The 65,527-nt window shown below is 34.6% G+C and overlaps 2 protein-coding genes across 3 annotated transcripts; one reads left to right on the forward strand and one right to left on the reverse strand.

Moving 5' to 3' along the window:
• The first annotated feature begins 36,125 nt into the window (after positions 1–36,125).
• Positions 36,126–37,097, forward strand: LOC145583952 (uncharacterized). The gene has a single exon (XM_081640897.1). The coding sequence runs from the start codon at positions 36,126–36,128 to the stop codon at positions 37,095–37,097; it is 972 nt and encodes a 323-aa protein (XP_081497023.1).
• A 322-nt stretch (positions 37,098–37,419) lies between these two features.
• On the reverse strand, positions 37,420–59,561 carry LOC145584983 (peptidase uncH-like). 2 transcript variants are annotated; one of them, XM_081641756.1, is made up of 18 exons: positions 59,186–59,561; positions 56,293–56,480; positions 55,531–55,635; positions 55,284–55,355; positions 55,028–55,175; positions 52,161–52,243; positions 48,966–49,021; positions 46,712–46,848; positions 46,399–46,489; positions 46,233–46,298; positions 45,860–46,082; positions 41,822–41,908; positions 41,506–41,591; positions 41,295–41,417; positions 40,196–40,265; positions 39,981–40,072; positions 38,000–38,104; positions 37,420–37,900 (listed from the first exon to the last, which is right to left on the reverse strand). In XM_081641756.1, the coding sequence occupies exons 1-18, from the start codon at positions 59,506–59,508 to the stop codon at positions 37,787–37,789; spliced, it is 2,169 nt and encodes a 722-aa protein (XP_081497882.1). In that variant the 5' UTR covers positions 59,509–59,561; the 3' UTR covers positions 37,420–37,786. The 2 variants fall into 2 exon arrangements, with proteins under 2 accessions (XP_081497882.1, XP_081497881.1); XM_081641755.1 differs by having other exon boundaries at positions 41,822–41,923; positions 59,186–59,560.
• Between the last annotated feature and the right edge of the window lie 5,966 nt (positions 59,562–65,527).

A 65,527-nucleotide genomic window follows, 5' to 3' on the forward strand; every position in this document is an offset into this window, starting at 1 on the left:
AACTGTGAATATTTGAGATGAGATGAAAAATCAATCGGATTCTCCCCAAAAAAAAGGCAATGTTATGTAAATTTCACTTTATTTTGTTTGCATTCATATGATTATCACTTAAGTTTTTTAGAATATTGTTAGATACTCTGTTGTTCAAAATTTTTATTGGAATTGTTAAAAAAATTAGTGAAATCAAACGGATACCTTATGTTCATAAAATGTTTTGAAATGTTCATAATATTAATATTTGTTGTTCATATGATAATATTCTTAATGCTCATAAAATGTTCTCATTTTGTGTGTTTATGCTTATATTCATATTTTGAATGCTTATGTTCACTTTCTGAAATGTGTATGTTCATATTTTTTATGCATATGTTCACTTTCTTAAATGCTTATGTTCATATTTTGAATGCTTATGTAAACTTTCTGAAATGCTTATGTAAAGTTTTTGAAATGTATATGTTCACTTTCTGAAATTTATATGTTCTTATTATTATGTATATGTTCACCTCTGAAATGCTTATGCTCATACACATTAAAAAAATGAATCAATGCATATGTTCATATTTTAAATGTGTATATTCATTTTCTAAAATGCATATATTCATATTTTTAATGCATGTTCATATTTTTAATACTTATGATGCGTATCTTTCATAATCATTTTATTTTTCAGGATTTTTTTGACTTTTACCACCAAAAAAAATCACAAAATTGTTTTTTACTACCAAAAATTTTAAAAGTTTTATTTTACCACCAAAAAAAAGAATTAAAAATTGTTTTTTACCACCTACCGTCAAAAACCTAACGGAATTTTTAAAATTCTTCGATTTTCATGCCAAACACATGGTCTTTAGGGGTTTTGGGGGGCATTTTGGCCCTTTGGGCCTAATATGAGGTCAGAATTAACAAAAAATGATCGGAAATGCTTCCTTTTGCGTGTCTAAAAACACCTCGGTTTACATGAAGCACGCAAAATGAGGCATTTTCGATCATTTTTTGTCAGTTCTAACCTCAAATGGCATCCAAAGGGCCAAAATGCTCCCCTAAACCTATGAACAACATGTTTTGTGCACGAAAATCGAAGAATTATTTTTTAAAACCGTTAAATTTAACGGTTTTCTTGACGGTAAGTGGTAAAAAAACAATTTTTTGAAATTTTTTTGGTGGTAAAATAAAACTTTTAAAATTTTTTGTAGTAAAAAACAATTTCGTGATTTTTTTGGTGGTAAAAGTAAAAAAAATCCTATTTTTTATTTGTTCACTTTTCTTATGTTCATAATTAAAGGTCGTAATTCAATTCATATGAATTGCATGTTCACAAACCTAATCAAATTGATCAAAATTCATTACAAAATCACCACATAATATATCGAAACTCATACATAGATCAAATTGATAGAAATTAAATAAAATACAATTTCATATCACCGCATATAATAAACCAACTGATCATATTAGTCCAACCAACAACATTTCTCAATGGTATTTCCTCAAACACCTTAAACGCTCGTCGAACCTCACCACAACCCGAGTACATCTCAAATCAATGTATTATCCACAAAAGGGTTCCTCTTAAATGCATTTTTCAACACAATAGAATGAACTTGCTCACCCTCAAACAAAGTTGACAACTTTCCACAAGACTTCAAAATCATAGGAAAAGTATAACAACTTGGCAAAACAGTTAACACAAGAACCCATCATTTTCCCAAACAAAGAAATCACTTCATTGTGCATCCCATTTTGAGTGTACCCTTTAAACATAACACTACAAATAACATCATCTGGTTCAAACATTTTATCAAACAGTTGGCGTGCATAGCTAACATGCTTCAACATTGCACTCTGAGCAATAATTTTGGAGACTAAATAGTAACTATGATCTAACCCATGAACAAAAATTTGAGCTTGAACTTGATAAAGGTTATAAATGGTTTGTTGAAGCTTAAAGGTTTTGATGATGATGAACTTAAACTCAAGCAAACTTCGTCTAATAATGGTTTTTCTAAGTGTGTGATTAGAACAGGTGAAGTAGACTTTGGAAGTGGAAGAGTATCCTAATCTAAGAAGACATGAGGAGATTCCATAGAAAGGTTAAACAAGATAGAAGAAGAGTTTCCTAACAGGAACTTAGTTCTCTAACAAGAACTATCTAAGTTCCCTAACAGGAAATTGAAGACAGCAAGTTAAGGTATTGCCTTGGTCTGCGTTGAAGACAGCAAGTTCTAGAAGAACTTGGCCTGCGAAGTTCCAATTTAGAACTGGAGTGCAAGTGACAACAGGAACTTGGTCCTGGACTGCATGAAGCCCAAGCATCCTATGTTTACGAAATATTGGCACAGCAGATTTATTTAGTTAAGATTTTATCTTTAAGATTTGCCGTAAATATGTTAGGTAATACTACGTCAAAGAGCTTGGCAAATCTAATTAAAATAGGAAAGATTAAAAAGATAAGTTTTTAAGAAAAGATTTTCTAAAAAGATTTGCTTCTTAAAAACTGATTATGAAAAGATATTATTCGAATGATAATCTATCTTTAATAAGTTTTCCAAAAAGATTTTCTTTAAACTAGATTTACTTAAAACCGTGTTATGAGGTTTTGTTAATTTAACATACTTATCTTTTGACAACCCAACTTGCTATACGAGCTAGCCTTGTATAAATAGGAGAAATCTCATTTCTTAGTTTTCTGTGAATCTATGTATGAAGGAATCGAATTGTGCTTAATTGTGTAAGTTTGTCAAGCTTATAAACTTTGTCATATTAGTTTCAGGTTTCATGTATAGCTTTCCTATCATATACTAGTGTCATATATTTTGTATTGGTTGGGTTATTGGGTGAGTGTGTGAATTATACTTTGCATACAGTGTGTAAGCTTCTAGTGTGAAGCTGAGAGATAGTACTTAGGGAGTACGAGTGAATCTAAGTGTGGTACTTAGATTGGGTAGGATAGGGTCCTAATGTGCAGCAAGTTTCCGGGTAGGAACTTGTGAGTAAAGGTCTGTTTATAATAGGTTGTAATTTGGGATTTCCCTATTACAGTGAAGTGATTTGGTTTTGGAAATCCCTTGAGAAGGGTCGAGGTTTTACTTCCAGTTGGGCCCTGGAAGGTTTCCTCGTAAAAATCTGTGTGCATTGCAAGTTCCTTTACTGTTTATTCATATTCCGCAAAAAGTAGCTTTAGGAACTCACATACAATTCACCCCCCGTCTTGTAGTGTTCGTCTCAACTAACAATTGGTATTAGAGCACGGTTCTCACGTGCAAGCAGATAACTTTGCTGAGTAAGTTCCTGAGGAGAAATGAATTACAAGGAGAAACTTGAAGAAGAGTACTCTACCAACGTCCACCTATGTTTAATGGTAAGTTTTATACATATTGGAAAAATAGGATGAAGATTTTCATTTAGGCTGAAAATTACCAGGTATGGCGCGTAATTGAATCTGGTGATTTTGAGGTAACCGCAACCAATGAGAAAAATGAGGTAGTTCCTAAACTTATTTCTGATTATGATAAGGAAGACTATCAGAAACTTGAGTTAAATGTTCTAGCCATTAAATATTTTCACTGTGGTCTTGGACCCCATGAACATAATCGTATTATGGGGTGTAAGACAGCTAAACAGATTTGGGATCTACTAGAGATTACTCATGAAGGAACTAATGAGGTAAAACGTTCTAAAATTGATTTATTGATGTCTAGGTATGAGAGGTTTGAAATGCAGTCTAAGGAAACCATAGAAGAAATGTTTACAAGATTTAATGATATAATTAATGAACTGAGTTCCCTTGGCAGGCACATTCCTATTGATGAACAGGCAAGGAAGATCTTAAGGAGTCTACCCTAAGATGAACGATGGAGATCCAAAGTCACTGCAATGCAGGAAGCTAAGGATTTCACGAATTTCAACATGGAACAGCTAGCAGGATCATTGATGACTCATGAACTTCATCTAAGTTCCAATACAGAGAGTTCCAAGAACAAGAGTCTAGCTCTCAAGGCACAAGACTCAGATGAATCTGAAGTTGATGAGGAAGAGATGGCGATGCTGGTAAGGAAGTTCAAGAGAATGATGAACAACAGGAAGTTTGATAAGAACAAGAAGGTGACAAGTTCCAAAAACACTACTTGTTTCAAGTGTGGCTCAAAAGATCACTTCATAAAGGACTGTCCATTGAAGGAAGGAGACAAAGGAAAGACTAGAGGTAAGGACCAATCCAAAGACTCAAGAGTCTATAAGCCATAATTTACTAAGGACGATGTAAAGAAGGCTATGTTGGCTGCCTGAGGAGACACAGACTCAGAAGAAAAAGAAGACCAACCTTCAGAAAAAACTGCACATCTATGTTTAATGGCCAAAACTGATGAAAAGGCCAAACTGAAGGAACTCGAGGCCGAGGTATGGTTTTCTCAAAATGAATTAAGACATTTCTTTAAAGAAAAACTAATATGTGCTGTTTTGGAATTTCAAGAAGAACTAAAGGAATTACATAGAGCCAAACAGCAAAGGGATAAGGCTTTGATAACTTACAAAGAAAACAGTGAATGGGCAAACAATATGAAGTTTGATATTCAATACAGGTTCTTTAGTCTCTTTGATGATAATGTTATTCTAAAAGAAACCATAGAAAGACTGAAACATGATAACATACTTTTGAATGTGGAATTGTCTTTGTTAAAACTTAGTGTTGATACTCCTAACTCTGAAGTTCCTCCACTTGTTCATCATCCGAATTTTGAAAAATTAAAATCTAATTTGGAAGATCTAAGATCGGATAAAGCAAGAGTTGAGGGGGAACTTGAGAGAGCTAGGAAAGGAAAGCAACCAATATAATATAAAGTTCCAGATTGGATTGTTAACGCTCAGACTAAGAGAACAGAGGGATTAAGTTTTAAAAAGAAGTTTCAAAAGGAAAAGAAGTATGTAGATCTACCTAGTAGTATTGTTTGCTATTTCTGTGGTAATATAGGTTATAAGCAGGTTAAGTGTCCTAAGAAAGAAAAAAGCACAGAGAAGAATGAAAAACATGTCTAACATATTTGGGTTAAGAAAGATAACCCCACTCTTGTTACACAGGAACCCAAGGAAACTTGGGTTCCTGACACTAACGTTTGATTCCTCATGCAGGTTCTAGTGAAGGGGAACAATACTTGGTACCTCGACAGTGGTTGTTCTAAGCACATGACTGGAGATAAATCTAGATTTCTCTCACTAGATGCCTATTATGGTGGAACTGTGACCTTTGGTGATAATATGAAAGGTGACATAGTTGATATTGGTAAGGTAGGAAGGTCAAGTTCCCATGCTATTAATAATGTATTTTTGGTCGAGGGTCTCAAACACAACTTGTTAAGTATATCACAATTTGGTGACAAAGGTAACTCTGTTAGCTTTACTTCTAATAAATGCAAAATCATCCACAATGACACTGGGAACATTATATTAGAAGGAACTCGTAAGGAGAACAAATATACTGTGGATCTCAACGAGGTTCCTAACAGCAGTTTGACATGTCTTAGTGTCATTGAGGATGATCTGGTCATGCAAGGTTCACCTTGCTTGATAAGCTTAGATCCAAGGAATTAGTGGAAGGACTTCCTTGCATTAAGTTCCTATATGATAAAGTGTGTGATGCTTGTATTAGAGGTAAACAGACTCGATTTTCCTTTAAATCTAAAAAGATGGTAAGTACCAAATGACCTTTGGAACTTATTCATATGGATCTTTGTGGTCCAATGAGAATCCAAAGCAGAAGTGGTAAGAAATATGTTGTGGTTGTTGATGATTATTCAAGGTATACTTGGGTATTCTTTCTTGTAAGTAAAGATGAAAATTTTGATGAATTTGTTGCATTTGTGAAGAAAGAATAGAAAAGGACAGGTAATCAACTTATACATCTCAGATCGGATCATGGAACAAAATTTGAAAACTCCAAATTTGATGAATTCTGTACTGAACATGGAATGGATCATAACTTCTCTGCCCCAAGAACTCCACAACAAAATGGTGTAGTGGAACGCAAGAATAGAAGCCTTGAAGACATGGCTAGAACTATGCTGATTTCAAGTGGACTGCCTAGGAACTTCTGGGCAGAAGCAGTACACACAGCATGCTACACTCTTAATCGAGTATCTGTTAGAGCCATACCATCAAAACTCCCTATGAACTCATTAAAGGGAGAAAATCTAATGTTTCTTACTTTAGATCTTTTGGTTGTAAATGTTTTGTTCATAACAATGGTAAAAGGAATTTGGGAAAGTTTGATGAACGTAGTGATGAGGCAGTATTCTTAGGGTATGCCTCAAATAGTAAAGCTTATAGAGTATATAATAAAAGAACAATGTGTGTTGAGGAATCTGTACATATTATATTTAATGAAACTGAACAGTTAATTGATGTACAGGATTGTGATGATGATTTTGAAATTGGACTTGTACGCAAGCAAGATCCAGATGAAGAATCAACATTATTGCAGAAGCAGCAGGTTGAAAATGAAGGTGAAGCAAATGGAGAACCTACAATGGAGAATGCACCAGGAACTCCACCTCAAGAACAAAATCAAGAGCAAAATGAAGAAAATGAGGAAGCTCCTGAAGAAGTACCAATTGAGAATCAAGACGGAGTTCCTACAGAAGTACCAGTCAACAACAATCAAGAAAGATTGTATCCAATCAAGGACTTTAAGCCAAAGTCATGTAAATGTCAAAGCTCACATCCAGTAGATGCAATCATGAGCGATATAACTAAAGGAACTCAGACCAGATCTCAGCTTAGGAACTTCTGTGCATCCTATGCATTTCTTTCCACAATGGAACCTAAGAACTATGTTGAAGCTTTAACTGACGCTGACTGGATTAATGCTATGCAAGCTGAACTAAATGAGTTTGAAAGAAATAAAGTTTGGCATCTAGAACTTAGACCTGAGAAGAAGAAGACCATCGGGTTGAAATGGGTGTTCAGGAACAAACTTGATAAGCATAGTATTATTGTCAGGAACAAAGCAAGACTTGTTGTGCAAGGTTTCAACCAACAGGAAGGAATTGACTATGAAGAAACATTTGCTCCTGTAGCCAGGTTAGAGGTTATTCGCTTACTCATTGGTTTTGCTGCTTATATGGGATTTAGGCCGTACCAGATGGACTTTAAATGTTCTTTTCTAAATGGGTTTCTTGATGAAGAAGTCTATGTGGAACAGCCTCCTGGATTTGAAAATCCAGAGTTCCCAAACCATGTTTATAAGCTTGACAAAGCTCTTTATGGGTTGAAGCAAGCTCCTGGAGCATGGTATGAAAGATTATCGAAGTTCCTTTTGAAAAATGGTTTTAAACGTGGAAAAATTGATAAAAATTTGTTTTTAAAGTCAAATGGAACTGATATTTTAGTTGTACAGATTTATGTTAATGATATTTTGTTTGGTGCAACTAATGAGTCTTTGTGCAAGTATTTTGCTGACCTAATGAGTGGAGAATTTGAAATGAGTATGATGGGTGAGTTAAACTTCTTCCTCGGTTTGCAAATCAAACAAACTGAAGAAGGAATCATGATCCATCAACAAAAATATATCAAGGAACTGATCAAGAAATATAAGTTGGACAATGCAAAAACCAACAAGACTCCTATGGGTATTGGAACTAGATTAGATGAAGATCCATCTGGAACTTGCATAGATCAAACTATGAATCGAGGTATGATTGGCTCTCTACTTTACTTAACAGCTAGTAGACCTGACATATCTTTCAGTGTAGGTCTGTGCGCCAGGTTTCAAGCTAATCTTAAGGAATCTCACTTGATAGCAGTAAAGAGAATCCTTCGATACTTGAAAGGAACTGATGACTTGAGTCTCTTCTATCCTAGAAGTGATTCTTTTGATTTAAATGGCTTTACTGATGTTGACTATGCAGGTGATTTGGTTAACAGAAAAAGTACTTCAGGTATGGTACAGTTTTAAGGACCTTGTGTAGTTTCTTGGGGTTCCAAGAAGTAAAACACAGTTGCATTATCTACAGCTAAAGCTGAATATGTGGCAGCAGCAGCATGTTGTTCACAAATCATATGGATAAAGCAACAGGTTAGAGATTTTGGGATTATATTTGAATGTGTTCCTATTTACTGTGATAATACCAGTGCTATTTGTATTTCTAAGGATCCAGTTCAACACTCAAAGGTAAAACATATCCACATTAGGCATCACTTTCTAAAAGCTAATGTGGAACAAAGGAATATTAAGTTAGAATTTTGTCAAACTGAAAATCAAATTGCAGATACTCTAACCAAGCCCTTGAACAGAGAAAGATTTGAGAAATTGAGACTGGAACTTGGGATGATCAAGCTGAATTGATTCCTTCTAAAGTTCTAAGATATGGCAAGTCAAAAACAATGTAAATATAGCAAAAAGAGAATTTAACACAATCATGGTGTGCTGAACATAGCTGAAGTGTCACCGTTGGAGAGTTCCTAGAGGTTAGTTCACAAAACACTTAATTAATTGTATGAGTAGTAATGTACAATCTATGTGTGTAGAAAGCATGTTCCAAATTTTTTTTCAGAAAAAGCGTGTTTTTGGAAAATTCATGGAGTTTGGAAAGAAAAGAATTTTAGTAAAATTCATCCAGCCTATTTTTGTTAAATTATTCTTATAAAAAGTTGTTCAATTAATGACTGAACAGTAACCCATTCATATCCCTTACACCGCTTCAATTAATCTGCTCAGTAAAAATCCATCAAACTCACTAAAATCCTCTAAACCCTCATCAATGGAAATTCAAACCAGCTAAAATTCCTTTGACAACTACAAAACCCCAGATCACTTCGAACCAAAAGAAACCTCTCCTTTAGCCATGGTAATCTACAAAGCACCATTGAAGGAAGTCGAATTATCTGGAGAAGTTCTTGAAACAAACAATCCAACTTCCTCAACCACTAATCAAGACCCCAAAGAAAAGAATCAGACAGGAGAAGAGGAATAGTCTACTTCATCAATCCTAAAGAGGTTAAAAGAGTGGAAGGAGAGTAAGGCAAAAGAAAGAACGTTGGAAGACCACATCAAAGAAGTAGATTGTAATCCCCCACATTTGGTTTAATTATAAATTTAGGGTTTAAATGTTGATTTTTCATGGTTTTAGGGTTTAAAACATACTAATTAAGTTATCTAACTATATTATATGTAAATTATGTTTAAGTTCAATTATTTTGATTATTATTAAATTTTCAGATTTTGTATCTTCTATTTTGAAGCCTCTAATTGCGTTGAATTGATGTATTTTTGGGTTTTTAACACTCTAAATTACTATATGATGGCTTTTTCAAATAATTATGCTTATGGGATTATTTTATATGCTTAAACCAAATTTTCAGATTTATTTTACCACTTTAAAGTTGCTGTAATTTATTATTAAACACTATATTTTCATGATTTTAACACCTAAACTTGTAGTTGGGATGTTGTACTATTAGTTTTGGCTAATTGGATTAATTTAAGGACTTTATTTTAATGGTTTGAGAGGTTTTTAAATAATTTAATATTGCTGTAATTTTAATTGCTTTGGTATTGATTTATTCCTTATTATTTGGTTTAGGAGAGGACTTTGTAGAAGGTGATTTCTAGTCTTTAAAGTGGCCAATCGAATTGTTTACTCAAGGTACGTACAAGTTACAAAACCTTGCTTTTAGGTGCATGTTTAAGGATGGATCGAGAACTTAGTACCATGTCTAGGGATGACTGGGTTAAATTGTTTGGTTATACATTGTGAAATTCATTTGATGTGCATTATTTATTATTGCAATTATTGGTTATGTACTAATTATGCAAGGTATGCTTAGAGGCAAAGATATGTGATTGGTGAAATGATTCAATTACTACTCATTCTTGATTTAATGAAATAGGATGAGTAAAGGAATGGTTCATGTCTTATAAGACAAGGTTAAGAGACAAGGTTAAGAGTTTGGGGTGCCTTATGCACTCAAGGTGTTTATACACCGAGGTAGTAAAGGAATAAATAATAAATGTTGCTTGCCACTAATAAATCAAGAATTGAAATTGAAAAGTTGTTTTACTTGATTGAATTGATATTGGATTGATTGAATTGTTATGCATGTGAGTCATCACCAAGTCTAAACCTGTAAATCACGTAAAGTGCAAGATGGATGAGCAATAAAACTCTGGATTGGTGCACTTCTGGAGTAATGACAATCAGGGGTTGGGGTACATGGGGTATTAGCCGTGTACTTTTCTCGAGGCCGTCTGATCTACGAGTCTCTTATTTCAAATACTTTTTTTTATAAAACTAGGAGTTAGATGAGATCTCATACTAACTACAGTCACGGAGTCGCGCCCGTGGTCGTTGGATGTTTATTGATGTTTTCGAAAGGAGGCATGGGGTTTTTCTTTATTGATGTTCCAAATGGGACATGGGTTGGACAACCTTGTCTATTGCTAAATCCAATGAATAAATTGAAATGAGTTAGCTACTATTAGCTAGTGGAGTCTTAATAAATTAAATAATCGAGTCGTGTGTCGAGTTTGTGATTTAATTATGCGTATGATTGATTATTAGTAGCATGTTAAGTACTTCCTTATTTTACTTTGCAGCTTGTATGTACTCAGCTTTGCTGATTGCGTGCTTTTGTGTGTGTGTCCTTCTTTGGTCATGGCCTTCGCCTTCAAATGACCCTGTGACGATCCAATTTTTACACTTGTAATATTGGGGAGCAGAATAACCACAGGTTCTCTCACATGCAGCATTCATCAGGGTTGTGGGATCTTGAGTAGAGAGTTGGTTGCTTGTTTTCGCTTTTCTTGCAAGTTTGATTTTATTTAACTCGATTTTATTTGACACTATTTCTCTTGGTTTAAGTTTGTTTTAACACTGAATTTTAATTACTTACTTTTACTTTTGGGTTTTGAATAAGGGCCTTAAAGGTTCCAACTTGTAATACTTATTTTGATTTAAATACTTTGCTTTGAGGTTTATTTAAAACTGTTTTGGTTTTCCGCTGCTAACTTCTGAGATAGCCTTAACGTTTGAACACGTGGCGGTAGCACACCAGTAATTCTCTTGGATTTGTTCAGGTTATTTACAGGTTTCTCACAGGGTTTTAAGAGAGAATTATTAGGGTGTTACATAGATGATTTTGTTGAGGGGGAACTTCAAATTCTGAGGATGAGCAGGAGAATATGGAGGTCGATGATGATTAGAAGTCACTTGAGAAATTGTCAAGAAGGTATGTTGTTAGTTACAGACTTGATTTAACTTGGGTTAAAAGTCTAGGTTTATGGAATTTCTAGATTTAATTCGTTTTCAAGGGTGAGAGGATATGTTGGTTAATGCATTGAATAATTTCATGTACCTAGCAACTATGAATGAATTTTGTGCTAAATTTAGGGTGAAATAAGGAATAATTTCGAGTTTAATCAATGAAGTAAAGATTGAGTTTGATGTGAAAACCCTAAGAAAAATTCTAAAAGTTCCAACTGAGGGTTATGAGATGTATGTGAAAGGGAAATCAGTTGTGAAGGTAGGAAACTTTCTAGGTCGAGATATAGTGGAGTTCCTAGGAGGAAGAAGAGGAAAGAATATAATGAACCACAACCAGCATGGAAAAACCACTGGAACTTGATGCTGAGGATGAGAATGTGACTACATGACAAATTTCTAAACTGATTAACAGAGCTGATATTGCAGAGAAGCAGCTGAAAGAGCAATCAGGGAAGGTTCAGAAATTGGAAAGAACAGTGTAGGGACTTGAAAACAGTTTCAAGCTACAAAAATTAGAGTTCCAGAAGAAACTTAAAGAGCTGGAAGATAAACTTGAAACATATACTGAGCAGCAGAAGGAAGATAACAAGCAAATCCTTGACCTGCTTCAGTGTTGATCTAACTTTCCCTAAACCTGTTTCCTGCCTCATCCCAACCTTAGTTTATCTCACTCTAGCCTATTTTTTTATTATCTTGGTCATGAACAATTTTATTTAGTCTTGGTTTGAAAAATATTTGTAATAATTTTGAACAAGCTTGGCAGGATGTTAATTTTTGGTTTTTAATGCATATTTGAAACTTAGCTCATATATGTGTACTACTGTATGTTATGAAAGTACATGCAGGAAAGTGGAACTAATTGAAGGGAATTAGTCAGCGCTGCCTTCAATTTCCCACACTCGATGAATTGCTTGTGGGGTTGTTGCTAGATGCTAACTAACTTGAAAATACAGGACTTTTTGATAATGCCAAAAGGGGGAAAAGAAGAAGCAAACTTGGAGGGGAAGTTGTTCTGGGTTCCAGTTGAGAAAGTATCAGAAATTTCTTCTAATATTGATGCCAGTAGTTTATATTGTTTTGTTTTTGTTTTTGTTTTGTTTTTGTCTTTATTTTAGTTGTGTGTTTACTTTCTGTCAATAAACTAAAAATGCAAAAATACGCCCCTTCTATTGATTTAACTTTTTCTTAGAAGTTTGCTTAAGTTTGTCATCATCAAAAAGGGGGAAGTTGTTGAAGCTTAATGGTTTTGATGATGATGAACTTAAACTCAAGTAAACTTCATCTAATAATGGTTTTTCTAAGTGTGTGATTAGAACAAGTGAAGTAGACTTTGGAAGTGGAAGAGTAGCCTAATCTAAGAAGACATGAGGAGATTCCATAGAAAGGTTAAACAAGATAGAAGAAGAGTTCCCTAACAGGAACTTAGTTCTCTAACAAGAACTATCTAAGTTCCCTAACAGGAACTTGAAGACAGCAAGTTAAGGTATTGACTTGGTCTGCGTTGAAGACAACAAGTTCTGGAAGAACTTGGCTTGCGAAGTTCCAGTTTAGAACTAGAGTGCAAGTGAAAGCAGGAACTTGGTCCTGGACTGCATGAAGCCCAAGCATCCTGTGTTTACAGAATATTGGCATTGCAGATTTATTTAGTTAAGATTTTATCTTTAAGATTTGCTGTAAATATGTTAAGTAAGACTACGTCAAAGAGCTTGGCAAATCTAATTAAAATAGGAAAGATTAAAAAGATAAGTTTTTAAGAAAAGATTTTCTAAAAAAGATTTGCTTCTTAAAAACTGATTATGAAAAGATATTATTCGAATGATAATCTATCTTTAATAAGTTTTCCAAAAAGATTTTCTTTAAACTAGATTTACTTAAAACCGTGTTATGAGGTTTTGTTAATTTAACATACTTATCTTTTGAAAACCCTACTTGCTATACGAGCTAGCCTTGTATAAATAGTAGAAATCTCATTTCTTAGTTTTCTGTGAAACTATGTATGAAGGAATCGAATTGTGCTTAATTGTGTAAGTTTACCAAGCTTATAAACTTTGTCATATTAGTTTTGGGTTTCATGCATAGCTTGCCTATCATATACTAGTTTCATATATTTTTATTGGTTGGGTTATTGGGTGAGTGTGTGAATTATACTTTGCATACAGTGTGTAAGCTTCTAGTGTGAAGCTAAGAGATAGTACTTAGGGAGTACGAGTGAATCTAAGTGTGGTACTTAGATTGGGTAGGATAGGGTCCTACTGTGTAGCAAGTTTCTGGGTAGGAACTTGTGAGTAAAGGTCTGTTTATAATAGGTTGTAATTTGGGATTTCCCTATTATAGTGAAGTGATTTGGTTTTGGAAATCCCTTGAGAAGGGTCGAGGTTTTACTTCCAGTTGGGCCCTGGAAGGTTTCCTCGTAAAAATATGTGTACATTGCAAGTTCCTTTACTGTTTATTCATATTCCGCAAAAAGTAGCTTTAAAAACTCGCAAGCAATTCACCCCCCCCCCCCCTCTTGTACTATTCGTCTCAGCTAACATGGTTTTACATGATTGTAATAAAGAAATAAATTTCTATTTGAAAGAATGTGCAATGGCTTTTGAACTATTGCCAGAGCAATTCTTTAAATGAATAAAAAGTAAAGGAAGAAAGTTTTCCCGATGGTGGTGCGAAGAAGATGATCGGCGGATAGTGGTAATGATGGCGGTTCCCGGAGGTGGTGGTGTAGGAGATTTCAAAGGAACGCTGAATATGTTATGAAAAAGTGATTATCTACTTTTTTTTTTTTTGAGAAAGGTAAAAAAGTGATTTCAAATAATAGATAATGTGATTAGAGATGCCCAATAGAAAAAGTCCAATTTATTGGGCCTTCTTATTATTTGGGCCTGATTTTCATGTTGTTGCAGCCAGAATAGATGCACAAGGATGCATGTAAGAATATGTATATCTTATGTCGAACCGCAAATTTTATCATGCACCATGGTGCATGTTAAACTGTGTGCACCACTAGTAATAAGAGGCCACATGTTCTACAATTTTCCAGTACAATACCAACATTATTCTCTCTCCTCAATATTTTCTCTTTCCTCTCTTCTCCTCCTCTTACACTTTCCTAATTTCTGATTTCTCTCTCCTCTATCTTCTCTCTCTTCTATTTTTCTCTCTCTTAAATTCTTTCATTATTTTGTTCTTTATTTAATTTCTTCATCACCATTGTTGATCACCTTAGATTGAGATCCTTCATCTCCTCCTCTTACAATTCCTAATTTCTGATCTCTCTCTCCTATATTTTATCTCTCCTCTATTTTTCTTTTTCTTAAATTCATTCATTATTTTATTTTTGATTTAATTCTTTCATCACCATTGTTGATCACCTTATTTATTAATTTGAAAGTTCGTTTTCTTCAACCTTCAATTTGAAGATTTGTTAATGGAGTTTTTGCAATGAACTGAAGTTAAAAATGGCGGATTTGACGAGGAGAAGGTGGTTAAGACGACGAAGATGATTATTTTCCGATGAGATTCCATCATCTAAATCACTATGGCTAGGTTTGAGTTTCGAAATATGTAGCTTTCATATTATTTTGATTTTTTTGTTAGTGATATTTGTGTATTCTATTATGAACAGTTCTGTGTTTGGTTATATTTTGGTATTTTGAACACTTTAAGTTAAAAATATGAACGTAGGATACGTTTCCTATGAATATATATTTTTATAGAAATATATTTTTGGATTTATGAACATCTTAATTATAATTCTGAACATATGATACATTACTTATGAACGTTTTTTAGATCTTATATATTTTGTAATCATTAAAAGAAAAAAAAAAAAAAAAAAAAAAAAAAAAAAAAAAAAAAAAAAAAAAAAAAAAAAATTGGCATTCTGTACTTTATGAGCAAATTCAAGTTTATCATTATGATAAACTTGATTTGTTTATCAAGGGTATATTGTACAGTACTGTTTAAACATGAATAGTAGGGACAATTTTGTCAATTTATATTTTTGTTAGGGAAAGTTATTAGCCTTGCCGTTAGTCAAAGTTAACAGTTGGTGAGCAATACTTTATCTTCTTCCCTCTGCATCCTCATCTCCTTCCCTAAAAATAAAAACTTCAAACCCCCCATGATCAACTTTAATGGAAGATGAAAGAGGACGAAAAATCTTGTCCTTAAGGGTTAACCATTCCCTTTATTTCTCCCTTTTTATCTTAGGGTTTTCTTTTAAATAGCGGCGAAGCCGCCGGAAATGTGGTTGTAGAAATGGTAGCTGTCAAGTAATTGTAATGGAGGAGATAGATGTATGAAAGAAAACATGGACCTCCCTCCATTGTTGTAGAAGGGAGAAGCTGGGTAAAAGTTAACGCAAACGTTAAGAAGCTAGGTATCGTTTGTGCCAACTATTCAATGACAAAAGAAATAATATAAAAACACATTGCGTAAAAACCAAGGCGACTTAATTACTACTATGCCATTTGATAAACGGTTGAGGTTTTTTAAAATGATAAACCTCGGCTTCCTCGTACTTTATAATTTATTTATCTGAACATTTGATTCGTATGATAATTTATTTTGTTTTCGATTTATGTATTTTTAAAACCTTTTTAAGTTTTGTAATTATGAACATATTATGTTAGATATATATTTGAATATGTATATGTTTTCAATGAACATTTGAGTTAGATTGTTATATGAGCATAAGTTAATTTGGGTTCAGGAATTATGAACCACAATTGGGATTTGATATATAAAATGAACATTTAGTATATTTTTAAATGAACATTTAGTACATTATAATGAACATAAAAGAATTTATAATGAATTAATATGATCTATTTTTCGTTCACAATTATATAAATAAAGTTTTAAGCTGTTGTTTATAAAAATGAACAAATTATGAACACAAAACTATTAGAATTTGAACATATAATTTTTGAAAATAGACATTAGGCTTTTTTTAAAAAAAAAACATTGGAATTTTTAATGATAATCATTGCACTATTTTATAATGAGCATCAATAAATATGAACATGACAGTACTAGAATTTGAACATTTATTATTTGAAAATGAGCATTGAAATTTTAAATCCCAAATCCTATTTCTTCAACTGCTTGCTTCTGTTGTGGGCTAAAGTTGATTACAAACTTCATGAACTTAACATGTCCCACTATGCCTTTAAAATAAAAAAATAAAAAAATAATAATAAAAGACCCACTGTAACACTAAGCTTGTCTTCTTCAACATCATCATTCACAAATTCAATTCATCATCATCATCACTTAAATCAACATCATCATCTAAATCAATAAACTCCTCATAATCATCCTTTTTTCTTCTTTTTTTTTCTCTCTAATTTCACCTTTCACCACTTTTTGAACTTCTTTTAGTTTATTGTTAACTTCCTTAATTGAATTCTGAACCTCTTTTTGAGATGATTTTCCCCCCTAACTGAACTTCTTTTGTTTTCTTCTTGACTTTATTTTTACCAGAACTTCCTATATTATGAATCCCCTTTTTTGTTTTTTGAACTACCTTTGTTGATTCCTAAACTTCTTATGCTTCTTCAATCTGAACTGCTTCTTGGGAGCTTTTGCTTCTTGTTACTTTGCTTGTTGTAGGAATTTTTTCCTCTAGCTTTTTTAAAATATTTTGTGGTTTTTGATCGGGATTCAGAAGTTTTTGAAGGGGGTTTAGAGGTTTTTGGAGGGGGGTTCATGTTGGGTTTCGATGAGTCCAATTCACCGTGGAACAAAACCCGACCCCATGCCCCGCTCATAATTAATATAACTAAAACGACATAAATAACAAGAAAGAGAGAAAAGACATTCTTACCCTTGCCGCGTGCTTTGCTTTCACTCAGAGCTCTTACTTCAAAGCCAAGTCTTGCAAGCGCAGAGACCTCCTACGGAATCCACCCGCAATGCGACCCCGATTGGTCTCTTACTTGGAGTTTATCCAAGTCGGACCAAAACAGTACTCGAGTATTATATGAACTTAATGGTTTTCCCTCAAGTGGAGATGCCTTATTGAGTTCCTACTCAAGTGAACTTCTCCAAATCCCAAGGTGGGTATTTATAGAGAATGTCATGAGAGAATTCCACTCTCCCATCAATGTGGGAGAGTTAGTAAAATCAATTTTCCCTTTTTATTTTTAAATCAAAAATAAAAGAAAATAGCAACCAACTAATTAATCAACAAATGGCATTCTAAGAGGAGAGGTTAGGTAAGGACCACAAGGGAAGGTGAGGACCAAGCCTTGATCCCTAAGGCTCCCAAAACCGCCCTCTCTCATTCCTCTTGGCTTCAATGTGTGGCTGCCACGTGGCAGACCAAGCCTTGGCACCCAAGCAGCCTTGCTGGCGCTTGGTGCGTGCGGCTGGGCCTACTGCTAGGCGCACGCATGTACGGCAGTGCTGCTGCCCTCTCTCATTCCTCTTGGCTCCAATGTGTGGCTTCCACCTGGCAGACCAAGCCTTGGCATCCAAGCAGCCTTGCTGGCGCTTGGTGCGTGCGGCTGGGCCTACTGCTAGGCGCACGCATGTACGGCAGTGCTGCTGCCTCGGCCCAGCACGCCACGCTTGCTGACGGGCTACTAGCCGAGGGCGCTGCGCGCCACAAACTGCTAGCAGTGCTAGCACGCTGCTAGCTAGCTCACACTGCTAGCTCGATGCTGCTGCTGCCGCTGCCGCTGCCCGCACATGCTAGCACGGCTTTACTAGCCATGTGCTAGCAGCACTGCTAGCAGTGGTGCGCTAGCATGCCGCATCACCAACCAGCTAGCCTAGGCTCGGTTTGGTGCGCATGCTAGCCACCTTGCTATACCAAGTGCCCCTAACACTCGGTTTCTCGGGGCATTCCTATACTAGGGGTATTTTGGTAAATTGTTGATTAATTATTGATTTTACTGTCTCGTCTTTTATTAATTCGACTCGACTTGTGACGCTCGGTTTTGATGCTCCTAGCTCGATTTCCTACGTCTAAATATTTAATACTCGAGCGACTCATTAATTCCTTCTGAATTAATTAGTCGTGTCGGATCATTAGTTGCTTGGGTGTGACCCGAATGGTTCAGTCAAGATTAAGCTGTAATATTAATTATGGATTAATATTACCGATCAGAAGCGGCCTCCAACTAGGCATTCCGATCACTTGACCTCACTGAATAATTAGCTTTGTAATAATTTCGAACCCTCTACCGGAATAATACACTTGTTCGAAAGACACCATTCCTATCAATCTCCCGCTTGTCCTTTCGGACAAGTACGGCTTTTGTGTATAGCCTATTTCCTATGTCACTTAATGTCTCTTCATGAACTATAAGGTAAGATTATTAGTCATCCTTATTACGTCCAGAAGTGTTTCTCGAAATCCAAGTTTGACAGTAAATAAACAAATGATTTCTAAAATCCATCTGAGCACGGCCATGCATTTTCTCAGTCTTGCTCTTCGAGAGGCCTTGTAAACAACAAAGACATGTTTCCTATTATTAGTAGGGGAACATTCCCAGTCTTGTACTTTCAGCTTCTCTTACTAAGAGGACCTAGCCGTCCGAGTGTTTCTATTATAATCTCCATGTACGACAGACATTTGACTAACATCAAAACGGACTAGAACTCAAACAAGAGAACTCACAATACTCATGGTTGAGGAAAGAGGTTCTGATAGCCATAATGAGAAGTATACTTATGACGATTTTTAAATCTCTTAAAGTAATCTCATAGGTCGATCCAGTATGGTTCCAAACCAATACCTGTGCAAATGATTTATGACAATCATGTCCTTGTAGCACAAGAAACGGTGCTATAAATCAAACTACACACTAATCTCAAGTGGTCATTAATCGTCCATCATTTAAATGACCTTGATTAGGGATAATTTTTGATTTATAATATTCAATGTTCACTTAATAAGTGTTTCTTTATCCAAGACTAGTATTGATACCCTATTTTGAATATTTTCAGAATTGAATGGACTCAATATTTAATTCTAAACCACAATTAAATAGAAACGGAGTGATAAAATTGCATGAAATTAAATTACTCCAAAAGCTGAATGGTTTATCTTAGTGTCTTACATTAAAATGTTCAAAAATTAATTAAAACACTAAACAGGGAAATCAAAGCCAATCTCCAACGTGCCTGATTCCCATTGCCTTAACGTGCTTGTTGTGCTTCACTTAAGGCAAAGGTTTAGTAAGTGGATCGGCTACATTGTCGTCCGTTCTAACTTTACAAATTCTAATTTCACCCTCTGATTTCCATTCCCTTATCATGTGAAATCGTCGATTGACATGTTTGACCTTCTGATGTTCCCTTGGCTCTCTGGCCTGAGCAATAGCTCCATTGTTGTCACAATAGATGGCTATTGGACCCTTGATGGAAGGTACAACATCAAGTTCACCAACGAACTTACGAATCCAAACTTCCTCCTTAGCCGCTTCAGCAGCTGCCAAGTATTCGGCTTCAGTTGTAAAATCTACAGTTGTGCTCTGCTTGACACTCTTCCAACTAAACACTCCTCCATTTAGACAGAACACATATCCTGACTGTGATTTGAAATCGTTTCTGTCTATTTGGAAGCTTGCGTCGGTATAACCTTCAACAACTAATTCTTATGTGCCACCATATACCAGGAATTTATCCTTGTTCCTTTTTAGGTACTTTAGGATATTCTTGGTCGCAGTCCAATGCGCCTCTCCTGGATCTAATTGGTATCGGCTCGTAGCACTCAAGGCATACGATACATCTGGTCTAGTAAATATCATGGCATACATGATCAATCCAATAACGAAGCATATGGAATCTTATTCATCCTTTCCCGCTCATCAGGTGTCTGTGGACACTGCTTCTTGCTTAAGTTTATGCCATGTGACATGGGCAGGTGACCTCTCTTGGCCTCCTGCATGTTGAATCGAGCCAGTACCTTATCAATGTAAGTACTCAGGCTCAATCCAATCATCCTCTTAGATCTATCACTATAGATCTTGATGCTCAATATGTACTGAGCCTCTCCCAAGTATTTCATTGAAAAACATTTTCTAAGCCAGGCCTTTACAGACTCTAACATCGGAATGCTATTTCTAATGAGCAATATGTCATCGACGTATAAGACTAGGAAGGCGATGTCACTCCCACTGACCTTCTTGTAAACATAAGATTCATCTGGATTCTTGAAAAAACCAAACTTACTGATTGCTTCGTCGAATCGCAGATTCCAACTTCTACTAGCTTGCTTTAGCCCATAAATGGACTTTTTAAGCTTACACACCTTCCTAGCATTGTTTTGGTTGACAAAACCTTCAGGCTGTGTCATGTACACTGTTTCTTTCAAAATTCCATTGAGGAAGGCAGTTTTGACGTCCATCTGCCATATTTCATAATTGTAATATGCAGCAATCGCTAGGATGATCCAAACGGATTTAAGCATTTCGACCGGAGAAAAGGTTTCATCGTAATCAATACCATGAATTTTCCTTTAACCTTTTGCTACCAGTCTAGCTTTGTAAATGAATACATTTCTTTGTCGGTTTTCAATTTGAAAATCCACTTACATCCGATAGGTATGTAACCTTTGGGTAAGTCAACCAAGTCCAAACTTGATTTTCAAACATGGAATCCATTTCAGATCTCATGGACTCTTGCCATTTAGCAGAGTCGGTGCTCGCCATCGCTTGCTTGTAGGTTGTCGGTTCGTCTCTATCCACTACCAAGATGTCCTGATTCTTAGTTAATACAACACCAAGATACCTATCAGGTTGAGACCTCAGCCTCTACGACCTACGTAGGGTAACGGACTGAGCATTTGCCTTGTCAGTTTGACTTTGCACATTTTGACCAACGTCAACAGATGCTGTTTGAGCACTTTGACTGTCAATCTGATTTTGTTACTCGTCCTCTCGAACTTCATCGAGTTCGATTTTCCTCCCACTTATCATTTTGGAAAGGTGTTCCTTCTCCAAAAAGACACCATCGCGAGCAACAAACACTTTGTTCTCGGATTTGTTGTAGAAGTAATACCCTTTGGTTTCTTTTGGGTTGCCCACAAAGAAATCCTTGTCAGATTTGGGGTAAAGTTTGTCAGAAATTAATTTCTTGACATATGCTTTGCATCCCCATATCTTGAGAAAAGACAACCTTGGAGGTTTCTTCATCCATAGCTCGTATAGAGTCTTTTCTACAGCTTTTGATGGAGCACGGTTCAGTGTTAGTGCCGCAGTTAGAAGTGCGTGTCCCTAGAAAGAGATAGGAAGATCACTAAGATCCATTGTTGATCGTACCACGTCTATCAAGGTTCGATTTCTCTTTTCGGATACTCCGTTCCATTGTGGAGTTCCTAGAGGTGTCAATTCTGAAAGTATACCCTTGCCTTTCAGATGGTCATTGAATTCTTGGCTCAAGTATTCACCACCTCGATCCGATCGAAGGGCTTTGATTTTCTTGCCAATCTAATTTTCAACTTCACTCTGAAATTCTTTGAACCTTTCAAACGATTCAGATTTGTGTGACATAAGGTAGACATATCCATATCTACTATAGTCGTCTGTAAAAGTGATAAAATATCAATGGTCGTTCCTTGTGGTTGTGCTCCTAACTTGGAGAATGGTTGTTTTATCATCTTGCCTAAATTCTCAAATGATTGCAAATCGAATGAGTCAAGAACACCTTCCTGTACAAGTTTCTTGATGCGTTTAATGTTAGTGGCGCCAAGACGACAACGCCACAAGTACGTCTTATTTGACTTAATGGTCTTAGCTTTCTTGGTGTATTATTAACATTATAAACTTGTTTGTGTAACGAAAGCACACATTTTAGATAAACGTGTCAAGGCATAAACATATAAGCAAAACTTTTGAAACAATAGTCTTGTGATCAAAATAAAATGATGTCCAACGTCGAAAGATCAATGTATGGTTGATAACAAAAACTTAAACAAGTTCTATGTCAAGACAAACATGTGATTCCAAGCCTTTCAGAAAAATTGTCTTCTTCTTCCGCTTGTATATCCACATCCACTTGGTAAGCCCTTCTTACTTGGTTCTTGAAATAGGATCATATAGTGAGTCATTAATGGTATCTAATACCTTATGAATTTCTTTTATTCAAGTGTAAGTTTATAAAGAAGATACCTAAGGTAGAGATTTTTCTTCCCTTTGCCTCATCTTCCAGGAACATGCTGCATTCTCTCTTGTAGTGGCCCTGCTGACTACAGTAGAAGCATCGCATCTTTGCCTGGTTCTTGAACTCCTTCTTCTTTGCCCTTAGAGCAAGCTTGAGCTTATCACTTCCGCAAGAATCGGCCCATTGAAGCTCATGGACAACCTCCATCAAAGAGAGTTTGTTCCGATTAGCAGTTAGTCGCATCTTCAATGCAACATAGCCCGAGTGGAGAGAACTTAATAGCATGTGAGCCGCTTGCTCATCCTACACCGGCTTGCCAATGAACTCCAAGTGAGTGAATAACCTTGTTATTTGGAGCACGTGGGCTCGAAGTGGCATTCCGGATCTTAATCTAGCATTGTAGACTTGTGCCCATACCTCTTGCCTCTCCTTGGCAAGGCACCCCTCTTGCGGCGGCTTGATCTTCATGTTAGAGAGTGACTTAGTCACATCCTCCACGAGACCATCATAGTTGCCTTTGATGCTCTTGGTGACCCTCAAATTGACTATATCCTCTAGAGCTTTGAGGAGCATGTCTGGAAAATAGTTGGAGAACTTCCCCTTCCATTGTTCCGGGATGGAGTTTGCCATAAGTCGTGAGACTCTTTTGCAATCCCAACTCCATTCCTCATGAGCCTTATCGCTCATAACCCCTTTTGAGTAAAAACTCGAGATGGGTATGTCGAGAATGTGCTCTAGGTAGCAATTTCGGAGGGTCTTTTGGAGTTCTTCTTCCCACTCCTTAAAGTTCACCAAGTTCAAGGAAAATGGTAACTTTTCGGGAAGTTCCGGGCACATTAGGTTGTTGTCGTTGTTAGTTGAAGACATGATTCTACAATTGAAAGAATTTGAAATGAAAAACCATTCATAATACTTAAATAAGATTGAAATCATGCATATTTATCAAACTTATTTAAACGTCTTATTCACACATTAAATTGTCCCCATTTGGTGAGAATAAGTCGATTCCAAGATCCAAAGAATCAATGAGTAATTAAGCATGCTTTGGCTTGTCTTAACACTTAATATTCTAAGGTAAGAAACTCTTTGCTAATGGCTCCAAGCCACTCTTGGTTGGATAAATCATCGCATCTAATGCTCTCTCAACAACTTGTCCACTTTGTCATGACATGTTAGGACTCCATCACTCATATCGTTGAGTATAACCAAAACCAACATGCATACCCGGTATGCCTTACATTTCCTAGGAATAATAGTGATGCCTCGCTTTGGCGTAGCCCATCACTACTCTCAATAGGTCGGTAACTATTGTTTTGGAATGGCAAATTTTACTCAATATTTTAGGGACCTAGGGTTTCTATGTTGGTTGATTTAAGTGAACTTAATTAATCATCGTAACATTTGAAATCCTAAACATGCATTTAACATATTATTCATATATATAATCATAAATATATATCGAAAACATAAGTAAATGATGCATTTGGCAACTAGCATGACCCCTTGAGTCTTTAAGCTTTCAAGGGTCTTTTTTTGCAACTTCATGGCTTCGTCTTCCAAGAACCTCCGTCTTCAAGACATAACCAAAATAATGCAAATACTAGTATCTACGATTAGGATTAATCTAAATATTAAGGTCAAAAATACTCAACGGTTCGCAGACCGAATTTAGATTTACAAAAATACATGACAGAACACAGTCTGCATTTTCTATCCTAATCAGGCCCCACTAGTTGCCATTTCATAAAACCTGTGAGAGAATATACATTCCATTCTGATGAGTGGCATTTATGCCAATCTTTTATCCTTTTTCACTAAGAATTCTCACCTCATTTGTGCTTGTTTGAGCCTTTTCAAAGCGCTTTATCTTCGTTTTTGTGATGTTTTGTCTTTTCTAGTGTTTTCCTCCCTTTTCTTCTTTCTTTATCTCTTTCCTCCGCTTCTTTGCTTATTTGGTGTATGAGTATTTAAGCAGGTTGAATGAAAGGCGTGCATTACCTTTCCCGAGGCTTCGCTTATTCTTTGGAATGCTTTGGAAAAGATGAAGAGTCAAGAATGAAGAAACTTTGAAGCTTCGGATCAGACTGCTGGAGCGGCCGCTCAGCCCTGTAGGAGTGGCCGCTCTCATCTATTGGAGCGGCCGCTCACCCTTGAAGGAGCGCCAGCTCCTATCAGGGTGAGCGCCCGCTCCCCTGGGTCGTTGATTATCTTTTGACCCTCTAGAGCGCCCGCTCCCCCCGATGGAGCGGCCGCAACACTGGGTATTCCGTACTCTTTTATTTCTTTTTCTAGACTTAATTTAGGGGAAAGAGGGGAGTATAAATACCCTTATGGATCTAATGAGATGATTACGCAGATTTTAACCCTAATCTAGAGAGAGAAAGTATCTTATTCTTCAAGTTTCTTCACTGTATTCAAGATTTTGTTCAAGGTTATTTCAACACAAAAGTTTCAACCTTTAATATTTAATCAAGTTCCTCTTTAGTAATCTCTTACCCTTTCTTTTAGTTTGAATTATTTGCTTTGTTATTGCTTATTTTCATCTATCTCTTTAGTTGAACTTGTTGGTATTTTTTTATTAGTTTTCAATCATGTTTAGTTTTGTGCTTATTGAATCCTTGTTTACTTTTGATATGATGGTTAGTTTTTCTTTCCTAGGCTAAGTTTTTATTTAGGGAAAGGGGGTAGAAAACATGTGTTAATATTGATGATTGATGATGATTAGATTGAACTCATGCCATAAATTGATGAAATATATGATTTTTGATAGCAATAGTACATTATTTGATGTTCCCTAATCTAAATGCATGAGAATGATTTGGATTAGATTAAGATCACCTTTACTTTGATGATTGCATGAAAATGAATTATTTAAGTAGAGTTTTACGTATTGTGCACTCTTAATCTCTTGCCACGATTAGAGACTAATTGGATGCATGAAAGTGATTCAATTAGGACAAGACTTAATTCATTGATTTGCTTAAGCAATTTCATGAAAATGAGTTGTTTGAGTAGAATTTAGCATTCTATGGCATGTTCTTCATGATAATCATCATCGTCCATCTATATTTGATCTGTTTGACACCCCCATACCCCTAGCGTTGTTTATCTTTGGTTTAATCCTTTTTATCTTCCTTTCTTTATTGCTTTAGTTTTCTTAATCAAGAAAAACCAACAAAAATATTCTCCCATTTACTCTTGCATAGTGGATTTGATGTTTAACTTATGTGCTTCCTCGCGGTTTGACCCTATACTTGCCGCTAACTAGTTTAGTGAAAGGTTTAGGTTTATAAATAATTAATTTGATTAGGGTAGTAGTTTCAACGACTTACTCTACCTCGATCAAATTTTGGCGCCATTGCCGGGGAGGCGACTTGTTTTGCAATGGTTCTCCTATCGACATCGACTACAAATGGTGTCCGAGTGGAGAAGGATCTAGCTCCCACATGGAGGACTAGAGCCTTCGAGCCTATTTTTTTGCCCTCCCCCTAGCCCTTTTTACCCATTTCGTTCAAACCAAGGACAGTTTTTCGTTCAAGTGTGGGGGGGTGTTCCATTATTGTTTTATTCTAAGGGCATGTTTTATGGGGTATATTCATTGCCAATGAGCGCTCATTGCAAGTTTTTCTCATCTTTGTTGATGTTCACTTCCTTTCTCTTCTCTAAAATCAATGTTTTGATGATGGTTTCATTGTGTTGGCTCCTAAAGCGAAAATTCCAAATTCCCTTTTAATCCAAACCCTTTTTCTTTTCTTTGTTTCTCTTTAGTAGTTTCTTACTTTGTTTTTTTTATTTATTTACTTTGATCTTTTGTACATAACTCTTGCTACTAACCAAATATTTTCTGAGTTGTTTTGGATTATGTCATTTGAGTAGGGCTTATTGGTGCAATTCCCGGAGTGATATAAGCAATGGAGCTTCATTTTATATGGAAATGCGATCTTATGCGCTTTTGGGTGACAAATTTCCTTCTTAACTCTTTAAATATTTGGATTGGTTGTTTAGTTTAGGTTAGTGTAGGTTGGAGTTGATTGTTCGAGGTTGTATGCATTTGATTCTACGGAATCTAGTGATCATTAGTATGATGCCGAACGATCTTTGTTTGTCGATTGGGAATTAAATGTTTACTTGCCTCATATGCTTTTATTCTCCAAGCTTTCATCTTTAAAAAATAAAAAATAAAAAAATAAAAATAAAAAAAAAACGATGATTTTATTGTTTCAAGACAAACCATGAAAACCATAGTTGTTTCATTTTCATTTTGAGCATAATAAAAGATAACTTGTGTGATTGAATGTCTTTCTTACTAAGTGTTAAAAGTTTGCATGCTTCGGGATTGCCATCGGTTGACTTTAGGATAGGTCATGCTAAGGTAGCCGGTCTAGAACTCGTAAGGCCCATCAAACCCAATTTCACTTGTTTGTGGTAAGAAGGTGTTGCTCTCATTAGGGGATTTGAAGCCCTAGAGGTAGTTTTTGTAACCCGATCTGAGTTTCATTGTTCAAGCCTCCAACATTTATTTGTATGAGCGGCGTAGGATCCTTACCAAGGCATGCTTGAATCTAGAAAATGGCGTCTAACTCCCAAGATCGCGACCGAACTAACTTAGGGATGATAAAGAACATTCTTTCATTCGGTGACTATTTTGTTTTCTAGGTTTAGATTTCATCTTATTGTATTTTTGGTTGCATTTTCCCCCTTTGCTACCCATGTTGAGCCTTTCCCCTCCTTGATTTTAGCCCATGGCCTTTTATTTTACTTCCACCCTTAGGATCATGAAATTCAAGCCTCGAAAGCTTATACATGTTTAGATTGGAAATGTGGAGGGTAGTGGTTCTTAATGGAAAGTGAGATTGTGATGTTGTGAATATTTGTTCAATAAAAGCAAGTGCAAATCCTAGAAAAAGCCGTCCTTAGTTACAAAAGGCAAGGACTTTTGATAAATAAAAAAAAAAAAAAAAAAAAAAAAAAAAAAAAAGAAAAAGAAAAAAGGAAGAGGAGAAAAATAAAAGAATGAAAAATTTAGAAGATAAAAAAAAATAAAATAAAGAGTTGTTGAATGATGATGAAAGGAAAAGATGAAGGTTCAAAATGTTTGGCAATGTGATTAAAAATTGTGGCAATATAGTTTGAAGATTGGTAGAGGTTTAATTTTGAAAAAAAGGCTTCATCACCCTTCATTTCACGATTAGGCTAAGCACCAATTTCCAAATTTTTCAACACCCTTACCCCCTAGCCAACGTTACAACCCTTTCAATGTTCTTTTGACTTAGGTTGGTTGAGTCTTTAGTCGGTGGCGGGAGGGAGATTTCAAGTATAGTGAGAGGCATGACTTGGTAAGATGTCGGGTTCACCTACTTTATATTGTTTTGATTTTTGTTCCGGCTCCTTCGAGGAGTCATGAGATGCTACCTCCAAGGGTGGATTTGAATCTAGATGAGGGAACGCGGTAAGAATGTATGGAATGCGGGGGGAGTGGCGCATGTTAGAGTTCTTTATGCTTAGCATGGTCTATCCTTCAATCAACCATTGGCATCCCCTTGCATGCTCTCTTTTACTACTTAGAAAGCTTGCCATCCACTTGTGCTTGTTGTCTCTAAAAGCTTGACTTGATTATGATTTGCATGTGCTTATTGATTCATCATCTTGTTTTCTCCTTTTTGGTTTGTCTTGAACGCAATTTTGTGACATTTGTGGGGTAAACTCTTTGGAAACCCTCACGAGATCACAACTCGTCCTCATTAGCAACCTTGAGGTTCAAATGGCTTGTTGCTTATGCTAAAAGCAAATTCAATTTTTCTTTATTAGCTTTAACTCTTCTAGTTCTCTTTGCTTGAGGACAAGCAAAAGGCAAGTGTGGGGGATTTGATGAGTAGCATTTATGCCACTCTTTTATCCTTTTTCACTAAGAATTCTCACCTCATTTGCGCTTGTTTGAGCCTTTTCAAAGCGCTTTATCTTCGTTTTTGTGATGTTTTGTCTTTTCTAGTGTTTTCCTCCCTTTTTCTTCTTTCTTTATCTCTTTCCTCCGCTTCTTTGCTTATTTGGTGTATGAGTATTTAAGCAGGTTGAATGAAAGGCATGTATTACCTTTCCCGAGGCTTCGCTTATTCTTTGGAATGCTTTGGAAGAGATGAAGAGTCAAGAATGAAGAAACTTTGAAGCTTCGGATCCGACTGCTGGAGCGGCCGCTCAGCCCTGTAGGAGCGGCCGCTCTCATCTATTGGAGCGGCCGCTCACCCTTGAAGGAGCGCCCGCTCCTATCAGGGTGAGCGCTTGCTCCCCTGGGTCGTTGATTATGTTTTGACCCTCTAGAGCGCCCGCTCCCCCCGATGGAGCGGCCGCACCACTGGGTATTCCGTACTCTTTTATTTCTTTTTCTAGACTTAATTTAGGGGAAAGAGGGGAGTATAAATACCCTTATGGATCTAATGAGATGATTATTCAGATTTTAACCCTAATCTAGAGAGAGAAAGTATCTTACTCTTCAAGTTTCTTCACTGTATTCAAGATTTTGTTCAAGGTTATTTCAACACAAAAGTTTCAAGCTTTCATCTTTAATCAAGTTCCTCTTTAGTAATCTCTTACCCTTTCTTTTAGTTTGAATTATTTGCTTTGTTATTGCTTATTTTCATCTATCTCTTTAGTTGAACTTGTTGGTATTTTTTTATTAGTTTTCAATCATGTTTAGTTTTGTGCTTATTGAATCCTTGTTTACTTTTGATATGATGGTTAGTTTTTCTTTCCTAGGCTAAGTTTTTATCTAGGGAAAGGGGGTAGAAAACATTTGTTAATATTGATGATTGATGATGATTAGATTGAACTCATGCCATAAATTGATGAAAGATATGATTTTTGATAGCAATAGTACATTATTTGATGTTCCCTAATCTAAATGCATGAGAATGATTTGGATTAGATTAAGATCACCTTTACTTTGATGATTGCATGAAAATGAATTATTTAAGTAGAGTTTTACGTATTGTGCACTCTTAATCTCTTGCCACGATTAGAGACTAATTGGATGCATGAAAGTGATTCAATTAGGACAAGACTTAATTCATTGATTTGCTTAAGCAATTTCATGAAAAGTGAGTTGTTTGAGTAGAATTTAGCATTCTATGGCATGTTCTTCATGATAATCATCATCGTCCATCTATATTTGATCTGTTTGACACCCCCATACCCCTAGCGTTGTTTATCTTTGGTTTAATCCTTTTTATCTTCCTTTCTTTATTGCTTTAGTTTTCTTAATCAAGAAAAACCAACAAAAATATTCTCCCATTTACTCTTGCATAGTGGATTTGATGTTTAACTTGTGTGCTTCCTCGCGGTTCGACCCTATACTTGCCGCTAACTAGTTTAGTGAAAGGTTTAGGTTTATAAATAATTAATTTGATTAGGGTAGTAGTTTCAACGACCTACTCTACCTGGATCACATTCATCCATTCACTATATGTGAATGGCCCATGCATTTTACAACGATAATCAAGTAACAATGCACAAACACGCTTAAACTAGTAACTAATTTAGGTGGTTAATCCGATTAACGCGCCTAATTAAAACTAGTCAAAGTTGTTTAACCAATTATGTGATTAAGCGCAGTTAAAATTGAAGCTCCCACTAAATTCTACATCCATCTTAATTAATCCAATTAATTAAGCCGGTAAACCCAAAATTTTGCTAAAATAAAATTTTACAAGTGCCGCTCAAAACTGAGGCCTAGCCTCCAAAATTTAATTAAAATAATGTAAATATAATTAAAATTGGCAAAATGTAAAAACATAGCCCAACGCTTTCGTGTGCCTAGCACTAAGCAACAAGGCTTGGTTTGCTAGGCACCAAGCCTCGACAGGGGGGTTGCGAGGCTACTAGCTGATTGCACTAGCCTTGCTGCTGCTCCCTTGCTGGCCGTGGCGCGCCATGCAGCTGGTCAGCAAGCATCAGCCACGCATGCACGCACCAAGTAACGGCCACCCCTTGGAAGCCACATGCGAGCTGCTGTGCAGCCCAGCTAGCTAAGGGTGGTTTTTGCCTTGGTTTGCTTGATAAAATTTCTGGATTAATTCCGAATTTTGCGTGACTTATTTAATTAATTCCAAATTAATTTTAGAATTAATTTAATGAGCAAAATGAAAAATATAACAAATCCAACTTAATAAGTTCATTCAAGTGCACAAAACCAAAATTATTTCCAAGAACTATTCTTTAATAAAATTGGTTCAAATTGATGCAATAAAATGAATAGGGTTATTCTCAACATTAATTTAACCAACATAAATTAATTATGAGATTTGACAAAATTAAAGAGAGAGTTGGAATTATGAACATAAAATTCAAATAAAGATTTCAACTTTAACTTGTGAATCCTTGAAAATTATATCTTCCAATATGAAGATAAATTAAAATTCTACCACAAGATTGAAACTTTATGATTCCAATCAACTTAATAAATGATTAAATCAAAAAGTTCATAAATGGAATTTAGTAACACAAAGTTCCAATCACTTAAAATAATTAAAGATTGAATCTTTTGTACTTATAAGCCTCAAGAAACAAACTTTTCACACTTAAAGCAATTTCTTTGCAATTATGTGAAAATTTGGGCCAACTAATAAACACCAATTACTACCAAGTAATTATGCTTAAAAGTGGTCTAAAATTACAGAAGCATAAAGGAAAGAACCAAATGCATAGTCACAATTAATATGCCATTAAGATTCAAGGTTTAAAAGATTTAAAAATTTTCGTCAAAACGAAAAATCCCTCGAAACAGGCATTTCTGGGAAGAATTTGGCTTTTTCACAACCCTAAAAGAATCAAAATATTTCCGGAATATCGATTCCACCAAAAATTCACTAGTCTTGGGCGAAAATCTGGGTTTTGGAGCCAAAGTTCTTAATAAAACGAGATTAAAATTAATAAAATCAAGCTACTAATCTAATTAGCAACATAACCAGAAATTAAATCATTTTTAAACCCTTGAAAATTTTTTTTAGTTACAAAAATAAATGAACTTGGCTCTGATACCACTGTTGGTTTCAATGAGTCCAACTCACCGTGGAACAAAACCCGACCCCATGACCCGCTCACAATTAATATAACTAAAACGACATAAATAACAAGAAAGAGAGAAAAGACATTCTTACCCTTGCCGCGTGCTTCGCTCTCACTCGGAGCTCTTACTTCAAAGCCAAGTCTTGCAAGCACAGAGACCTCCTACGGTATCCACCCACAACTCGACCCCGATCGGTCTCTTACTTGGAGTACTTTAGCCAAGTCGGACCAAAACACTACTCGAGTATTATATGAACTTAAAGGTTTTCTCTCAAGTGGAGATGCCTTATTGAGTTCCTACTCAAGTGACTTTCTCCAATTCCCAAGGTGGGTATTTATAGAGAATGTCATGAAAGAATTAGACTCTCCCATTAATGTGGGAGAGTTGGTAAAATTAATTTTTCCTTTTTATTTTTAAATCAAAAATAAAAGAAAATAGCAAACAACTAATTAACAATAAGTGAAATTCTAAGAGGAAAGGTTTGGTAAGGACCACAAGGGAAAGGTGGGGACCAAGCCTTGATCCCCAAGGCTCCCAAAACCACCCTCTCTCATTCCTCTCGGCTCCAATGTGTGGCTGCCACGTGGCAGGCCAAGCCTTGGCATCCAAGCAGCCTTGCTAGCGCTTGGTGCGTGCGATTGGGCCTGTTGCTGGGCGCACGCATGTGCGACCGTGCTGCTGCCTCGGCCCAGTACGCCACGCGTGCTTGTGAGCTGCTAGCCGAGGGCACTGCGCGCCACACACTGCTAGCAATGCTAGCACGCTAGCGCGCTGCTAGCTCGATGCTACTGCTGCCCGCACATGCTAGCACGGCTTGCTAGCCATGTGCTAGCAGCAGTGCGCTAGCATGCCGCAACACCAACCAACTAGCCTAAGCTCGGTTTGTTGCGCATGCTAGCCACCTTGCTATACCAAGTGCCCCTAGCACTCGGTTTGCTCGGGGCATTCCGAAGCTAAGGGTATTTTGGTAAATTGTTGATTTTACCATCTCGTCTTTTATTAATTCGACTTAACTTGCGACACTCAATTTCGACGCTCCTAGCTCGATTTCTGACGTCTAAATATTTAATACTCGAGCGACTCATTAATTTCTTCCGAATTAATTCTTCATGTCGGATCGTTAGTTGCTTGGGTGTGACCCGAAGGGTTCAGTCAAGATTAAGTTGTAATATTAATTGTGGATTAATATTACTGATCAGAAGCGGCCTCAAACTAGGCATTCCGATCACTTGACCTCACTGAATAATTAGCTTTGTAATAATTCCAAACCCTCTACCGGAATATTACACTTGTTCGAAGGACACCATTCCTATCTTTTCAGGGGTTTTAGGATGCTTTTCACTTGTTTCTTAGGTTTTTCAGCAGTTTCTGGTGGCTTATCAGTGTTTTCCGGTGGCTTTTCATAATGGTTTGTTGGGGCTTTTCAGTGGTTTCTGGGGGCTTTTTAGAAGTTAATTGGGGTTGTTCAGTGTTTTGTGGGTGTAGTTCCGATGTTTGTGGGGGTTGATCAGTGTTTTGTGGGGGTAGTTCAGATGTCTATGGGGGCTGTTCAATGCTTTTGTGGGGGTTGATTAGTGTTTTTTGGGGGCTGATCAGAGTTTTGTGGGGGTAGATAAGATGTTTCTGGGGGCTAATTAGTGGTTTGTGGGGGCAAATCAGTGGTTTGTGTGGGCTATTCAGTGGTTATTGTGTGTTGTTCATAAGTTTCTGGTGGTTTTTCACTACTTGGTCGATCTGATAATTAAAAATCAAACAACAAAGTGAGCAAATATACAATATCTAAACAAATTATTACATCATACGAACGTACTTAATTGAATATCTAAACAAATTATTACTTCATAAAGCACATAATATATGGACATAAAGCACAACGTATATGAACATCAAACAGAAAATATATGAACATAAATATACTTGTTAATTGGACTTTCTGACATTTCTTTGTCTAATTCTTCCAATATGTTTTGATGAACAATTGGACATCCTTTAGGTATATCTGAACTTCTTCTTTTTTGGTGTTCTGATGTTGAACATTTAACTAGTTGAACTATTAAAAAAAATTTAGGGTTTAATTTAGTATTCAATTCCACAAATCAACAATTTAAAATAAAATTGGGATTTTGAACAATAAATTACTAACACTTCTTCATCTTCATTAGTAGGAGAAGATAGTTTTGATTTTCTACAAAAATTAAATTGAAAGAAAAAATTAAAACAACAATTATGTTCAAGAATTTTGTAATTTGTTGAATTATATTAGAAAATTTAAAGATTTTTTATGTAATGTTCATCTTTTTGAAGGAGTATTCTTCTGTTATTTATTTTTATCCATGGCGGTAAAGCAGGTTTTTAGAGATGAGAAAATGGAGAGATGAGAGAGAAAATCAAAATGAGTAAATGAGAAAAGATTTTGAATTTATGAAATGAAATAGAATTTTTTAAACAAACTAAAAAAATTGATAAGGCGGTTGAGAGAAGAGGAAACAATTTTTTCTTAAAAAAAATTTGTATAGTTATTGGACTCGTATGTGTTGGGCATGTTTTTGGGTGGATTGGGCCTGTTATTTGGGCCTGGTGCACCATGGTGTATGTAATACCAATTGATATCCAAACCCGTAAAAATATAAAAGTAGCGGGCTTGTTGGATTTAGGTACTTGACTTCTTTTTTTTCCAACTTAGACTATCAATATATTCAATTACCTCCTCTTTATTTTATTACTTGATTTATTTATCTTAGACACATATGCTAGCAAATCTTTAATCATCTGTATGTAATATTTTAGTTATAATAAAACCAACAACGGTATTAGCGGTTTGTTTCAACTAAAACCTCTACCACAAATAACATCCACATTGGATAGTATGTGAGGTGTTAGTTTGAGACCGACGCAAATAGAGAATATATTTATGATTTACCCTCGTAAAGTCGTAAGGAACTCGTTCCAACACGAGGCTAGGGATTTATTACGCTTTATATGTATTGTTACAATTTTATTAATTAGATGTCCGAGGAGACATATAAAACTTAATCTTTAATTATGTAATGGTAATCATTAAAGTCGATTTTATGAATGTATGTATTATGATGAAACGACTAACAAGTAAGATTTTACAAAAGTTTATTTTATCTATCAATGTATGTTAATGTAAAGGAGTACGTGAATGGTGTGAAACTTGTAAATGTTGCAATACTAAAAATAACAGAAGTATAAATTATGATGTCACACGCCTTCTAGAGTCTAGACGGTAAGGTTATTAAATTCAACTTATAGAACAAAATTCGTCAAAAATTGCATTAATAGAATAATAGAAACACCTCATAGTACACCAACCAAAATAATGAATAAACACGAAGAAGTCGTCATCTATTATCTAGAAGTGTAAGTTATTAGTTTATTACAGATGGGCACCAATAAGAAACCGTCATTTATAACAATCATCGAATTTCCATTAATTATGCTAACAGATCAAAGACTTCACATGCAGCTTGGGTGTTATTAATATAACAATTATTATCAGGTAAAAGTTAACTAACGTCCGGGCGTTGGATAAGATGGGTAAAAGTAGAAATAGTAAATTAAAATGAACATTAATTACATCGATCGACACGTGATTTTTCCATACCCAAATGAATATTACTTTAGAAAGTATTTAAATTCTTATCTAACGTCGTAGGGGCTTTCGTTAGCAATATCCTTAATTTATGATAAATGAAAAACAATATAATCATACAACTTATAAAAAATAGTGTAGAGCCGAGATACAATCTGAGCCTCCACTCCTCTAACTATATTAAATCCTACTCTAGTGAAGATATGGGTGGCAGCATGTGTCCTAATTACGGACATAAGAAGAAGATTATTATACAGTTGAATTCCAATTACGACAAATCTTGGACCAAATGATATGGGAAACCATCAGACCATAAGTTCAACCCTAACCTCTAGTTGGAACTATAATAATTTTTATATGTGGTTGACCACACCGTGTGACCGACTGAGTAACTCCTGAATAAGTAACCCCTTAATAAACAACTCCGGCCACCCATAAAATTATTAAATAGTTGGTAGGGGCCAAGTTTCCATGAGTCCCAACGAAGAATAGGGAGAGGAAATAGGAATCCCCAAATTGCCCACTTTTAAAGAACTACCAATAAAATTTGATCTCATAACTTCATAATTGTGAGAAGTTAAAATTTTTACTACATCAAGATTTGCTTGTTATAGCCATGCAGCTCGAGTACAGGGGTGCTAGATGGAGTGCATTTGTTTCCATTAAATACGTACCATAATTTATTGAGACCGTAATATTGGACCATAAGTTAATTTTTTGAAGAAAAAAATGCGACAAAAGATGATGCTATTGATGTTATGCATCTAGAATGTAAATCTACGACTTTATTATATTTAGCTAGAAAACGTGGGGGTAAAGCTAAAGATGATGCCACCCATTACGCTTACAATTCAACATTAACCAACTTCCTCCTTTATTTCTAATACTATGTAAACGTAATTTCAATATAATTTTATTGTTAAAAGTCAAACTTTTTTTCAATAAATAGAAATTAAGTGAAGAAAATATAAGCATAATGCTGATAACTTAGGTAGAGCACAACAAATACAATCTTATTGTATATTGTCATAATATCAATTTTTAAGGGCGTAAGCACAAATATTATTACAAATTATACCAAAGAAAAATGGAGTTTTTACAAATGCAATCATCTTCATCAATAGAGTTTGATTTCAACAGCGGCTGGGCATCTCCCTGTGGAAGCTCTTCATCGACTCCTAAGGGGTTCGGTGATTACTACTTCAGCGCGCCAACAAGTCCAACTCGATCCATAGGTATCTATCGTGAAGTTGAGCAATTTTCCGGGGTTAGTAGCTACACAAGAGGTGATACATCTACCTCTGATTTATCATTTGATTTCCCATTTGCTACAACGACAGAATCCAAATCCCTTTTAAAGCCTCTGCCTTTTGAAGGACACAAACTAGAATCCATACATAGTCCTCTTTTATCTCCACGTTCAACCAAATTACAGCAAAAGAAGAGTTTCTGGAGCGCGTTTTCACCAAAACGAAAGAAAGAATCAGAACATGATAAAACTGCAGTTGACAATGAGGGAGCAAGAACAAAAAAGAAAGGAAGAGAACGAGCGAGAGAAAGAGTAGTTCCAAGTTTATCCGACTCTAGGAATGGAAGGAGAGCGATAAGAGCACTCTCTCCACCACGGGAATCCAAGTATCCATGGGAACAAGAACAGAATACAGAAGAAATTGCCTCCACTTCAAAGCCAACTTCATATCCATTAACATTGTCCACTTCTTCTAAAGGAAGTAAAAAGTGGAGGTTAAAAGATCTCTTACTGTTTCGCAGTTCATCAGAAGGACGAGCATCACAGAAAGATCTTTTGAAGAAATATTCATATCTGCATAGGAAACATGAAGTTATCAATAGCTCCGGATCACCATCAGCACAAGGCTCCTCGAGTATAATTTCTGCTCGAAGAGAACCGATATCAGCTCACGAGTTGCACTATACTGTGAATAAGGCTATCTCACAAGATATGAGGAAGAAGTCATTCCTCCCATACAAACAAGGGATTTTAGGTCGCTTGGCAATCAATCCAACAGTTCATGCACTAGCACATGGCTATGGTCTTTAGCTCATCGTAGTTAAGAATGAAAGATAAGATAACTAGTCTGTTCACCAAGTACAGCTAATTAGACCTCTCCAATTTTGTAAAATCCATACTGAAACTTGAAATCATTTCGAAAGAATTAATGGGAAGATTCTCAGATAACTATATAGAGCATTAGCTAGCAATTTTGAAAGAAATTTCCCCACATCATAGGCTCTAATAGTCATGTACTCATAGAGTCCCTGGGAATAGAGAAGCAGGACATCATATGTCGCTGATTATTCTACAAGTGTGAAGTTACACGAGTACTACATACTAGTACTTCGTATACTTCTAATTGCATATAAGTTGGTAAAATATATATACCCAGCAACAAGCATCAGAAGCAGAACAAAAACTGTAGAATCAGAAAGCAATCTTCAGATGATCATCCAATTACATCCGCTAAAGTACCATAATTAGCAAGGGAGGCATTTCCAGTATAACAATTCCATCTCCCAAATGAAAAGGAAAGAAAACTTCTCCTTACAGATATCGCCTGTCTAGCCAACCTTTTGGAGTCATACACTCATGCATCTATGTGTGTCAATAAACTGTGACATACGCAAGTAAACATCAACAATAGTTGTTATCACGGGATCATCATGATCACTGCATAAGCCATGATTGAGTCAAATAGGCCCAAAGTGCAATAATAGGGTGTCAATTGCTGATCAATCAAAGTTATCAATCTTGATTGGAGTAATATCATCAGCCACTTTGAAGTTTCCTATTGTGCGTGCAAAGAAGACAATCTGTTGCTCAAGGGTGAACTTGATGTTTTCAGCCTGTGCATTATTAAAAGTATAAAAATTCCCTTTTGGGTATGCATAGTTACATTTTAAATGAAAACAAAAATTTTTTTAAAATGAAACACCATCATCTACCTTTCGGAACCCATGTTGTTCACCTTCATACTCAACAAGGGCAACAGGCAAGCCCTTCTCCTTCAATGCTTTGTAGATTGCTCGAGCTTGATCAGGGGGTACAACCTGAAAAGTGTTCATGATATATAGTACAATTTTAATTTTTTTTTTTTTTATTATTAAAAAAGATGAAATATGCAATGCCAAGCTCATACTTCAAGAGATAAATTCAATAACCAGAAAGTCACTCCCATAGTCCCATCCTTCTTGAGTTTCAACAATAAATTAAAACCAGTAGGAAAAAAGTACTTAAAGTTGAGGTCTCAATTGGATAATTAGAAACATAAAAAATAAAAAATAAAAATAAAAACACCTCAAGGGGTGTTATGTCAGAGGCAAATCTAGTATAGGTTCAGCTGAACCCATAACCCATACTGGAATGTAAAAAAAAATAAAAAAAATTATCAGGGAAAAACAGCAGTTAAAAAAAATAAAAATAAAAAAGATTGTAATGATTTCTGGAACAACCACCGGGTGCAATGGTGTGATTTAAGTCGCGGGTTCAAGCACTATGAGAGACATTTTTTGTTTATTTTCATTCTCATTTCAATTTTTCTTACACTATGTTAGGATAACAATTAAGACGGGAGGGGGAGGGGGAGGAAAAAGAGTGAAGAGAAAGGGAGGCAAGGGGAGGGTGAGAGTGACCTATTTTCCTTCAAAATCTCAACAATGGAGGGATTCGGTTTATTAAAATGTGAAGGAAAATGGATTTCTCCATTTCCTTTCCCTTTCCTTGCCCTATGCCCTATCCAAATAAGGAAATTTTGTCACTCACTTTCCTACCCTCCCTTTACACCCAATATTCCTATCCAATACACGTGTTAATAACGATAGTGCCAACATATCTTTATAGCTTCATTATTTTATTCATTTTTTTAATCATCAGATAAAATATATGCTATTTGCTATATATTTACTAGATACCTTTTTAATACTTGCAACAATTCTCTAAAATGGAAAAGTCACAATACTTGCAAAGTACTATAATTGTAATTTATTTCAGCAAAAGTTGTACCATTATCCTCACTTAAAGCTCATGGCCCAATTAATTTTACTCCTAACAATCTCTCAACCCCATTTAAGTGTATTAAATCATGTGAGTCTCTTAAATACCCTGAATGTGTGTTGCAAGTATTAACCGGATGAACTATATAATCAAAACCAAATTAGTAGTTTTAAATTATAATTGGGGTAAAAAAAGAATATTTTGTTGTTTTGTTGCAAAAAAATAATTTAGTTTTATTTATCAAAAAGAGTAGCTTAGGCTTAATGAATCTGAACCCATAAGCTATACTTACATTTTCAAAAAGAGTAGACTTCAATGAATTCAAACCTATAAGCCAAATTTTCAAGATCCGCCAATGTGTTAAGTTGCAAGCTATGACCATCATATTCCACTATATCGTTGTAAGTGTAATTTTTTTTTTTCCCAAAAATTTTACATTATAAAAAAAGAAAAGAATCATACATTCCGTATTTTACTCTGATAATTTATGAAGATATGAAAAGACTCTAAACATGTGTAGTATTTTAATTCCTAAATCTTAAAATAATACCATGTAAGTTTTAAGACAATTCAATTTCAATAATGAGTGCATGTATAACAACATTAAAATCTGCAGTTAACGCGATGAGTTGTGTGGATGTGCAGTTTCAATTACAGTCACCTGAATACCCCAGGCTATTTTTCACTCACTTGGATTTCCAAATGAGCAAAACGCTGTGGACATAATGTGTGCATGGTACACCCAAGTGTTTCATGGTCGATGGAAACTTTTGTGTTTTGTGTCATACAATTTCATATTGAAGTTGAACTAATTTGGTAAGTAAAATTTCCAATTGCGACCTGAACTCAAAATTGTACTGATACATTTCAGACTGCCCAATGCCCCAATTCACACCCCTAGTAACTGGCAGAGGAAAATTAGATCACAAATACCTTATCCTCCAATCCCTGAAAAAGTATAATCGGACAAGAAAATTTATCAACGAAGTTAATGGGTGATCTATCATGATAAGCTTTTTCATCCCCTACAACAGCATAAAGGTTACACTAAATTAGTTGAGTTAAAATCAAACAAATAAACAAAAAACCAATGATATGGAAAGCAAACTCTTTGAAACTTTCTATTTCAGGTGGAACAGAATAATTACCAACAAGATTGTCAATATAACGTGATTCAAATTTGTGTGTTTCAGCTCTGAGTAAGTTTAAGTCAGCTACCTGTTCATCAACCGAGGCATGTAAAACAGGTTAGTGAGCCAAAGAAAGACATCAATTATGTTTTGGGATGAATAGGGATGAGGAGAGAGGCTTTATTGTTTCAATTTTCATTTGACAGTAAAAAAAATAAAAAAAAAAATAAAAAATAATAATTTCAACCATACAAGCATCTTAATCTTATTAATCTTAGAAAACAAATAAGCTGATTTGCCAAAACATCGAAATAAAGGCATACTCATGTTAGTCATGTACAAGTGTTCAACTCCGAAATCATGGTATATATACCATTGTAAACATGTTATGATGTCAAAGAAGTAACAAGCGCTTACTGCTATTATATTTAATACTTAAACTATGCAGTCCAAAATCAGTGCTCTTTTTATTTATTAATTTATTTTTAATGAATTTGGAGTTTTTCAAGTGACATTGGAGCTTGCTAGCTTTCAGCTTTCAAACTGTACAATGATTTTATTCTTGGTCATAACTATTTATGTTACGTGTGGCTGAGAGCATGGCACTTAGAAATATTTTCAGCTTTTGTTCTATTTTTTACTCCTAGGTGAGTTAGGGTTATTTTCTTCAGTTCATTACAGGCATTGTATCACAGTTTTTGCACGAATTAAGGATGAATGATATCAGTCCTTACAACAAAGAACCCAAATTTGTTTACGAGGTTGCCAACATATACTCCTTTAGCCTTAGTAAATTTAGGACTGAACCACTCTGAAATTCATTGTGGACTTTAGAGGATTGATTACTGTTCTTAAGGAGCATTAATAAAATACTCAATTGTTTAATCTGTGTTCTCAGTAACAGAGTCAAGCATCATATTCTCATATCACTAATTTAGTACATAAGATACAATAAAAACATCCAAAATATTATCCAAGATATCTTTTTGAAAGTCAAACTAAAACTAAAATCACTTCCACATTGAATAAGCAAGCAGTGAATCAAAAGAAATATTGAATTTTTCCAAAGTTGGTCAACAATCAGCACCTGTTGTTATCACAGAATTGACATACTTACACCATACAATGATGCCCCAGCTTTGAAAGTCTCCTTAAAAGCAAGAGCAGCTAATGTTGTATATCCACCAGCAGAACCCCCAGTTATACAGAGTCGATCACCATCTACCTTTCCATTGTCCACCTGCCAAATCAAACAAAAAAAATTTATTTTAAAGCTCGTTGGAGAACAACAGGTAGCAACGACTGAAAGAACTAAGGATAGAGCTTGCCAGAAATTTAGCACAACTGCAACAATCATTAACATCAACAATGCCCCAGTTATTCAACAACCGCTCTCGGTATTCTCTTCCATAGCCTATAGAAAAAGGAAAGATTTCAAATTGCAAAATGGTTACCCTCAGTTACAAATTTACAATATACATGAGTAAGAGACCAATAGTGACCACTCCCAACGTCCCAAGTCCCAAGAGCATTTTTATAAAAGGTCAACAATTGACAAGAAAGGCTCCATAAATTCTTTTGGGCAAGCATAAAAATTTAACTGGCATTCTCATGAAGGAAAGATTGAGAAATGGTAGAACTAACCTGTACTTCCACCATAATTAACATCCACAAATGCCCAGCCACGGCTGGTCCAGTACTGTATACTAAGATTAAGGACTCCACAAGTCTCTGCAGTGGGTCCTCCTAAACAAGTTTAGATATAATGGAACTGATCAGAGTCTGACATCCAAACGGAGCAATAAAATAGGCTATTATTCCCAAAATTGATTTGATTTCACCCCCCCCCCTCTTTTTTTTAAACCAGAAAGTAATTCAATGTGTAACCAAGAAAAGCCATCTGTTCCTTAACATTCTTCTGTTTGTTAGGATACTTGCTAAAAGAAACAATACAAAGAAAATTGCACCAAACAGGAAACCATGCCATACAATATAATTGCCGGAAACACCTGTAGGACACATACACTATTTCAGGAACTTATCACAAATTGAAATTCCTAAATGACTAATAACACCAACAAAATGCCTCTAAAAAGCACAAGAAACTAAAATATGTTTCAGGTAAAAAAACATCTGAGGGATCTGACTGAACATCAAAGGAGATGGGGGTGAAATAATTAATGATGCACACAAACATTCCATTTCTTTGTTTTCCCTGAGAAGGCAAATATTATAGATCACAACCCACAATTCATAATCCAATCTCCAATCTCACATAAACTAAAATAGACTTAGGACTCTCACTTCTGAAGATAATGAACTTGATTTAGATGAGAGTCCAACAGGTTTAGAAGCCAGAGGACTCGTCCAAGGAAGATTGAACAAATTGACAACCCTACTTCCTACATGGTTTGATTGAGAATGATACTTGATTTACCCTGGTTTTTATGGTGAAAATTTATAAAGACAAAAAGGGACATGATGTGATTATAAGGCGAGGAGAGCACATCTATTATAGTGAAACAAGTGATAATAAATTACTCCCTCCGTGTGTTTTCTAGAATAGAGTCAAGATAAGATATATAAGTAGCTAAATTAGAGAGACGGGAGATGAAAACTTGGCAATCGGATTCAACAACCCCCTTCTTGAAGCCGTATCTACGAGCTAACTTCACCCCAAAAAAAATAGCTTTGCATTCAGCTATTTCAGGAGGCCAGCAGCCCCTCGACCTTCTTGTCCCTGCATACAGCACGTCCCCATTACTACCACGCATAACCGCACCCACGCCTACCCAACCTTTCACCTTGAGACAAGCATCACAGTTCACTTACACAAAATCAGAGGGAGGAGGACGCCACACCTTAGGAATTTTGGATCGCTTCTTGACAGGTATGCTGTAAACTCTTTTATGCATATTTATCAGTCTTCCACAAGCCTTGCAACTCTATCACACACCACCAAGTTAGGGATTTCTTTGTTGTTAAAAAGTTTATCGTTTCTCCTACTCCAAATAAAACCAAAGCAAAGCAGCCCCCCTCAAGCATTTTTTTTCTTATTTTTTGAACTCCAACTCGCCAGCCAAATCATCAGGTCAGCTTGAGGGTCATCACACACAAGCTCATCACAATCACATTCCCTCCATAGATCTCTCACAGCCGGGCAAGAATAATGCATGAGCAGCAGTCTCGGACTCTCGGGCTCAGAAGTACACCAGTGACAAAGCCCAGTATCGAGCATATGTCAACTATGCAGGAGCACGCGAGTGGAAAGAGATTTGGTGCAAATTCTCCACAAAAAATGCTTTACTTTAGGAGTAATGTCAAGGTTCCAAATATCCACCCAACCTTGATGAAAATCGTCAAGATTGCAAGACTTACTCCCTCTGTGGTTGAAAAAATGAAACATTTTCCTAATGCGGCCGTGTTTAAATAAATGAAACATTTCCATTTTCGGTAACTTCTCTCTATTTTTTAATAATATTCTCTTGACTTTTTAATAATATTCTACTAACTAATTGTCCCCACAAAACCCCTTACTTTTTTCTCTCTCCTCAAACTTATACACCACGACCTATTACTTTAATACATTCAACTAACCTTCCTAAAACTCCGTGAAAATCAAAATGTTTCATTTATTTAAACATGGAGGGAGTAATAAGGTGAGGAGAACACATCAAGGAAATATTTAAAATATGAAAATGGGTAAAGAAGAGAAGACATCTAATATCAATAAAAAAAATGGATGAGTTGGCATTGAAAAAGGCTTCTATAAAAAAAGCCTTGGAATAAGGTCCTAGCTTAATTTGAGCCTTAGTGTGTCGCTTTAACGAGACCACTGCATAAAAAGGCTCAACGCGCACCTAGGCGTTTCATAGTTCTCTGCATGAGGTGCATATAATAGACAATATAAAAATTTCTGAAAACCTTGTTGTGCGCCTCAGGGGTGTGCTTGGACACGCTTTTGTGTGCCTTAGCCGCGCCTCATCAAAATTGCCACACCTAGAACACAAATGCGCATGACTCGTAACGCCTTGCACCTTAGGTGCGCCTTTTTACAAACTGTACATGGAGACTAAAAAGTTCCTCAATTCTATACAATTGTTATATTATATTCGTTACCCAAGGTTACGAGACCCAATTTTGAATAAGATCTTGGGCCAGGTCATGAAACATCGGTCAATGTGTAATTCTCCTGATATTTAAACAACCCATTATATAATACCAAAACAGTTGATAGCTTGATAAAACACTTATGAGTATACATACAGGCTGAGAAAAATGCAGCAAATAACAATCATAATGTCAACCGTAACCTTATATGTCGCACTGCTATAAAGTAAGCTTCCACAACGCACAACCATCACAACAGCCACAATAATACAATTCTCCTTAAAGAATAAAGTAGACTTGATATGCTTTCCAAAAACTAGTCATATACTCTGTTTTTGTTTTTTTTTTTTTTATTTAAAAGCAACAATTTGACCCGCGCGAAAGTTTAGATGGTTGAGTTGAATATGTTATAATATTATGTATGTAGGATTTGTTGGGGAATAAAAAAAAATTAAAAAAAAAAAAAAAATAGATAGTGGGTACCAAGTTTATTTTTAAGGGATGTGAGATATGACTATATGAGTGGGGTAAGGAAGTGTGCGTTTAAAAACAAATGGCCTTTTTTGAAGTGCAGCATTAGTAAAAAAAAAAAAAAGTGTGTAATTGATTTTATTAAATGTGGAAAGAATATGATCGTTCTGAGGCCATGTTCACTTCAATTTAAAACATTTGAATAGTTTAAACCAGTAAAAATCAGTGTACATTGTGTAATCAGAAAATCATTTAATTCAGTAAATGCAGCAAACCCATGTAACATTAGTGAATAAGTAACAATCAGTGTTACAAGCAGTAACCAGTAGACATCAGTTTCAATCAGTAAGAAAATCGGTTACAATCAGTAATTTATGTTCAGTATGGTGAATCTAACAAGACCTAAGTAGAGCTTTCAGACAATTCTAGCTACCAAAGGCTGGTGGAAGCTCTTCAACTAGAGCACATGATTTAGACTTTCAGATGCCAAATCTATCTAACGGTACTGCAATAAGAACCTGGTATTCTTATTCTTAGAATTGCAATGCTATCCCTGAGAGGTCAGATGTACTTAAGATAGAGTTTACATAAGCTTTCCATACTAACGTCAGACCTAAGCATCATATTCTTGCCTATACTGATTTCTCCCATAAGAAACTACGTCTTGGGTTGTACATAGCTCAAGCAGATCATCATTAGAAACAAAATTGAATTATGAACTTGCTAGCCAAAACCTAAGCTCCAACTCTATAAATTAGCTCAATTATATATATATATATATATATATATATATATATATTATTTGGCCAAAATCTATAGAAATAGATACTTTCCCAATAATAATACATATGAAACAGAAGAAAGTATCCTTCTACCAGACTATATCTTATATTAAGACACATGTGTCCATAATCTTTAAAAGAAGAATATTTTTTAAGTTCTTAAGTCAACACCCTTGTTCGGCATATTTACCCTAAGTCTGAACATCATTGATTAATTTATACAGGGAAAAAAGAGAATGCCACAATTGATAATAGTGTATAAGCACATTGCATACTTCAGTGTATTTCATATGGTAAATGCAAAGAAAATTACACATACCATGACTTTTCAACAAAAGTGGAGGTTTTTCCCCACCTACAGCTTGATGTGCAGGGTTTGTTGGGGGATAGAAGTATGCATAAGCAGTTTGTCCCGTTATCCCAGTAGGGAATTCAATCAACTCTGGTAAGCTAAAATATGAGTCATATTTCGAACTTTCTGGTGATGAGGACCACATAATGCTAAAATCTACTGCTTTTCGTTTCTGATCATCCAAGGACACCTACTCACACAAAAAAAGAAACAAGCAAACACGGTAAATAAACAAACAGGATCCATCAGTAATCCAAGTAACCCAACATAGCAGCACTCTTGTAATACAGAGAAAAAGGTGGGAAGATCATAAGAAATGCTCAAAAGATAGTTAGTGCACCTTAGCCACTGATAGTGGAAGCGAAGCAGATCCTCCCTCAATATACAAGCAATTGGGACCTAATGTCTGCATAAGAAAGAGGCAAATTTTATAAACTATCACACAACTGCTCAAGATGGAGCTTCTCAATCATCAAAAAAGAATAAGTAGAAGAATGGGGTATTACAATATTGCTTATATCTGTGAAAGGAATGTCAAGAAGAGACAAAGAGCTCTGAGCATCGTCAAGGACTACAATATATGATCTACCTTTCAACCTGCAACACAATACCAAGAACTAAACGCATTATTTTTCAATACGACAAGATAGACAAACCCAAAGACAATCATACAATTCTCTGTAAAAAGTGAGACCCAACAATCAAACAAAGTTACAAGGTCTAAAGAGTTTACATTTGTTGCGAGACAGTATACTCTAAATTTCCAACAGAACAATGCTGTTATAGAGGATAGAGTCCGCACCAACATTAGAAACATACCTATAACTACAAGCAATTAAGTTCGTTCGATCATGACTGTTTACAACTTCATAAGAGTTCATGCCAAAAACCCACAAAGGCCTTGCAAACTCAGCTTCCATGGTGCAAAGAGCAATAACCTCATTTTTTGATTCAATCTGTCATCAAAATGTACACACATTAACAACTATCAATACCAGCTGCTACAAATGAAAAGTGGCGCACAATAATTAATATTTATCCATGATATGAACTACAATTCAATATATATATATATATATCCACATAACAGATGAATATAAGCTCCTTGAGAGAGAAATAATGCTCCATTCCGTTCTTTATTTTGTTGGATTATGCGGATATCAAACATTTCAATCTTCCGATTAAGTAATATTGAATTAATTAACTAAACAGTATCACTTCAAACACATTGCATTGTGCAGATTCCATCTTCCAGCTATACATGTATAGTCAAGAAAATCAAGTACCACTCCAACTGAAATTCTTGACATAATGAGGCTTTGAACTAGAAAATTGCTGATTTAGTACCAGATTGCCAAAAGCATCAGCTTCCATACATCAGCAAATCAAACTAATTGAATATGGTTGAAGTTGAAGTTCAGCCTCAACAAACATAAATAGTTATAAGGACCTATAAATAAAGGAAACATGTTTTTTTTTACACTCTTACTAGGTACCGAAATAGTTATTCTACTTTATTGACGGGAAATAATAATAAAGTGACATCACAATTAATTATCCTCCTTTCATCCTCCTTGCATTGTCAATAACACACTTTATACCTCCCCAGTTAGTATTAAATTTTTAACTTAAGGAACTGACTTATTTGTGAGAATGTGAAGGAGATTTGTGGTAAAAAAGTGTCCATTAATTAAATGCTTGATTTCACTTTTCTTGTATTTAACAATACAAATAGGAGAAAAGTAATTATAAACACCTTAGATTTAACCGAACTATAAGAACTTCTCAATCAAATGTAAAATAACACATGTTTGACATGTATAGACTGTTCCTTTATCTCTAGTTTCTCAATTTCAATTTGTACATTAAATTCAACTAATACCACCATGCCTCTACATCATGAGAAAGCAAGAACCACAAGAAGTGAGCTTGTACATCATTGTCACCTAATCCTACCATGCCTGGTTTTGTCAAAGGCACTAGTTAGTTGTTACCAGCCTAAGTACACTTAACTCACCAAACATACAGTCAATGACTCCTAATACTAGTTTCACCTAAACGAATATCATTTTATTTTGTTGCAGAATCCACACTGACAGTTAATGTTTAATGAACATCAATTTTTAGCTATTTTTGCCACACTCATCATTCAAATATCAAGTCTCTTAGTTCTCCAACGATGAGCCATCAAATATTTTCCTGCAAGTGGACAGGACAAAAGTTATAAGGTCTTGATTTTAATTTCTTAGCTCTCTCCTACTCTTTTATATTCTATATTATTCTGTATTACAAAAAATGTTTAATGGCCCACTCAAGATATGATCTTAGCTAGGATCCCAATCATCCATGTGGCATGACCATATCAAATGGTGCCTAACTACAAGTCAAATACAACTATGCCAGAGAAGAAATAAGTCACTTGTGCCCAAAAAGATTCTAGGCACCTCATGGCGTCTTTCAAGTCAGTAGTAGTCCAGAAACAAGGTGAACCTACTAAAGCACAAAAAGCATTAGTTATGTCTACTCTCCCTGAGAATGTATCAAGGTTAGTTCAACTAAGTTAGACCAAAAAGGGCGGCCTTTACCAACCCAGCTACCTAGAAGTTGCAACTAGGGAATCCTAATTAACTGGCAAAACTCATTGACAAGAAATAAGTGCCGAATTTCACATTTCTATTTAATAGCTAAACATGGGCAAGATCGCCTAGGGTCCCTCAAATTGATACCCTTTACTCATTAAAAGTGACACATTCTACCTCACAATCAAAGCCAATAAACTGCTGAGATTCACTCATAACTTTCTCCCTCATAATTTATTTCGATTTTTTTTGCTGTTAAAGGACCACCCAAACCAAAAGGGTGATCTACAGTGTGCCAAGAGAAGTATGTTGCATTGTGGGCCTTGTGGCAATACTGTCATAGTGGTTTCATCTTTTTCAGTGACCCTAATGTCACATCGAACAAATCTAGTCTCCAGTAAGCACAAGAAGGGAATCTAGAGATATTATAACAACTAAACAAGCTACTCAGCTTATACCGGTTACGCATCTGGATTAAAATCTAAAAGCCTTACCCACTTATAGAGATTCCAAAATCCATTTTTCCTGTCAGTGATGAAAAGTAGATCACCTGTGCAAACAAATATACAGTATCAACATTTAGAATTTAAAAACTTGAAAGTTTTCTAACATATAGACTTTTGTCCAGTGCAAGTGAAGAGTGACTTAATTTTAGGCTACAGGCCTACAGCTAAATACAAATGCTAGACTAGCCAAGGCAGATCACAACTTATTATAAAAAAATATCTAGTGGTTCTATTAATTACCAAAATAAACATGTAGGAAAAATCAAACTCTAGTAACCAAACGAGTTTGGCTGGCTTAAACCACTACAAGAAAAGTCTGAAGTTCATGCATTTCAACAAATCAAAGACGGATTACAACTATCACAAGATTCACAATAATATTATCAGCTTTGCTTTAGCATTTGAACTATCATAAAATAATAAAGCTATATGAAATATTTTAAATATAGTTCAAGTTAGATTAAGAAAACAATTGAGAATTTCTGGATCTAATTCAAAATTCAAGAAGCCCAATAGTTTCCTAATGCCATTATAATAAGAACTCTAAAATAAATAAATGAATAAATACAGAATTCTAACAATATATGACTCCCAAATAATGCCATTATAATAAGAACTCTACAACAAATAACAAACCCTCTAAGGATATACTGTGACACATTAGATAGAATCCATTATGACTCCCACCCCTCCTCAACAGCATACCCACTAATAATAATGAAAGTCATATTTTAGAAGGTATGACATGATTAATTTCCACTCTCTCATCATTCCTCCTCTGTTGATTAAGAAGAAAAGTAGGTCATTAGACTTGAACCCAACCTGCCACATAGATCATATTTTGAATAAGAGGTCTACATTCCACTTGCCATAACTGCCTGAAGGTAGAGCTCCCTAGTCCCAAGCAATGCAATAATTTTAGTGGTCTTGTAGTGAAAAGTCTAGATGGATGGCCTCTCACAAAGCTACATCAACAAAAAAAGCCACTTCACTTTCTTTGGCCATATTAACCACTATCACCAAGTTTAATACCCCTGCATCATCTGCAACAGCAGCTTGGTCCTTGGCACTCAGCTTACCAACAGGTGAAAGCACACCCAAAGAATTTACCTCATCAGTCATCACAATTACAAACAAGATTTTTCAGACAATGCAGCAGGATCTGTTATCTGTTTGTACTGTTTGGCTATCTCTATAAATAGAAAAGGTATATATATACTAAGATTCCACCAAATTTTGGTAGCTTTCACTTTCAACTGGATTAATTACAACACACACTTGGTTACATGTAAATCTACATGCGACCGGGATTGTTTTGGACCTTTTGGTACTTATTTATGATAATACCACATGCAAACTGAACAAAAGCACATAGCACTACAATAAAAGCACAAATATTACTCCATATTATAAAAGAACATTGGTAATCAATAAATGTACATAGACAATTAGAAACGAAAAAAAGCACATAACATTAAAAAATTACAAAAAACACAAATTAAAAATACAAAAAAATAAAAGAAAGAAAAAACACACACATTGTTACATAATATAACACATTATACCATTATAAAAACATACTGTAAGAACATAAGATGTTTCTAGATCTATGTCAATGTATATTTTCTACAAATCATATTTTCATTATATTTACTATTTGATAATTCGATATTATTTAAAAAAACTAGTATTCCGCCGGTGCGATGCACGGATTAAATTTGTTTGTAATTTTTTTTTTTAATGGGAGGATCAAGTTATGTCTGCCATTAAAAATAAGAATAGAGGAAAATTTTAACAAGGAATATATTTATGAAAAATAATTCCTTAAAAATCAACAATAATTATAAAAAAACAAAATTATATGAAATACAAATATCTGGTTGTAGTGTAGAATATAAAATTTAGAAAAATATAATGTTTAAAAAAATCAAACTAAGAATAAAAAATAAAAAAAATAAAAAAAAAATCATAGAAAATTGAAAAAATAAAGTGAAGTCAAACACCGAATTTATTAACTTTTAAATAAAGGTTTGGATTAGATCTTTAAAAAAAAACACGATAACATTTTTTTTTTTTTTTTTTTTGACACGATAACATTTTTAAAACCATAAACTAATTTTTAAAAACTATTTTAAAATGTAAATTAAAAAATTATTAAAACAATAAAAATAGTCTGGACCTAATTCAAAATATAACCATAATGATACACCATATAAATTTAATTTAAGGAAAACCATATAAAAATTACAATATTAACCTATTTATTCGAAAAAGCGAAACTGAACTATAGAAAAAATTGGAAATTGAAAATAATTAACAAATAGCAAATCTTTAAACATAGAATATAAAAAAATCTTTTAAAGATCTAGATGAGATTCTAATTTTTTTAAATCATAGAAAAAAGATTAAAAAAGAAATTTCTGAAACAACTTTGTAAAGAAAAAATATTAAAATCAATTTTAAAATTAAAAAGCGTTATTAAAAAAATGGAAACATAAAACAAAAATAAAGTGAATTAAAAACTACAAATCTAACTTTGAAAACATTGAAAAAAAATTGAAAATTGCACAGATTTTTAAAAAAGAACCATAAAAAATTCTAAACACTTTGCTTTGAAAAATAACTAAACACAAAAATCATTAAAAAAAAAATAAAAAAAATAAAAATAAAAAAATAAAAAAAAAACATTTTGTACATATATTGGAGAAAAAATCAAAAATTTAAACAATAAAACCACACTATGTGTACAGGAAATATAAGTAACGAAATTAAAAATATCTTACATTGAAAATAAATTAAAAAAATCTGTAGACACTGAAAAAGAAAAAATTTATGCAAATCTTTTGTTACAAAAATGTGCATTAGCAAGTATGCAGTCAAAATGTTGCATTTAACTTGAAACATAGTGAGCAGCATTTCTTGAATTTGTATTGTTTTAGGTTGATTTCCATTTTAGATGCCATATGGCTTATCATAAATGAAAATAAATAAACAAATATAGGATTACAGCAAGCAGCTTATCAGCCTTAAATGCATATTGGATCAAATAAAATGAAAACTTGAAATGTAACATTCACTTACTAGACTGCAATTCACATGCTACGAAAATTATTGTAGTAGCATAGTAATAATAATTAGCATTTTGGTAGTGCAAATCTTGATAAACAAATTCATTGATGGTACCTTCTGGTGTCCACTTGGGCTCGGTTGGAGACTCAACAAGGGTGTCATCCCCACCAGCGACACAAATGCGTTTGTAGACATCTCTACACAAAAAGTATTGGACAAGCAATTTAAGAAACCATGAAGACACAATAGCTATAGAAGTAGCTTTGAGATGAAGAATAGAACATTTTAAACTTTAAAGTAAGAAAACTACAATTGTACATGATGGAAAATGAAAAAAGCATACGGTAGTGATTCGTTAATTCAATATTTCTCAACAAAATAAAAAGACGAGATAATGAATTTTTTTTTTTTTTTTTTTTGTGAAAGACTACATCATTACATTACTTTATTAGCATAATATTGACAATTTAAATAATACTTCGTATTTGTTAATGCATTAATCCCTATATTCTTAACTGTCAACCAGATAGTTCTATCAATAGAGCCACAAGCTCAAGCCTAGAAAGGATAGATCAAGTAGGACATGAGTACACTATACAAAGTTTATGCTCATGTATCAGCAGTATAACCTTCTCATAAATGTAAACCTGCGTATGGCAGTGACCCAGTGCATCCAAAAGTCACAACATGGACTATGTTGACTTTTTAACGGTTACGGTTAACCAAACTGATAAAGATAGCAGTTAACGATTACAGTCATGGTTATTATATTGAGTAAGTGGTTAACCAACAAAATAAATAGAATTTTTTTTTTTTTCACTAAATTAATGCAACTATCCTTTCCCCTATAAAGATCCCAACTCCCCAAACACTCTTCAGCTGCCTCCAACCTCTTCGTTATTTTCTTTCTTTGTTTCTCTTCGCCACAATCCTCTTCATCTCTTCACTGGAGCAGTGAGGCTACACCATCGAAAAATGATGTTGTTCTTCAGGTATGCCTGCTCTCCTTCAATCTGTTTTTCTCTTGGGTTTTCCCTCTCTCTCACTTAAGTCTTTTTTCATGAAATTATTGTTGTGTTCTTTGTCTCACTTGGTCTTAGAATTTTGTGCTAATTAAAACCAGCAGTCTTTTGTTGCTTCTAATTTCACGCTAGTCTATTCACTTAGTCTTGCTTTTCTTCTAATTTAGCCCTAATTGAATGATATTTGCACTTGCTTGTTGTAATCATATGTTTTCTTTGTTCCTGCAGATTATTATTAATGGAGAGTGTTGTTAATGACAATTTGTTGCCTGAGAGTAACAAATTGGAGAACCAATCACTTGAATCAGGAGTGAAGAAGAAGCGGTCGTGGAAAATACCAAAAAAGAAACTAATGTAGTGTAGAAAGAAATTAATTATTATGAGTTAATAGTTAAGCTATAACCAACCGTTTCTTAATGGTACGCTTGCGGTTACCAAATTTGAATAACTGCTATCATGGTCAACCATATTTTTTTTATCTTAAACGGTATGGCCAACCGTAAACAAACCTCTTGTTTTCTCCTGTATAGTTTAACTTACAACAAAAGTGCCTTTTATATGTTTAGAAGTAAGAAGAAACAGATAAATGAATATTAAATAAATAACACACAGCCATGGGGCATGGGCTACATACTTCAAAAACTATGAGGTACTTTACTACTCAATTGAGCCCAAATTCAGGTTAATAAATTTACATTAGAATTAAAAAATTAACGGAGTGGACCACAGTTTGCCAACTAAGAGTTTTAGAGGTAAAACTTCCATAAGGAAGAAAGATCTCAATTTTCTAACTTCTTGCAGTGCTTAAGATTTTTATCAGAGCATACTCTGAAACCCCCCTTCCCAGTTCTAAAGTAATACCACCCCCTCCTCCCCCAAACTCCCGTCCAGCCGTCCCATTTCCCCTAAGCTGTTAACATTGGCGGATCTACTATTGTGCTTGGTGGTGCACATGACCAAGCATTTTTAAATAATAAATAAATAAACTACGGTAAAAAAAAAAAGTTAGTATAAAAATATGAGTACACATTACTGGACGACTATTGAAGAGGTAGTTTGGTGGTTTGTGTCTCCATTTAACTTCCCTAGATCATGGGTTTAATTCTTGTTCTCAATGTTAGCTCTTCATTTTTATTTTATTTTTTTTTTTAACTGAGCTTTTTCCCTTTTTATATTCTATTTTTGTCGATTGAAACTCAATCTTCCTAGTTTCAAATAATTTTTTTAATGTTAGGAAACCTTCAAAAAAAAATTTAAAAAAAAATTAAAAAAAAAAACAATTGATCTTAAACATTAAAGAAAATTATTACTCATGAGTAAAATTTAGATTTTTTATGAACATATTACATTTAATTATATGTAACCAATCAAATTGTCTTATTCGCTAAGTTTTTATCTATCCACATGTTAATAAATTTAAAGTTACACTAATAATAATCGTCATATGTATACAAATTTTTACCGTATCGACTCAGGATGTTTTTTTCTCCTCGTTTAATTTTCATCAAATGAGAAAAACTAATAAGCTTTAGTTAAAAGCACATTAGCTAGCTAGATGTACCCAATAACAAGATAAAGACATTGTTATGACATTGTTATAAGTTTCAAGTTATTTTTATATCAACCAACAATATTAAGGGAATATGTTGTCGTCAGCAGGAAATTTTACAGGACAATATCTTGTCGATTTTGAATTTATGGATATCTCACCATTAGTTGTAAGTTTGTAACCCACCGTCCACAAAATACTTGATCCGCCACTCCATGTAGACATCATTATCCGGAATAATATAAAAATATTTTGACCATAATTGCACAAATGTTCATAAACGTCGATGTCTATCAAAATTAACAAGTAATTTCATGTTTCTGAGTAACAGTCATTTACAATTAATGTGCAAATAACAAGCTTGAGTATGTGCAACTGAAAAAGAGGTAACAAAGTGGCATCTTACTCACCCATTTTCAGATATGTAGCCAACCCAAAGCTCTGATCTGTCCCACGGCATGTTGGGATGGCCCCACTCAATCCAAGCTATTCGCTCCCCCTTGGAATCCACACGTGGGAAAGCATAGAAATCATTCCCACTAACTAATATTTTAGGTTCTGAAAATGACAACCCAGTAGAATGATAGTCAATATCCAACATGGTTCTTGAGTTATTTTAAAATATTGAATGACTGAAAAGGCGGACCATGTTCCTTCCTTTCTTACCTTGAATGTCATGATCTCCAAGGGTAATTGCTGCAATTGTGGTGACTGGATTTGAGTGACTTAGACGTTGATCTGGCAATATATGGAAGGAAAATAATTAATACATTTGGGTACAACATGATCAAAGACCCCCCCCCCCCAACCCCTTATAAAAATAAAAAGAAATAAAGAAACCTACAAAATATATACAAAAAAAAAAAAAAAAAAAAAAACAGCAAACATTGTGCACAGAAAAATTATGACATACCTTCCATTACAGTGATAAAACGAGGGAAACGAGAGTCAAACACTCCATCAGCATAGCATATTGTTGGCCCACCATAATCTGGAGTAATCGGAGACGGAGAAGAATCTAAAGAAGCAAATGCTACCAATCACCTTACTAGATCCCAGTCCATCAGAAAGTAACACAAGCAAAAGTCATCATTACATCCAACCACAATTCATACTACAAAGGAAATGGCATCCCCTCTAATTGCCTGATACCAATTTAGTTGACATAGTATAACATAATTTTGAATAACAAGAATACAAAAGAAACTATCACCTATAGTGTAGTGGACAAACTTAGTATTTTCTGATTTAAAGACTAATTAAGAGATAAAAGCTTGATACTTTGATTAATAATGGCCGAAATTTGGATACAAAAGGATAGATTAATAGCTTAAGGCTATTATTGTAGTGGACTTAGTATTTTCTGATTTAAAGACTAATTAAGAGATAAAAGCTTGATACTTTGATTAATAATGGCCAAAATTTGGATACAAAAGGATAAATTAATAGCTTAAGGCTATTACTCTCTTGATAACTTTAGGTTATCACTCTCCTAGTAACTTGAGGTTATTGTTGGCATATTGTTGGCCAATAACTATTTCCGACTTTCCGTCTTACTCGTTATAAGTTATAATAACCTCAACACATGGGAAATAAAAAAAAATAAAAAAAAAAAAAAAAAAAAAAAAACAAAATCAAATTAAAAGATGTTCACATAACTATATAAGCAGGTTACCTCCAGGAGCAATTGACTGCAGATAGAGTCTTTGATCCTTATTATTTGAGAATACTACTTTACTTCCAGAAACTGCAAAGGCACCACCTCCATATTCCTGAGCACGCGAGCGAACAGAAAACTCTTTGGGAGTGATGTCAACTGGCGCCATTTCGTCACTATCAGCTTCTCTAATGAGGACACCTCGTCTAACACCAAAATTCAAATTATTATCAAAGATTGAAAAATTGCCATACATGCCAGTGATGCCACTAAACGAAATCTAATAGGGACATGTAAGGCATTATTATTTAAGCAATAAAGGAAAACCGTTTGACAAAGAAACATGGAATAATATTCTTTCTCATTTGCATAAATAGATAGCAAGTAATCCCTCTGTCTAGAAATGATCTTCCTATTCCTTTTTAGAATGTCCACAAAAAATCTTCATGTTACATAAATTGGATTAATTGTTACACTCAACCCATGTGATGTGGGCCCCTCCACTACCTTTCTTTCTCTCATATTCTAACTCCGCCGTTTCAAATTCCTTAATCTGCTAGTCCAAACCTAAAAAGAAGATTATTTGTGGACCGATGGAGTATAAAGTCCTTTTTGTCAACGGCAACCCTTAAAACCATAATTTCAATGCTACAGATTTCAAGATGCAAAAGAGATACTCTTCAACATTTAAATTACTAACTTCCGTCCCATAGTACAGTGCGTGTATTCTTTTCTTGATGTCCTAAAATGTTATGCCTATTTCCAATAAGCCTTTTTTTTTTTTACGTAATTTTACCATAATACACCTTTTTTTTTTTACCTTTATCACATAAAATACCCTTGGCCCCGTTCACTTCACCTTATTTTTTATGAACTGAAATTATTTTTACTTAACTGAAATTATTTTTGCTGAACTTGAATTATTTTTACTAAATTGAAATTATTTTTACTAAACTAAAATTATTTTTGCTAAACTGAAATTATTTTTACTGATTCTATGTTATATTTCTTCTTTAAAGTTACCAGGTTTTTACTGAACTGAAATTATTTTTGCTGACTGAACTTATTTTTACTAAACTAAAATTATTGCTGAAGTGAAATTATTTTTACTGAACATTATTTTTTTAAGGTGAAGTGAACAAGGTCTTAAACTCCCCATATTTCCGTTCCATTATATAACCATCTTTCAATACCTTAAAATTACATTTGGAAAACAATGTGAAAAGCACATGTCAGATAGCAACTGAAGGGCTAATCTAAGCATCAACATGTTACATGTATAGGAGATAAGAAACAGGCTACAGTGAAGGTGCAGAGCTTTGGTGAAGGGACTGTGTGTAAGTGTAATGCTGAGCTTACATAGCTGATAACTCATCCTATTTAAATAAAACTTATTCTTCTGTAGTGGACTGACTTAGTATTTTCTGATTAAAAGACTAATTAAGAGATCAAAGCTTGATACTTTGATTAATAATGGCCGAAATTTGGATACAAAAGGATAGATTAACAGCTTAAGGCTTTTATTGTAGTGGACTGACTTAGTATTTTCTGATTTAAAGACTAATTAAGAGATAAAAGCTTGATACTTTGATAAATAATGGCCGAAATTTGGATACAAAAGGATAGATTAATAGCTTAAGGCTATTACGCTCTTGATAACTTTAGGTTATCACTCTCCTAGTAACTTGAGGTTACTACTCTCAACATTTTTTTCTCACAATTCACATGATAGCTAATGCATATATACTATCCCTTATTTATACTAAGGCTTAGGAATAAGGACTACTAACCTAAAAGTACTAAACTTCCCAAATTACCCTTCTTAATGTTAGTCTATTACATCTTCCTATTTGGAATCAAAGATAAATCATATTAAGGTCATTTGCTGATGAATTTTGTTCAATTACTCGAGCAGATATTCTGATTAATGTGAATGCAACAGCTATGAACACGTTGCCCAAAAAGTATTGCTAGGGAGTTGCAATTTGGCAAACAGAACTAAGCAGAAGCTTATGTAGCAATATGTTAGGCCCTCAAAGTTGGAAATGGATCTCGCATTTTACAATACACTTGCCCCCCTTAGCTCACTCTCCACCCCACTTCTAGTGACCAAAATGCTGAAAGAACTGATTGACATCCTAACGAGCCTTGAGTAGAAGGATGGAAATGCAGCAGCAAATAATCATTCAAGAGCTTAGCAAAAGAATAATTTTCTACAAAACATTCTAGGGGGTCGAAATTGAAGAAATTTCCACAACCTTTAATCATTGCTAGTTGAGTTTTAGAAGGGAGTATAATCCATAGGACATCGATTTATCTCAACGCAACTCAAGCACCTCAACCAACAAGCAACAAATAAAGCTACAATAGAGTGTAACTGTGTAATCCATCATAGACACATTGGTGTCCCATTAACATCACATGGAGCTAAAATCATTCCGAGTTCACTAGCTACACTACAGAAGTCATAAGCTATGATGAGAAAAGAAAGTGACGAGCTTCGACTTCATCTATGAAGAATAATTTCATAAGTATGGCCAATTTGAATCTAATTAAAAATAAAGGCAATACATTAGAGGTTACACAATCAACCAAAACTGTTCTAAATCGGGTCAGATTAAGTAAGTATAACTAAACTCCTTGTTCTACTGATTTCATTCCTTTGAATCAATTCCATAACATTGTAAACTTCATAGATTATCAATTCACGAATTCCAAGTAATAGAGCTACATGATCATGTAAAATAACATCAATATCTCTCTCACTAATCCTAAACACACCAAAATTTAGGGTTAAGCATTAAAATCAACAATTAACATAAAAAAAATGCTTGCATAAAAAAAAAAAAAAAAAAAAAGAAAAAAAAAATGTAAACCAGATTAAATTATTATAGAAGACAAGAGGAATTACCCTCCTTCAGTAGGACGAGATTCAAGCAAAATAAGGCGGCCATGACCGTCAACGGCGACTCCACCGAGACCCTTCTCACCGCCGGCAATAACATCGGCGGTGATCGGCGATTTCCAAGAGCCGTAAGGCGTCGTATTCTTCGCCGCCATTGTTATCAAGCTTCGGCGAGAGGTGGTGGAAAACAGAGGGGTGACACGGCGTTGACGAGTGAGAGGAGTGCGAGCGAAGTTGAAGAGAGTGAGTGAAGGAAGAGAATGGCTGAGACGAGATGAATAGAGAAGGGAGTTAGTTAGACCAGTGGCTACTACTGTTGATAAAGCCATAACATTTGCACTGGACTGCTGGAGACTGGTTTTTTCAGTGTTGACTTGTGTTTTCCTTAAAAATGTTCTTTTTCCAAGTTAAAAAAAAAACGGAGTACTAATTACTGTTATGAAATATATAGAAATTAGAGGATTAAGAGAAGAAGGTAAGAGAGGTAGAATTACTACTTGTTATTATAATACTATTAGTAATACTTTTGTGTGCTTCATATAAGTGAACTTGTATGGGTATTTATAATAGTAAAACTATTATTACATTGTGGGCTACAAACATAGAGGGTGGCAACAAGGTTGGCTATTACATTAAATGCTATGAAGAAATTTGGAGTGTGGACATTCACACCATACTTGATGATCAAATTAATTAGCTCTTAACACTCCCATTTGAATGTCCATACAAAATATGGTATTTGTTGCCTCATTAAAACCTTGCTAGGTAAACCCCTTTGGAATAAAAGCCATAGCTAAGGGAAAAGAGTACAATAATATTTTATTATGTGCTTTAGTGTACTGCCTCATTAAAAATCTTGTCATGAAAAAGCCATTGGGATAAAAACCTGATCGGAGGGAAAAAGAGTGTAGTGCATATAATACTCCCCCTGATTTTAACGTAGCTCACGAATACGACGCATCCCAATCCTGTGGACCAACCGCTCAAAACTCTTCGAAAGTAGGGACTTTGTAAACAAGTCTGCGAGATTATCACATGATTAGATTTGTTGAACATTTATCTTCCCTTCTGTAAGGAGGTGCCCATTGTAGGGGATCCTTCTCCTTAAATGCCCATGGCCCTTTAAAAGCCTAAGACTTTACACTTGTTAGGGTGTATTAGGATTTGAATTCCTGACTTTTGGGGGACCTTAAATTAGAATTGATTATATCATTACGCTTTTTTGTAAAAAACAATTAGGAGTCGCCAATGAGTTTTAGGAAAACTCATAAACCTCGTTCATGCCTTTCTCCCAAGTAGAGTTCAAGGGATATTTAGCACAAATCGTAAGTTTACCCATGCCCAAATTGGTCTACGTGTACCAGAAATGAGTTCGGGAGCGAGGATACCAAAATAACGTTCCCTTTAGGGGGGAATCGCTATCCTAGCCCTAGTACGACCTCTACTAGCTCTTCCTTTTTCATAATTTCATCACCAAACAATATATGTAATGTGATACCTAAAACTAAGTTAGTTGAGTTTATTTACAAACATCAATCATGTAGGAATTACATTGCAAAGGTCGTTATTCTTATTTAATCAATATTCGTGAAAAGGACGATAAATAAACAAGATTCGCCTTGACTTAGGTGATCAATCAACAATTAATTATTCAATTCTATTCTTTAATTAACACAAGATACTATGTGGAATTTATTAATTAAAAGTCCGTTTAAGGTGATCAAACAACACTAATTAATTAATTAAAAGTTATTTAAACAAGAAAATAAAAGTAATTGATCTAAGTTCCCGGAAATTTACCACTTCTCCTTGCTAGATCTTCGTTTAGAACACTTATGGACTCCTTCTTGTTCGGGAACCTCCACCGTAGTAACAAGTATTGAGGGGGTGAGTGTTTAGGACAAGAGGGTTAAGAGTTCACAAGTTTACAAAGTTTCTGCCAGCGTTTTAAGTTAATTTCTGTCTGTTTCAGCCTCGTATTAAGCCTGTATTTATAGGGAATGGATGCATTTAAGATTTCACGTATTCTGCTGCAGCAGGTATCGCGCGCATCTGAATGGGTTGCGTGCGACAGCCTTGCGCAAATGATTTAGATGCGCTGCTATGAGCAGCGCAACTGAATGTCTTGTGCACGGTATTATGGTAAGATTCGATTTTATATTTTTATAAAATTTTGAATCTTTCGCATGCGCATCACTAAAGGTTGCGCTGGATATCACGCGCAACCTTGTGAGTTGCTCGCGTCAGACCAACGCGACTCATTGAGATGCACGTGGATTTCTCTGCGACAGCATTGATTTTTAACCTAGGCGCCTCTAAATCCGTCATAATTAGGTTTTAACCTCAGGCTTAAGCCTAATTATGATCAAGCTTAGTTAATTTGGACCTTAATTCATTTTGTTTTGGGTTTGGCTAGTTATTTTGCATTCTTATGGCTTAATTAGTTGTCCATAAGCATTTCTCACGTTGATCTAACACAAAGATGGTTTTATTTATCATCATAGCACTTCCTGTCGGGACATGAGGCCAAAAGTAGATGTACCTTCCTTTTGCAAATCGTGTGTAAAGAAAAATTTTGGGGATAGATGTTTAGTCCTATCACCTTTGATGTATCCTTCGGTTACTTATGCAATGCATGCAGTATTGTTTTCGTAGATGATAGTTGGATTCTCAGTTACTCCTCTCATCCCACATTCTTCTTGGATATTTTATGACCTTAGCTATACACACTCACGTCCTGCTTCATAAAGGGCAATCAACTCAGCATGATTTGATGATGTCGCAGTCAAGGTTTGCTTTGTTGATTTCCAAGAAATTGCAGTTCCACCATAGGTGAACAAATATCCAATTTGTGACTTGGTATTTTGTGGGCCTGATTGTAACACCCCCAAAATTTGAACTCTTTTTATAATAACTAAAACCATATTTTTATTGAAAATCGTCAGTCAAACCCTGGGAGTGTTACTAATAGGCATAGGAAAGTTCGATATAAACAAACATTAAACTATTATACCATAACTAGGTGGTCTAAAACAAGTATAACTTATTACAACCCAAACTTAATATAAAACTAAAACCAAAAGTATATTAAGTGATGACAAAGACAAATAGTCTTATTCTATGATACATCCTCACTCGAACCAACTCGTCTTACCTACCTGCAAAAGTAAATAGGAAACACAAAGAGAAACTCCAAAATCAGATAAACTGAGTAATTACGACTCCATCCCATAAAATAAATAATTTTATTTTGAAAACATTTTGTACGTGAAATAATAAAATTAATATAATCATGTTAAGCACTCGCACAAGTAACAAATGACATAACCATGCAAATTTACTTATAACTTATATTTAAGAAAGGAAAAGAGAACACTAGTAGGCCGGGACTAATCCCAGAGTAACCACCTACTTACAAGGGTTGCGCATCACCCTGTGTTGGCCAAGTATATGTCAACAAAATATCCCTAGTGTGCACACCCCTCACTAATCTAATGGGTAACCGCGATTTACCGCTCGCCAAAAGTATTAGGAGGAAGACTCATGAAAGATAATTGATAGAAAGTGTAGTACAAAACCTACTAGAAGCCTATTGGGTATCCACATATGTGCACCAATAGAACAACATCTAGTAGGGCAACCTGTTCTTCACCCTTTTGGGGGTTTCATTTCCCTTCTTAAAATTATTATATTTTAAATTCTTTGCAAATAAACACTTAGTCATAAAATTCATATATAATCCAAGATTATACTTATAAAAGAATTATAGTACCCAAGTCACTTTTAAAAGAAATCAAGTATCATAGTACATAGTGTAAAATCGTCGTATCAAAACATCATATTCGAAACAACATACCCAAAGTATCAATACCAAAAATAAATCAATATTATCATATACGTAGATACTAGTAGTAGTAAAAGTATTATCATTCACTTCAATGAAAACAATTTATAAAGTTTATAGAATAAACTACATACTCATAATTCATTCATATAACACGTCTACCACATAGTCGCATCAAAACAGTTTCCTAACGGGATTCTAAGTTTTTGATGGACATCGAAAATTACCTTGAAAAGCGTGTAGTTCTCGAAACACGTAGTATCCAAAACTAGTACCCTTGACCGTTGTCTACAAGTTAACCACAAAATAAACCCTCAATTAAACTCTTATATATATTCAAATCTAATACCACTTAGTTAGCTATATACTGTATAAATCATAATAAAGATACTCCTACAACAATCATATTGTAGTGCTTTTAAACTAATAGTATATTATATATAAAAAATTTTCAAACAAAGCAAAATAAGTTTGCAAAATCGTAGCATTCATGTAAATATAGAAGAAAATTATATAAATCATAGTTAGGTAAGAAAGTAATAAACTAGTTTATTCCTTCAATTTTTACTGAACATACTATTGAAACTCATTGCACGAAAAAGATGATGAAAGTCAACAATCAAATCAAAGCTAATATTACTTGGGAGAGGAACAATTTATTTGAGAAAAGAAAGATAGAGGGAAAAGGAAAAATAACAACGACAAAGGTGATCTCTGCAGATTAAAATTTGCAAGGTCGGTACTCGATAGTGATCGAATGAGTAATTGATTTAATATATTTCTCTCTTTTTTTTTTTTTTTTTTTTTTTTTTTTTTTTTTTTTTTTTTTTTTTTTTGTGGATTGAGTAGGATGATTATGGAAAACATTCCAATGGTGTTCTTACCTTCGAGAAAGAAAATTGCATATTGGTTGAGAATGAAGGACGACAGAAGGATGAAAATAGGGGTTGTATATGTACCTTCACAAGGTTCAATGAATTAGTCTAAGAAGTAGTGATTTAGCAACTAAGGAGTTGTAACTGATGGAATTGTATAGCTAATTATTCATGACAAATATTGATTATCAATATTGAAGAATAATAGTGACAGTTGAAGGATGAAGAAATGCTTCAGTTCCTCTCTCTCTCTCTCTCTCTTTTTTTTTTTTTTTTTTTTTAATTTCTAAAACATAAAAGAAATAATAATAAAAATCAGTTTTTTTTTTTTTTTTTTTTTTTGGTTAAAGGATTAAAAACAGTAAAAGATAATAGTATATTTGTTTTTTAAAATATATATATATATATATATATATATATATATATATATATATATATATATATATATATATATATATATATATATATATATATATATGGGGTATTACACTGATAGATATCTAGCATCCGCATATCCGATGAGGGTGGCATCTTGCCTTGATTGATAAAACAAACCAAGATCTTTCGTTCCTCGTAGATATCGTAGTAAGTGTGTTACTCCTTTCCAGTGTCTGCTCGTTGGTGCGTTGCTATGTGACAGGATAAAGTCGTATCACCTAATAAAAAATATTACCTAAGTCCTCTAACTAAAATACATAGGGAAGTAGGGTCGAATCCACAGGGAAACAAATGTTTCTATTCCTAATAAATTAATATAATCTAAATTATTAAGTAACCAAATTATTTTTTATAAAGAATAAACTGATGAAAAAAAAAATAAACTAAAGCGATTAAGAATTATAGAAATAACAATTAAACAAAGCCTAGGGTATAGGTTCACCAATTAATAATATTATATTCCAGGGTTTAACATAATCAATCACCAATGCAATAATTAATCAGATCATAAAGGGCTTTTGCTGCATATTACAATCACAGGATTAATCTACGGGTATTAAATCGCATCTCTCGAATCTTGACTTAACCATTTATAAATTAATCTGCTTATTGAAACTAAGCCAAAACATCAATTTTCATCTCTCAAATCTCGAATCAATATTGCAAAACTCATACAATTAAACCAGGCCTAATCTGATTGCATAGCATTAAATCAATCAATAGGAAATTAATCAAGCATTGATAATCAACAATAATAATAAATTACCTCTTTATATTATTTATGGATCCCACAACCCTAGAAATAAATCTATTCACACATATTAAAATCTAAACTAAACAAAGCAATTAAACAAGTCATGATAAATCAAAACAATAAATTACTGGAAGTAAAAAGGGAAGAAATTGTTACCAAAATAAATGGAAATAATGAATTGCATAAACCAAAAGTGTAGAGAGAGAAAACAAGAGAAAAAAAATCCAAAGCTTAAAACTAAGTATGAGAATTTAACTAATGAAGAAAGATGATTGTATCAAGCTAAGCAAAACGTATTTATACAAAACTAAAAATCCTAATTAAAATCTAAGTAAAAAAAAATCGCCAAAATTCTTCTTTAAAACACGCGCCAAGTCGGGTGGAGCTTCGCCCGGCCGGGTCTGCCTTTTTGTCTAGTACACTCCGACCGGGCACGC

This window comes from Chenopodium album, chromosome 16, assembly GCF_948465745.1.
Source record: "Chenopodium album chromosome 16, dcCheAlbu1.1, whole genome shotgun sequence".
Classification (NCBI taxonomy): Eukaryota; Viridiplantae; Streptophyta; class Magnoliopsida; order Caryophyllales; family Amaranthaceae; genus Chenopodium; species Chenopodium album.

Coding starts and splice junctions, on each gene's coding strand:
- LOC145583952 (XM_081640897.1), top strand. CDS start 36,126: ATGGAGTTTTTACAAATGCAATCATCTTCATCAATAGAGTTTGATTTC.
- LOC145584983 (XM_081641755.1), bottom strand. CDS start 59,508: ATGGCTTTATCAACAGTAGTAGCCACTGGTCTAACTAACTCCCTTCTC. Junction 49,022..52,160: donor GCCCAAGTGGACACCAGAAG/GTACCATCAATG, acceptor TTGTTTGCACAG/GTGATCTACTTTTCATCACT. Junction 41,418..41,505: donor GCAGTTGTGCTAAATTTCTG/GCAAGCTCTATC, acceptor TTGATTTGGCAG/GTGGACAATGGAAAGGTAGA.